General features: G+C 49.4%; 1 protein-coding gene across 1 annotated transcript; it reads left to right on the top strand.

Annotated features, from left to right (window-relative positions):
- Positions 1 to 22,544: 22,544 nt before the first annotated feature.
- UBAC1 (UBA domain containing 1) lies at positions 22,545 to 66,512 on the top strand. The gene is made up of 10 exons (XM_063935858.1): positions 22,545 to 22,802; positions 33,215 to 33,335; positions 33,424 to 33,497; positions 33,660 to 33,767; positions 45,609 to 45,711; positions 53,351 to 53,459; positions 61,906 to 62,125; positions 63,258 to 63,344; positions 63,733 to 63,871; positions 66,299 to 66,512. The coding sequence occupies exons 1-10, from the start codon at positions 22,665 to 22,667 to the stop codon at positions 66,412 to 66,414; spliced, it is 1,215 nt and encodes a 404-aa protein (XP_063791928.1). The 5' UTR covers positions 22,545 to 22,664; the 3' UTR covers positions 66,415 to 66,512.
- The last annotated feature ends 5,577 nt before the right edge of the window (positions 66,513 to 72,089 follow it).

Below are 72,089 nucleotides of genomic sequence, written 5' to 3'. Positions count from 1 at the left end.
GGGGTAGATGTACTAAGCAGTGTGGAGAAGGTGCCCATGGCAACCGATCAGCATTGAAGTAACATTTATAATTTGCATATTATAGAATTATACAGAGCAGATGATTGGTTGCCATAGGCAACTTCTCCACTGGCTCACTTCTCCCCTTTTTCACTGCTTAGTACATCTCCCCCACAGTGCTGCCTCTGTCAGCACTGTATATAGGTGACAGGACAGTGTATGGGGGATATAATGCTGGCTGTGTGAGCACTGTATATAGGTGACAGGACAGAATGTGAGGGATATAATGCTGGCTGTGTGAGCACTGTATATAGGTGACAGGACAGTATATGTGGGATGTAATGCTGGCTGTGAGCACTGTATATAGATGACAGGACAGTATATGGGGATATAATGCTGGCTGTGTGAGCACTGTATAAAGGTGACAGGACAGTATGTGGGGGGTATATTGCTGTCTGTGTGAGCACTGTATATAGGTAACAGGACAGTATGTGGGGATATAATGCTGGCTGTGAGCACTGTATATAGGTAACAGGACAGTATGTGTGGATATAATGCTGGCTGTGTGAGCACTGTATATAGATGACAGGACAGTATATGGGGATATAATGCTGGCTGTGTGAGCACTGTATAAAGGTGACAGGACAGTATGTGGGGGGTATATTGCTGTCTGTGTGAGCACTGTATATAGGTAACAGGACAGTATGTGGGGATATAATGCTGGCTGTGTGAGCACTGTATATAGGTGACAGGTCAGTATGTGGAGATATAATGCTGCCTGTCTGCACAATGTATATAGGTGACAGGACAGTATGTGGGGGATATAAAGCTGCCTCTGTCAGCACTGTATATAGTTGACAGGACAGTATATGGGGGATATAATGCCTCTGTCAGCACTGTATATAGAGGACAGGACAGTATATGGGGGATGTAATGCTGGTTGTGTGAGCACTGTATATAGGTGACAGGACAGTATGTGGGCATATAATGCTGCCTCTCTGAGCGCTGTATATAGGTGATAGGACAGTATGTGGTGATATAATGCTGCCTGTCTGAGCACTGTATATAGGTGACAGAACAGTATGTGGGGATATAATGCTGCCTGTCTGAGCACCGTATATAGGTGACAGGACAGTGTGTGGGGGATATAACGCTGCCTGTGTGAGCACTGTATATAGATGACAGGACAGTATATGGGGGATATAATGCTGCCTTTGTCAGCACTGTATATAGGTGACAGGACAGTATATGGGGGATATAATGTTGCCTGTGATCACTGTATGTAGGTGACAGGACAGTATGTGAGTATATAATGCTGCCTTTGTGAGCACTGTATATAGGTGACAGGAAGGTATATGGGGGATATCATGCTGGCTGTGTGAGCACTGTATATAGATGACAGGACAGTATATGGGGGATATAATTCTGCCTGTGTGAGCACTGTATATGTGACAGGACAGTATGTGGGGATATAATGCTGCCTGTGTAAGCACTGTATATAGGTGACAGGATAGTGTATGGGGATATAATTCTGCCTGTGTGAGCACTGTATATAGGTGACAGGACAGTATGTGGGGTATACAATGCTGCCTGTGTGAGCATTGTATATAGATGACAGGACAGTATGAGGGATGTGATGCTGCCTGTGTGAGCACTCTATATAGGTGACAGGACAGTATGTGGGGAATATAATGCTGGCTGTGTGAGCACTGTATATAGGTGCCAGGACAGTATAAGTGGGAGATATAATGCTGGCTGTGTGAGCACTGTATATAGGTGACAGGACAGTATATGGGGATGTAATGCTGGCTGTGTGCGCACTGTATATAGGTGACAGGACAGTATGTGGAGCTATAATACTGCATGTGTGATCACTGTATATAGGTGACAGGTCAGTATGTGTGGATATAATGCTGGCTGTGTGAGCACTGTATATAGATGACAGGACAGTATGTGGGGCTATAATACTGCATGTGTGATCACTGTTTATAGGTGACAGGTCAGTATGTGTGGATATAATGCTGGCTGTGTGAGCACTGTATATAGATGTCAGGACAGTATATGGGGGATATAATGCTGCCTGTGTGAGCGCTGTATATAGATGACAGGACAGTATATTGGGAATATAATGCTGGCTGTGGGAGCACTGTATTTAGATGTCAAGACAGTATATGGGGATATAATGCTGCCTGTGTGAGCACTGTATATAGATGACAGGACAGTATATTGGGAATATAATGCTGGCTGTGGGAGCACTGTATATAGATGACAGGACAGTATATGGTGATATAATGCTGCCTCTGTCAGCACTGTATATTGATGACAGGACAGTATATGGGGGATATAATGCTGGCAGTGTGAGCACTGTATATAGATGACAGGAGAGTATATGGGGGATATAATGCTGGCTATGTGAGCACTGTATATAGGTGACAGGACAGTATGTGGGGGATATAATGCTGGCTGTGTGAGCACTGTATTTAGATGACAGGAGAGTATATGGGGGATATAATGCTGGCTGTGTGAGCACTGTATATAGGTGACAGGACAGTATATGGGGATATAATTCTGGCTGTGTGAGCACTGTATATAGGTGACAGGACAGTATATGGGGATGTAATGCTGGCTGTGTGAGCACTGTATATAGATGACAGGACAGTATATGGGGGATAAAATGCTGCCTATGTGAGCACTGTATATAGGTGACAGGACAGTATATGGGGATATAATGCTAGCTGTGTGAGCACTGTATATAGATGACAGGACAGTATATGGGGGATATAATGCTGTTTGTGTGAGCACTGTATACAGGTGACAGGACAGTATATGGGGATGCAATGCTGGCTGTGTGAGCACTGTATATAGATGACAGGACAGTATGTGGGGGATATAATGCTGCTTGTGTGAGCACTGTATATCGATGACAGGACAGTATATGGGGATATAATGCTGGCTGTGTGAGCACTGTATATAGGTGACAGGACAGTATATGGTGGAAATAATGCTGGCTGTGTGAGCACTGTATATAGATGACAGGACAGTATGTGGGGGATATAATGCTGGCTGTGTGAGCACTGTATATAGGTGACAGGACAGTATATGGTGGAAATAATGCTGGCTGTGTGAGCACTGTATATAGATGACAGGACAGTATGTGGGGACATAATGCTGCCTGTGTAAGCACTGTATATAGGTGACAGGATAGTGTGTGGGGGATATAATTCTGCCTGTGTGAGCACTGTATATAGGTGACAGGACAGTATGTGGGGTATACAATGCTGCCTGTGTGAGCATTGTATATAGATGACAGGACAGTATGAGGGATGTGATGCTGCCTGTGTGAGCACTCTATATAGGTGACAGGACAGTATGTGGGGAATATAATGCTGGCTGTGTGAGCACTGTATATAGGTGCCAGGACAGTATAAGTGGGAGATATAATGCTGGCTGTGTGAGCACTGTATATAGGTGACAGGACAGTATATGGGGATGTAATGCTGGCTGTGTGAGCACTGTATATAGGTGACAGGACAGTATGTGGAGCTATAATACTGCATGTGTGATCACTGTATATAGGTGACAGGTCAGTATGTGTGGATATAATGCTGGCTGTGTGAGCACTGTATATAGATGACAGGACAGTATGTGGGGCTATAATACTGCATGTGTGATCACTGTTTATAGGTGACAGGTCAGTATGTGTGGATATAATGCTGGCTGTGTGAGCACTGGATATAGATGTCAGGACAGTATATGGGGGATATAATGCTGCCTGTGTGAGCGCTGTATATAGATGACAGGACAGTATATTGGGAATATAATGCTGGCTGTGGGAGCACTGTATATAGATGTCAAGACAGTATATGGGGATATAATGCTGCCTGTGTGAGCACTGTATATAGATGACAGGACAGTATATTGGGAATATAATGCTGGCTGTGGGAGCACTGTATAGAGATGACAGGACAGTATATGGTGATATAATGCTGCCTCTGTCAGCACTGTATATTGATGACAGGACAGTATATGGGGGATATAATGCTGGCAGTGTGAGCACTGTATATAGATGACAGGAGAGTATATGGGGGATATAATGCTGGCTGTGTGAGCACTGTATATAGGTGACAGGACAGTATATGGGGGATATAATGCTGGCTGTGTGAGCACTGTATTTAGATGACAGGAGAGTATATGGGGGATATAATGCTGGCTGTGTGAGCACTGTATATAGGTGACAGGACAGTATATGGGGATATAATTCTGGCTGTGTGAGCACTGTATATAGGTGACAGGACAGTATGTGGGGGATATAATTATGTCTGTGTGAGCACTGTATATAGGTGACAGGGCAGTGTGTGGGGATGTAATGCTGCCTGTGTGAGCACTGTATATAGATGACAGGACAGTATATGGAGGATATAATGCTGCCTATGTGAGCACTGTATATAGGTGACAGGACAGTATATGGGGATGTAATGCTGGCTGTGTGAGCACTGTATATAGATGACAGGACAGTATATGGGGGATATAATGCTGCCTATGTGAGCACTGTATATAGGTGACAGGACAGTCTATGGGGATATAATGCTGGCTGTGTGAGCACTGTATATAGATGACAGGACAGTATATGGGGGATATAATGCTGTTTGTGTGAGCACTGTATACAGGTGACAGGACAGTATATGGGGATGCAATGCTGGCTGTGTGAGCACTGTATATAGATGACAGGACAGTATGTGGGGGATATAATGCTGCCTGTGTGAGCACTGTATATCGATGACAGGACAGTATATGGGGATATAATGCTGGCTGTGTGAGCACTGTATATAGGTGACAGGACAGTATATGGAGGAAATAATGCTGGCTGTGTGAGCACTGTATATAGATGACAGGACAGTATGTGGGGAATATAATGCTGCCTGTGTGAGCACTGTATATAGATGACAGGACAGTATGTGGGGATATAATGCTGGCTGTGTGAGCACTGTATATAGGTGACAGGACAGTATATGAGGATATAATGTTACCTGTGTGAGCACTGTATATAGATGACAGGATAGTGTGTGGGGGATATAATGCTGGCAGTGTGAGCACTGTATATAGGTGATAGGACAGTATATGGGGGATATAATGCTGCCTGTGTGAGTGCTGTATATAGGTGACAGGACAGTATATGGGGGATATAATGCTGTCTGTGTGAGCACTGTATATAGATGACAGGACAGTATGTGGGGGATATAATGCTGGCTGTGTGAGCACTGTATATAGATGACAGGACAGTGTATGGGGGATATAATGCTGCCTATGTGAGCACTGTATATAGGTGACAGGACAGTATGTGGGGATATAATGCTGCCTATGTGAGCACTGTATATAGGTGCCAGGTCAGTATGTGGGGGATATAATGCTGCCTATGTGAGCACTGTATACAGGTGACAGGACAGTATATGTGAGGATATAATGCTGGCTGTGTGAGCACTGTATATAGGTGACAGGACAGTATGTGGGGAATATAATGCTGCCTGTGTGAGCACTGTATATAGGTGACAGGACAGTATGTGGGGATATAATGCTGGCTGTGTGAGCACTGTATATAGGTGACAGGACAGTATATGGGGGATATAATGTTACCTGTGTGAGCACTGTATATAGATGACAGGATAGTGTGTGGGGGATATAATGCTGGCAGTGTGAGCACTGTATATAGGTGACAGGACAGTATATGGGGGATATAATGCTGCCTGTGTGAGTGCTGTATATAGGTGACAGGACAGTATATGGGGGATATAATGCTGTCTGTGTGAGCACTGTATATAGATGACAGGACAGTATGTGGGGGATATAATGCTGGCTGTGTGAGCACTGTATATAGATGACAGGACAGTGTATGGGGGATATATTGCTGCCTATGTGAGCACTGTATATAGGTGACAGGACAGTATGTGGGGATATAATGCTGCCTATGTGAGCACTGTATATAGGTGCCAGGTCAGTATGTGGGGGATATAATGCTGCCTATGTGAGCACTGTATACAGGTGACAGGACAGTATATGTGAGGATATAATGCTGGCTGTGTGAGCACTGTATATAGGTGACAGGACAGTATGTGGGGGATTTAATTATGCCTGTGTGAGCACTGTATATAGGTGACAGGACAGTATATAGGGGATATAATGCTGGCTGTGTGAGCACTGTATATAGATGACAGGACAGAATATGGGGATATAATGCTGCCTGTGTGAGCACTGTATATAGGTGACAGGACAGTATATGGTTGATATAATGCTGGCTGTATGAGCACTGTATATAGGTGACAGGACAGTATATGGGGGATATAATGCTGTCTGTGTGAGCACTGTATGTAGATGACAGGACAGTATATGGGGATATAATGCTGGCAGTGTGAGCACTGTATATAGGTGACAGGACAGTATATGGGGATACAATGCTGGCTGTGTGAGCACTGTATATAGGTGACAGGACAGTATATGGGGGATGTAATGCTGGCTGTGTGAGCACTGTATATAGGTGACAGGACAGTATGTGAGGGATATAATGCTGCCTGTGCGAGCACTGTATATAGGTGACAGGACAGTATATGGGGATATAATGCTGGCTGTGTGAGCACTGTATATAGGTGACAGGACAGTATATGGGGGAATATAATGCTGTCTGTGTGAGCACTGTATGTAGATGACAGGACAGTATATGGGGATATAATGCTGGCTGTGTAAGCACTGTATATAGGTGTCAGGACAGTATGCTGGGGATATAATGCTGGCTGTGTCAGCACTGTATATAGGTGACAGGACAGTATATGGGGATATAATGCTGTCTGTGTTAGCACTGTATATAGGTGACAGTACAGTATATGGGGATGCAATGCTGGCTGTGTGAGCACTGTATATAGATGACAGGACAGTATGTGGGGATATAATGCTGGCTGTGTGAGCACTGTATAAAGATGACAGGACAGTATGTTGGGGATATAATGCTGCCTGTGTGAGCACTGTATATAGATTACAGGACAGTATATGGGGATATAATGCTGGCTGTGTGAGCACTGTATATAGATGACAGGACAGTATATGGGGATATAATGCTGGCTGTGTGAGCACTGTATATAGATGACAGGACAGTATATATGGGGATATAATGCTGGCTGTGTGAGCACTGTATATAGATGACAGGACAGTATATGGGGATATAATGCTGCCTGTGAGCACTGTATATGGGTGACAGGACAGTATATGGGTGATATAATGCTGGCTGTGTGAGCACTGTATATAGGTGACAGGACAGTATGTGGGGATATAATGCTGGCTGTGTGAGCACTGTATATAGGTGACAGGACAGTATATGGGGGATGTAATGCTGGCTGTGTGAGCACTGTATATAGGTGACAGGACAGTATGTGGGGGATATAATGCTGGCTGTGTGAGCACTGTATATAGATGACAGGACAGTGTATGGGGGATATAATGCTGCCTATGTGAGCACTGTATATAGGTGACAGGACAGTATGTGGGGATATAATGCTGCCTATGTGAGCACTGTATATAGGTGCCAGGTCAGTATGTGGGGGATATAATGCTGCCTATGTGAGCACTGTATACAGGTGACAGGACAGTATATGTGAGGATATAATGCTGGCTGTGTGAGCACTGTATATAGGTGACAGGACAGTATGTGGGGAATATAATGCTGCCTGTGTGAGCACTGTATATAGGTGACAGGACAGTATGTGGGGATATAATGCTGGCTGTGTGAGCACTGTATATAGGTGACAGGACAGTATATGGGGGATATAATGTTACCTGTGTGAGCACTGTATATAGATGACAGGATAGTGTGTGGGGGATATAATGCTGGCAGTGTGAGCACTGTATATAGGTGACAGGACAGTATATGGGGGATATAATGCTGCCTGTGTGAGTGCTGTATATAGGTGACAGGACAGTATATGGGGGATATAATGCTGTCTGTGTGAGCACTGTATATAGATGACAGGACAGTATGTGGGGGATATAATGCTGGCTGTGTGAGCACTGTATATAGATGACAGGACAGTGTATGGGGGATATATTGCTGCCTATGTGAGCACTGTATATAGGTGACAGGACAGTATGTGGGGATATAATGCTGCCTATGTGAGCACTGTATATAGGTGCCAGGTCAGTATGTGGGGGATATAATGCTGCCTATGTGAGCACTGTATACAGGTGACAGGACAGTATATGTGAGGATATAATGCTGGCTGTGTGAGCACTGTATATAGGTGACAGGACAGTATGTGGGGGATTTAATTATGCCTGTGTGAGCACTGTATATAGGTGACAGGACAGTATATAGGGGATATAATGCTGGCTGTGTGAGCACTGTATATAGATGACAGGACAGAATATGGGGATATAATGCTGCCTGTGTGAGCACTGTATATAGGTGACAGGACAGTATATGGTTGATATAATGCTGGCTGTATGAGCACTGTATATAGGTGACAGGACAGTATATGGGGGATATAATGCTGTCTGTGTGAGCACTGTATGTAGATGACAGGACAGTATATGGGGATATAATGCTGGCAGTGTGAGCACTGTATATAGGTGACAGGACAGTATATGGGGATACAATGCTGGCTGTGTGAGCACTGTATATAGGTGACAGGACAGTATATGGGGGATGTAATGCTGGCTGTGTGAGCACTGTATATAGGTGACAGGACAGTATGTGAGGGATATAATGCTGCCTGTGCGAGCACTGTATATAGGTGACAGGACAGTATATGGGGATATAATGCTGGCTGTGTGAGCACTGTATATAGGTGACAGGACAGTATATGGGGGAATATAATGCTGTCTGTGTGAGCACTGTATATAGATGACAGGACAGTATATGGGGATATAATGCTGGCTGTGTAAGCACTGTATATAGGTGTCAGGACAGTATGCTGGGGATATAATGCTGGCTGTGTCAGCACTGTATATAGGTGACAGGACAGTATATGGGGATATAATGCTGTCTGTGTTAGCACTGTATATAGGTGACAGTACAGTATATGGGGATGCAATGCTGGCTGTGTGAGCACTGTATATAGATGACAGGACAGTATGTGGGGATATAATGCTGGCTGTGTGAGCACTGTATAAAGATGACAGGACAGTATGTTGGGGATATAATGCTGCCTGTGTGAGCACTGTATATAGATTACAGGACAGTATATGGGGATATAATGCTGGCTGTGTGAGCACTGTATATAGATGACAGGACAGTATATGGGGATATAATGCTGGCTGTGTGAGCACTGTATATAGATGACAGGACAGTATATATGGGGATATAATGCTGGCTGTGTGAGCACTGTATATAGATGACAGGACAGTATATGGGGATATAATGCTGCCTGTGAGCACTGTATATGGGTGACAGGACAGTATATGGGTGATATAATGCTGGCTGTGTGAGCACTGTATATAGGTGACAGGACAGTATGTGGGGATATAATGCTGGCTGTGTGAGCACTGTATATAGGTGACAGGACAGTATATGGGGGATGTAATGCTGGCTGTGTGAGCACTGTATATAGGTGACAGGACAGTATGTGGGGGATATAATGCTGCCTGTGCGAGCACTGTATATAGGTGACAGGACAGTATATGGGGATATAATGCTGGCTGTGTGAGCACTGTATATAGGTGACAGGACAGTATATGGGGGAATATAATGCTGTCTGTGTGAGCACTGTATATAGATGACAGGACAGTATATGGGGATATAATGCTGGCTGTGTAAGCACTGTATATAGGTGTCAGGACAGTATGCTGGGGATATAATGCTGGCTGTGTCAGCACTGTATATAGGTGACAGGACAGTATATGGGGATATAATGCTGTCTGTGTTAGCACTGTATATAGGTGACAGTACAGTATATGGGGATGCAATGCTGGCTGTGTGAGCACTGTATATAGATGACAGGACAGTATGTGGGGATATAATGCTGGCTGTGTGAGCACTGTATAAAGATGACAGGACAGTATGTTGGGGATATAATGCTGCCTGTGTGAGCACTGTATATAGATGACAGGACAGTATATGGGGATATAATGCTGGCTGTGTGAGCACTGTATATAGATGACAGGACAGTATATGGGGATATAATGCTGGCTGTGTGAGCACTGTATATAGATGACAGGACATTATTGTCAAAGTCAGAAAAATGTTTCTATACACATTGCCATATTTGCACCTCACCCTGGTACGCGCTGCGCATGCGTGCGCTTTCCCGTGAAGGCGCATACCCGCTACTGTGTGCACTCGCTCGCACTCGGTATGCGTATTTACGGTAAAGAGTATGTAGTCGTAGCGTGCGACTCATTCGTTACACATTTTTATAAATAATGTATTTTATAGATCATGGTCCCTTTGATAGATTCTGAAAGTTTGGTTAATATAGAATGTCCCTGAACGGAGGGATCCCTCTTTGTATTGTGCGAAGGGTCTAACAGGAGTCATACAGTGGTGTTTGGTACCCATCGGAAGAGTATTTAAATAGCAATATTCCGGTGTTGGTTTGGAGCGGATTAATCGCTCGTGCGAATAGTTATGGACATAAGAAGTTATGTCCATTTATTATTATTTGTTCTTACTTAGTCATGCACCTGAACAGTTGTAGACAGGTATCAGTGGGTCTCAAATGGCTCTTTGACCTCAGAGATCCCCCAAACAATAGTTTGCATGTTGGGAGGGCCTCATATCTTTACATGCATAAGGTAAGCACCGGAATAGTAATTGAAGATCAATTGTACTCCAAATCAGTATCTTTCCCGCAGACGGAGTACAAGTCTTTAATTACACTGAGCTTTGAGACTCAATGAGGAGGGCCAACACCTGTGTTTTCGAATGGATTAGGGTTTGTATCCAGGAGAATGAGGGCTGAGATGTCATTGTCTCAACTGAAAGTGGACATCATGAATATAGAACAAAACCCAGACAGGATTCTGTTTTGTATTCGTCAAACAATAGCTCTCCAGAAGACAGGAATGTGTTGGTCATCACCCATTGTGTTGCATAACCAAGGCCACTGATACAACACAGCCCACCTGTATGAATCAACCTATGACCTTTGTTATAATGCGAAGCCGAATTCCTGCGTCCAATGGACAATGAGATTGTAGGGACCATTGGATTGCATTGTGTGAGTAGCATAAAAGACGGGCCTGTGGCATCCAGCTGGCACTTCTCATCAAACGGTTCTCATTGCTGATAATCGGGAAGCTGGCTGTCCAGAAGCGCTTGCGATCGTTACCCTTGTGCGTAAGTTTCTCTCCGTAATCATTGTCTTTCTGTGAGCCATTTCTCTCATCTCTCTCCCTATCTCTCTCTCTCTCTCTCTCTCCGTCTCTCTCCATCTCTCTCTCTCTCTCTCCGTCTCTCTCTCTCTCTCCCTTCTCTTTTCTCCCATATCTCCCCTTGACTAGTATTGTATTGTATTGTATTAGATTGGTATTGTATTGTATTTCTAGTGTAGCTATTTTGGTTAGGAAGTCTCTGTTATATTGTAGTGTATCATTTGTACTGTGATTCCTTTTTGCAAGTATATTAGTTATAATACATATAATAGGCTTTGGACCCTAAACAAGTATCTGTGTATTTCTTATAGTGTTAAGTGTTCACTTGAGCGTCGGTGACTCTCAAGCAGCTTTGTAGTTAATCAGGTTACACCAGGTTGCACTTACACCCTGTCTCAACACTAAGGTATACTGTGTATTTCATTGTTAAAAAAATATAGATATAAAGGTATAGCGTTGTGAGCGTCTGCGCCGCTGGTGATCTCCTCGTGGTCTCGAGCGTCTGCTACGCCATAGCGAATCATTACGTTAGTCAACAGCCAATAGCGTGCCTGCCTGTGATCTCTGGGCCGTGAGCGAACGTGACGCTTGAGCGTCTCGCCTACGGCTGAGCGATCGTTACGCAACTAGCGTACCCTTACGGTACTTCTTAAGTAAACAGCGTACAGTGTTCTTAGACCTCATAAAGGGTTGTTTATACGACAAAGGAATTTAGCATTGTCAATTGGGGGCCGTCCAGTCCTTCACATATCTGCACTAGGTAGATCAGCAGACATTATCCCTCAGCAAAGGGCGGGAGGTTGTCTCGCAGTGCTGACGGGATAAGCGTCTGCTTTGCTTAGATAAAGAGTGCTGAAGGAATCCGGGAACCAGAGGTAAGAACAAAACGCTTGTGTTTTTAAAAAAAAACTGTTTATTTTTCTTCTGTCTTGCGTATATACGCACGCATACATATATATATCTGCATTTCTTTTCCATCTGTGTATTTCATTTTTCGTATATCACTATCCTGTTTGCCAGTTTTATAGTTGAAAGAAAAGTGCTAAAAGAGACTTGCTGTTATTTCATAGTTTAAGAATAGAGGTAATAGTTAAAAGTGTAGACAAACACACAGGTTTGCCTGGGAGATAAGGCAAAGCCAGTGGGGTACGCGGTAGATGATCAGGGATCATTTACATTGATAAAAGTATATTGTGTTACGGTGGATCTTTGTTTTGCGTACACGTGTCTCTAACAAAGACTAGCGTACGCAATCCAAAGGCCGACGCACGCAGCGTTCATTACGCAACGTAGCGTCCGGTTACGCCCACGTAGCTCAAGTCACGATAAAGCGATAATTAGCGCAAAGCGGTAGATAACGCGACGCGGTAAATAACGCAAGTCTATTTTTGGAAATCTGAAATTTAGTTTAACAGATCCTGCTCCTAATTGGTAACACAGCTGGGCTAAAGAAAATTTCTGCGCAGAAATAGATATAGAAACGAAAGTGTACATGTGTTGAGTGAGTGTGTTTTTATTACATAAGTTTATATAACTTAGAGGTTGAACCAAAAAGAAATCGGGTAGGACATACGTGTAAGTGACATATACGGTGGCTAAGGAGGCATCCTTGGTTAAATAAAATATGAGCATTAGAGTATAGCGGATCACAAGGTAACAAGACCAGGAGGTCACAAGGTAACAAGGCCAGGAGGTCACAAGGTAACAAGACCAGGAGGTCATAAGGTACAAGAAGGTCCGCTATAAAGATACAAGAAGCACAACCCCGGGGGTTGGTGCTAAAACCCATATAGGCCATTGGAAGCTCTGGCTGAAGGAATTCGCAGCCGCAATTTTCGATTCCATTGATCTCTCAGTACATAACAGGTAGTGCTTATGTACTGAACGATTGTACCGCACGTAATTGTGTGCAGTAGTTAGTAATCTGACCTAATACCATTAGAGTAAAGTGGTCACAAACGCTATTTGTACATTCTGACGTGATTTGTGTAATTTTTTATTTTTAAAGGGAAGTTCGCTGGTCACTCAGGAACTATCTAACAACCCCACCTTTACTGGAAAGAGTAAGTGTCCTGCGGGTAACCCTCGTATGTTCCAGTAAACAGAAGGTTTCTGGTAGGGCCCTGTATCGAGTACGCCAGCACCATATCGGTGTGATCAGGTCGTATTGGTCGAGGTGGGCGAGTGAGTGGGGTACTCGGTAAACCGCCACCGCCGGCCTATTTTGAATAATTTGGTTTGCTGTAAGGGTTCGCTGAAGACCGTGATATAAAGATCATAGGAGTAGTAAGCAACACCTGCAGATTATGGGGGCCAGTTGTTCAGGTAGGGGGCGATCAACCTCGGTTCGGGTTGATTCAGAAGACCGTCCAGTAGGATCGGCCAGGTACATAATGTGTGAGAAACATGGAAGTCACACAGAAGTTTTATGTGATGAATGAGAAAGAATGACTGTACATGATGGGGAGAAGTTCCCAAATATAGACAGCTTTAGCCCAAAAGTGTTACAAAATTTAAAGAGGAGGATATGTCTCATTGAACCAACAAAGAGACGAAGCAAGCATTATGATTGTTTACAGATATGGCAACAGGAGGGTGAAATGCAAAGAAATGTAACTTACTTACCTAACTTTCATCTTGAGAGGAGAGAAATGGCAATGGAGGGGATTGTGGTTGCGGAGAAAAGCACAAGGTTGAACAATAAAAACGCTCTTAGCAACTGTAGTATAGATCATAAGAATAAGTGTAATAAATGTAACAATGATTATTGTAATACTGTTGAATGTACAACTATTAACCTATGCAAGTTGCACCCCATGTCAAACTTTCCCCAGGAATACAAACAAGAAAGTGAGCCCAGAACAATGTCGACACCTCTTCCAGAAGCCATCCTACAAGACATCCAGGTGGACGCGACCAAATTGGTAAAGGCAATAATCAAACCCCCTAACGGAGGGTCAGGTGAGGTCGTGTCCACAGGTACGTACAATGTTTTATATCACGCACAAACAAATGTACCCCATATTATAAGACCAAAACAAGGTGATGTAATTGAGTTTAGTCCTGTCAGGGTGATCACAGTCCCCAATGGGAAGACTGGCGATCAGGGAACCATTCCCGTCAAGGACAGTGCAATGCGCCATCCCTGGTCCCGGACAGAATTGAGATCAATCATATCTGATTACCCAGATCCTAGGAAAGATCTAACTGTATGATCAAAGATTCACAGAAGGTATATCAACTCCCTAGACAACGACATAATCATGGTATCCAAGGAATCAGGTAGGTACAGGGAAAGCGGTTGATGGTGATGAGCATCCAAGCGTTTGAGGAGGCATCAAATCAGCCAAGACCCCAGTTCACTGACACTTGGAGAAAGCCAAGGATCTGTTACCACTGTAGAAGAGAAGGGCATTATGCCAACAACTGTAATAACCCACATAAAGTTAGACCCCCTAGACCAAGAAATGAGCAAAATTACAACACACACCATTATAATCAGAGATCAGATAGGAGGAATTTTGAGCCACACCCATGATAGGTAGTCAAGAAAGATGAGCATACGACGGATGGTAAGCCTGAGGTAACGGTTAACAAAGTGGGAGGTCATTCACTGAAGACACAGGAATGACCAGGTGAAAAGTTGTAAATGTATTTGTGAAAAATGTTTTTTCTCTCTCTCTCTATCCCCATCTCTGACGAGTAGTGGTAAGAATTCACACATTGCATATCCACTTGGTCCTTGCAGAAGTCTACCAAACCCCAGCATGACCTCCGCCACAATGTATTTCTGGCCAGATACAGACAGTGGAGTAATGCAGGTGCTGGTGGGAGGGACTGCTCAAGGAGACCATTAGACACGTAGATATGACAGCCTAATAAGTCTGACAATGTTTTTCTAATGCTAACAATGTTTTCTTAAATGTTGACAATGTTTAAAAAAATGTTTTGTTTCTCTTTTCTTATTGATGGTTATTGTCGAGTTATGTAATGTATATATGCACATGAATTGTTCTCTATCTCTTTTGTTTTTTTTGTGTTTTCTCTCTCTTCTCACTCATGTTTCCATGGTTTAAAGATGCTATGTCACCCCTCAGTTGGACCAATGGTAATGCCAGATTTTTGCTCCTTACAGAAAGATCGTCGGTTAGGAAGGGAATATTGCATCACCAGAATGTTCGTTTGGAAGACTGAGAGACAGCACCTTTGAGAGGACAGCAGAACAAGAAGAACAACAAGACGAGAGAACTTATTATCGTAACAAGTTCTCTCCCCCTCAAACTGTTTTCTTATACCCCCTTTACAAATTTCTTCTTTTCTCCTCCTGTAAGATGGACTTGCCCCAAGAGACTGTGATATGGATTTTCCCGTTAACCATGATGTTGACCAGAGCAGTCTGTTTCGGTGAGAGTACCAGTGAGGTCGAGAAAGGATCCAGAAAGGTCCTGATGACTGAGACGGAGGTGTAAATTTCCAATAGCAACCCAATCACCAAGCAAAGGCGAGTACCGGGCACGATCTAACAACCATGTTATCTGTAAACATTTTCTTTGAAGGATTGTTAGTTAAAAAAGAAAACTGTATCTGTAGGCTCTGTAACTATAATGCCAATCCAGTTTTAATATCCATATGGACCGGCATCCATTGAGTGACTATCACTCCTTAGTGGGTAGTGTGTTAAATAAAACAGATTGTTGGGTATGCTCTCAAGTACCTCAGGGTCATAGTAAATCAGGGCTAGTACCATTTCCTTTAACGGTAGGGGAGGTACTTGAGCTAAATGGTGGGAGACCGGTGGACAGGAGGTTTAATATCTCCAGCCCTCCTAGTTTGAAGCTCCACCAATACCATGTGGATAGGTCCCTCTTATGTTTCAACATCTCCAATCCCCGAAAGCCGGGAAATTGGGAAGTGTCATGGAGCAACTTAACCATGACCTTCTCGCATAGAGCAGATAGAATGCCTACAGATACAGAGCTTGTACGCCACATAGCCAGTAGAGGAAAATCTTTCCGGTATAGATACACCCTAGGAAATAGAATTACTAGAGTTGGAGAAGTATCACCAGGATACTGTGCACATATCGTACAGTCTGATACGTGCATTAAGCAGATGGAAGAATTAGGGTCAGGAGATTTCACCTGGAAGGTTTGTAATATGGTCATGTCCTTCTCCGTCCCATATGTTCTCCCCGATGATGCATATTTCATATGCGGGAGAAAGGCGTACAAGTGGCTTGCCCCAAACTCTGAAGGATTGTGTTATATTGGAAAAGTATTGCCTGAAGTGATGACTGTAACACATGACAAAATGAAAGACATACACCGTGGTGCCCAAGCTCCTTATACTCACACTCATTACGAGCACCGAGTTAAAAGACACCTGTCAGAAAGGTTAGAGCATCCGGCCTCTGATCTAATCCATGAATCCACCGGGATTCAGGTTCTGGTGGCGTTAGATTTCACTCGTACCGCTCGAGGAGTGATGAATTATAGATACATCTCTGCGCTTGCAAATTTGTTAGATAATATCACTGAAATGTATGATGACACGTTTAGATACACTGGAAGAGAACTTCAAGCCTACAAAACAGAACTAGTTCAGCATAGGATGGTTCTTAATTATCTTACAGCAGTAACAGGCGGATATTGTGTTACATTGGCAACACAGTACGGTATAAAGTGTTGCACGTATATCACAAATAGCACCGAGGATCCGGTAGAGGTCATAGACCAAAAGATGGACGATATTCTCCAATTAAAGTGGGAATTTCGCCGAAAACACAATCTCACCCTTGCTGCTGTAGGTAATGAGCTGACTAGTTGGGTGTCATGGTTGAACCCGGGAAATTGGTTCTCCGGTTTGGGAGACTGGGCTCAAGGAGTCTCTCTCTCCCTTCTCTTTTCTCTCGTATTTTATGTTGGAAAGTTTCTACTATGTATCTTAGGTGTTGTTATATTTATTGGATTGATATTTAGATGCGGGCAGGCTTTAATGAGGTGCAAACAAAGTACAAGAGTGATGAGCTTGAGGAGTGAGGAAACTGTAATTAACCTGGATTTGATTTATGACCCAATGATAGAAACCATGATGTGATGAAAATGCGATTATAAGGTCCGTTTCTTTCACCTGTTTTTCTGCTTTTTCTCCAAGATACAAAGACCCCCTTGGACGAGGAAGTTGACGAGACGCTATACAGACAACAGACAAGCACCAAAGATGAAGTTTTGACAACCTATGATATGGACACTTGATGAACTTTGCCATGGATCCCCAGTTTCCCTAGTATTTTTAAACTCACGCTAGCCCAACATTTTTTGTAAATCTGATGGCACTGACAAAGCTATTTGCTCATGCCCAAGGAGCAATACAGCGCAAAGAAGACGACTCTCAACAGATACCGAACAAAACTTCAACAACAGATGTACATTTCCCTGACATAGAATACCACCGCATTTACCGTAATTATGTCTTTTCTTCATTTCTACAACCCTCAGGTAATGACACACATAGTCGATAGGGAATACAGGCACAGATATCAGCAACCACATACTTCCCCCATTCATGTATCATCAACTAAAATGTGCATCCCCATTTTGTTACAACTGAAAGCCGAAATGAGCTCGGTAAAGTTTGACAGCCCATCCACAGACCTGTACCACGGGATAAGAAGGAATTCAAATGTATACTTCGCAATACCTCGAAGCTTGATTTACCACACGTACGGCACGATGATACATGACCCTCCAAACATGGACTCATACACACATGCTTCTGCTTTCTCACTAGGTCATACCCTCTTCACACCTGCTCCACTCTTCTTCCTTACCCCACCATGGAAATCAATTAACCCCCGACTTACATTTTTCTCCTTTTGAAATGTTTTAGAAGGTGGCAGTTATTATTGACTGCCAAAGGGTGGACTGTCAAAGTCAGAAAAATGTTTCTATACACATTGCCATATTTGCACCTCACCCTGGTACGCGCTGCGCATGCGTGCGCTTTCCCGTGAAGGCGCATACCCGCTACTGTGTGCACTCGCTCGCACTCGGTATGCGTATTTACGGTAAAGAGTATGTAGTCGTAGCGTGCGACTCATTCGTTACACATTTTTATAAATAATGTATTTTATAGATCATGGTCCCTTTGATAGATTCTGAAAGTTTGGTTAATATAGAATGTCCCTGAACGGAGGGATCCCTCTTTGTATTGTGCGAAGGGTCTAACAGGAGTCATACAGTGGTGTTTGGTACCCATCGGAAGAGTATTTAAATAGCAATATTCCGGTGTTGGTTTGGAGCGGATTAATCGCTCGTGCGAATAGTTATGGACATAAGAAGTTATGTCCATTTATTATTATTTGTTCTTACTTAGTCATGCACCTGAACAGTTGTAGACAGGTATCAGTGGGTCTCAAATGGCTCTTTGACCTCAGAGATCCCCCAAACAATAGTTTGCATGTTGGGAGGGCCTCATATCTTTACATGCATAAGGTAAGCACCGGAATAGTAATTGAAGATCAATTGTACTCCAAATCAGTATCTTTCCCGCAGACGGAGTACAATAGTCTTTAATTACACTGAGCTTTGAGACTCAATGAGGAGGGCCAACACCTGTGTTTTCGAATGGATTAGGGTTTGTATCCAGGAGAATGAGGGCTGAGATGTCATTGTCTCAACTGAAAGTGGACATCATGAATATAGAACAAAACCCAGACAGGATTCTGTTTTGTATTCGTCAAACAATAGCTCTCCAGAAGACAGGAATGTGTTGGTCATCACCCATTGTGTTGCATAACCAAGGCCACTGATACAACACAGCCCACCTGTATGAATCAACCTATGACCTTTGTTATAATGCGAAGCCGAATTCCTGCGTCCAATGGACAATGAGATTGTAGGGACCATTGGATTGCATTGTGTGAGTAGCATAAAAGACGGGCCTGTGGCATCCAGCTGGCACTTCTCATCAAACGGTTCTCATTGCTGATAATCGGGAAGCTGGCTGTCCAGAAGCGCTTGCGATCGTTACCCTTGTGCGTAAGTTTCTCTCCGTAATCATTGTCTTTCTGTGAGCCATTTCTCTCATCTCTCTCCCTATCTCTCTCTCTCTCTCTCTCTCCGTCTCTCTCCATCTCTCTCTCTCTCTCTCTCTCCGTCTCTCTCTCTCTCTCCCTTCTCTTTTCTCCCATATCTCCCCTTGACTAGTATTGTATTGTATTGTATTAGATTGGTATTGTATTGTATTTCTAGTGTAGCTATTTTGGTTAGGAAGTCTCTGTTATATTGTAGTGTATCATTTGTACTGTGATTCCTTTTTGCAAGTATATTAGTTATAATACATATAATAGGCTTTGGACCCTAAACAAGTATCTGTGTATTTCTTATAGTGTTAAGTGTTCACTTGAGCGTCGGTGACTCTCAAGCAGCTTTGTAGTTAATCAGGTTACACCAGGTTGCACTTACACCCTGTCTCAACACTAAGGTATACTGTGTATTTCATTGTTAAAAAAATATAGATATAAAGGTATAGCGTTGTGAGCGTCTGCGCCGTTGGTGATCTCCTCGTGGTCTCGAGCGTCTGCTACGCCATAGCGAATCATTACGTTAGTCAACAGCCAATAGCGTGCCTGCCTGTGATCTCTGGGCCGTGAGCGAACGTGACGCTTGAGCGTCTCGCCTACGGCTGAGCGATCGTTACGCAACTAGCGTACCCTTACGGTACTTCTTAAGTAAACAGCGTACAGTGTTCTTAGACCTCATAAAGGGTTGTTTATACGACAAAGGAATTTAGCATTGTCAGTATATATGGGGATATAATGCTGGCTGTGTGAGCACTGTATATAGATGACAGGACAGTATATGGGTGATATAATGCTGACTGAGCACTGTATATAGATGACAGGACAGTATATGGGGATATAATGCTGCCTGTGTGAGCACTGTATATAGGTGACAGGACAATAAATGGGTGATATACTGCTGGCTGTGTGAGCACTGTATATAGATGACAGGACAGTATATGGGGATATAATGCTGCCTGTGTGAGCACAGTATATAGGTGACAGGACAGTATATGGGGATATAATGCTGGCTGTGTGAGCACTGTATATAGATGACAGGACAGTATATGGGGATATAATGCTGCCTCTGTGAGCACTGTATATAGGTGACAGGACAGTATATATGTGATATAAGGCTGGCTGTGTGAGCACTGTATATAGGTGACAGGACAGTATATGGGGATATAATGCTGCCTGTTTGAGCACTGTATATAGGTGACAGGACAGTATATGGGGATAAAATGCTGGCAGTGTGAGCACTGTATATAGGTGACAGGACAGTATATGGGGATATAATGATGGCAGTGTGAGCACTGTATATAGGTGACAGGACAGTATATGGGGATATAATGCTGCCAGTGTGAGCACTGTATATAGGTGACAGGACAGTATATGGGGGATATAATGCTGCCTCTGTCAGCACTGTATATAGGTGACAGGACAGTATATGCGGATATAATGCTGGCTGTGTGAGCACTGTATATAGATGACAGGACAGTATGTGGGGGATATAATGCTGGCTGTGTGAGCACTGTATATAGATGACAGGACAGTATATATGGGGATATAATGCTGGCTGTGTGAGCACTGTATATAGATGACAGGACAGTATATGGGTGATATAATGCTGCCTCTGTCAGCACTGTATATAGGTGACAGGACAGTATATGGGGATATAATGCTGGCTGTGTGAGCACTGTATATAGGTGACAGGACAGTATATGGGGATATAATGTTGGCTGTGTGAGCACTGTATATAGGTGACAGGACTATATATGGGGGATGTAATGCTGCCTGTGTGAGCACTGTATATAGGTGACAGGACAGTATGTGGGGGATATAATGCTGCCTGTGTGAGCACTGTATATCGATGACAGGACAGTATATGCTGATATAATGCTGCCTGTGTGAGCACTGTATATAGGTGACAGGACAGTATGTGGGGGATATAATGCTGCCTGTGTGAGCACTGTATATAGGTGACAGGACAGTATATGGGGATATAATGCTGGCTGTGTGAGCACTGTATATAGGTGACAGGACAGTATATGTGGATATAATGCTGCCTGTGTGAGCACTGCATATAGATGACAGGACAGTATATGGATATATAATGCTGGCTGTGTGAGCACTGTATATAGGTGACAGGACAGTATATGTGGATATAATGCTGGCTGTGTGAGCACTGTATATAGGTGACAGGACTATGGCCCTCATTCCGAGTTGTTCGCTCGGTATTTTTCATCGCATCGCAGTGAAAATCCGCCTAGTACGCATGCGCAATGTTCGCACTGCGACTGCGCCAAGTAACTTTACTATGAAGAAAGTATTTTTACTCACGGCTTTTTCTTCGCTCCGGCGATCGTAATGTGATTGACAGGAAATGGGTGTTACTGGGCGGAAACACGGCGTTTCAGGGGCGTGTGGCTGAAAACGCTACCGTTTCCGGGAAAAACGCAGGAGTGGCCGGAGAAACGGTGGGAGTGCCTGGGCGAACGCTGGGTGTGTTTGTGACGTCAACCAGGAACGACAAGCACTGAAATGATCGCACAGGCAGAGTAAGTCTGGAGCTACTCTGAAACTGCTAAGTAGTTAGTAATCGCATTATTGCGAATACATCGGTCGCAATTTTAAGAAGCTAAGATTCACTCCCAGTAGGCGGCGGCTTAGCGTGTGTAACTCTGCTAAATTCGCCTTGCGACCGATCAACTCGGAATGAGGGCCTATATATGGGGGATATAATGCTGCCTGTGTGAGCACTGTATATAGATGACAGGACAGTATATGGAGATATAATGCTGGCTGTGTGAGCACTGTATATAGGTGACAGGACAGTATGTGGGGGATATAATGCTGGCTGTGAGAGCACTGTATATAGATGACAGGACAGTATATGGGGATATAATGCTGGCTGTGTGAGCACTGTATATAGGTGACAGGACAGTATATGGGGATATAATGCTGGCTGTGTGAGCACTGTATATAGATGACAGGACAGTGTATAGAAGCTTTGGGCGGGGCCATGTAAATGAGAAGGTACGATACGGGGCGGGGACATGTAAATGACACTGCGCTTCCCGCGCCTGCCCCCTGCCGGTGAGCTGTGTGAGCGCAGCGGATAGGAAACTACAAGTCCCAGCATGCCTCGGCGTCACTTCCGGTGAGTGGGGAGTGCGGGATCGGAATCCTGTCACCGGGCTGCGGGCGAGTTTCCTGCCTGTCTGTGGGCCGCGGCTGCGGGGGGCGATGCTCCATGTTCGTGCAGGAGGAGAAGATCTTCGCGGGGCGGGTGCTCCGGCTCCATGTGTGCACCATGGCCGGCGCCGAGTGGCTGGAGGAGGTGACGGAGGACATGACCCTGGAGAGGCTGAAGGAGAGGTGCCTGAGACATGTAAGACCCTGGGGGGACCCCACCTCAGAGACTGTGCTGTGTCCTATAGGGGAGGGGGTCCCACCTCAGAGGCTGTGCTGTGTCCTATAGGGGAGGGGGACCCACCTCAGAGACTGCTGTGTCCTATAGGGGAGGGGACCTCAGAGGCTGTGCTGTGTCCTATAGGGGAGGGGGACCTCAGAGACTGCTGTGTCCTATAGGGGAGGGGGACCCCACCTCAGAGACTGTGCTGTGTCCTATAGGGGAGGAGACCCCCACCTCAGAGACTGCTGTGTCCTATAGGGGAGGGGACCTCAGAGGCTGTGCTGTGTCCTATAGGGGAGGGGGACCCCACCTTAGAGACTGTGCTGTGTCCTATAGGGGAGGAGACCCCACCTCAGAGACTGCTGTGTCCTATAGGGGAGGGGACCTCAGAGGCTGTGCTGTGTCCTATAGGGGAGGGGGACCTCAGAGACTGCTGTGTCCTATAGGGGAGGGGGACCCCACCTCAGAGGCTGTGTCCTATAGGGGAGTGGACCACAGAGACTGCTGTGTCCTATAGGGGAGGGGGGACCTCAGAGGCTGTGCTGTGTCCTATAGGGGAGGGGGACCTCAGAGACTGCTGTGTCCTATAGGGGAGGGGGACCTCAGAGGCTGTGCTGTGTCCTATAGGGGAGGGGGACCTCAGAGGCTGTGCTGTGTCCTATAGGGGAGGGGGACCTCAGAGGCTGTGCTGTGTCCTATAGGGGAGGGGGACCTCAGAGGCTGTGCTGTGTCCTATAGGGGAGGGGGACCTCAGAGGCTGTGCTGTGTCCTATAGGGGAGGGGGACCTCAGAGACTGTGCTGTGTCCTATAGGGGAGGGGGACCTCAGAGGCTGTGCTGTGTCCTATAGGGGAGGGGGACCTCAGAGACTGGGCTGTGTCCTATAGGGGAGGGGGACCTCAGAGGCTGTGCTGTGTCCAATAGGGGAGGGGGACCTCAGAGACTGTGCTGTGTCCTATAGGGGAGGGGGACCTCAGAGGCTGTGCTGTGTCCTATAGGGGAGGGGGACCTCAGAGGCTGTGCTGTGTCCTATAGGGGAGGGGGACCTCAGAGACTGTGCTGTGTCCTATAGGGGAGGGGGACCTCAGAGGCTGTGCTGTGTCCTATAGGGGAGGGGGACCTCAGAGACTGCTGTGTCCTATAGGGGAGGGGGACCCCACCTCAGAGACTGTGCTGTGTCCTATAGGGGAGGAGACCCCCACCTCAGAGACTGCTGTGTCCTATAGGGGAGGGGACCTCAGAGGCTGTGCTGTGTCCTATAGGGGAGGGGGACCCCACCTTAGAGACTGTGCTGTGTCCTATAGGGGAGGAGACCCCACCTCAGAGACTGCTGTGTCCTATAGGGGAGGGGACCTCAGAGGCTGTGCTGTGTCCTATAGGGGAGGGGGACCTCAGAGACTGCTGTGTCCTATAGGGGAGGGGGACCCCACCTCAGAGGCTGTGTCCTATAGGGGAGTGGACCACAGAGACTGCTGTGTCCTATAGGGGAGGGGGACCTCAGAGGCTGTGCTGTGTCCTATAGGGGAGGGGGACCTCAGAGACTGCTGTGTCCTATAGGGGAGGGGGACCTCAGAGGCTGTGCTGTGTCCTATAGGGGAGGGGGACCTCAGAGGCTGTGCTGTGTCCTATAGGGGAGGGGGACCTCAGAGGCTGTGCTGTGTCCTATAGGGGAGGGGGACCTCAGAGGCTGTGCTGTGTCCTATAGGGGAGGGGGACCTCAGAGACTGTGCTGTGTCCTATAGGGGAGGGGGACCTCAGAGACTGTGCTGTGTCCTATAGGGGAGGGGGACCTCAGGGGCTGTGCTGTGTCCTATAGGGGAGGGGGACCTCAGAGGCTGTGCTGTGTCCTATAGGGGAGGGGGACCTCAGAGGCTGTGCTGTGTCCAATAGGGGAGGGGGACCTCAGAGGCTGTGCTGTGTCCTATAGGGGAGGGGGACCTCAGAGGCTGTGCTGTGTCCTATAGGGGAGGGGGACCTCAGAGGCTGTGCTGTGTCCTATAGGGGAGGGGGACCTCAGAGGCTGTGCTGTGTCCTATAGGGGAGGGGGGCCTCAGAGGCTGTGCTGTGTCCTATAGGGGAGGGGGGCCTCAGAGGCTGTGCTGTGTCCTATAGGGGAGGGGACCTCACCTCAGAGGCTGTGCTGTGTCCTATAAGGGCGGGGGACCTCAGAGGCTGTGCTGTGTCCTATAGGGGAGGGGGGGGGGCTCAGAGGCTGTGCTGTGTCCTATAGGGGAAGGGGACCCCACCTCAGAGGCTGTGCTGTGTCCTATAGGGGAGGGGGGGGGGGCTCAGAGGCTGTGCTGTGTCCTATAGGGGGGGGGGGACCCCGCCTCAGAGGCTGTGCTGTGCCCTATAAGGGGAGGGGGCCTCAGAGGCTGTACTCTGTCCTATAGGGGAGGGGGACCTCAGAGGCTTGTACTGTGTCCTATTGGGGAGGGGGACCCCCACCTCAGAGGCTGTGCTGTGTCCTATAGGGGAGGGGGACCTCAGAGGCTGTGCTGTGTCCTATAGGGGAGGGGGACCCCCACCTCAGAGGCTGTACTGTGTCCTATAGGGGAGGGGGGGCGCCTCAGGGGCTGTGCTGTGTCCTATAGGGGAAGGGGACCCCACCTCAGAGGCTGTGCTGTGTCCTACAGGGGAGGGGGGCCTCAGAGGCTGTGCTGTGTCTTATAAGGGGAGGGGGACCTCAGAGGCTGTGCTGTGTCCTATAAGGGGAGGGGGACCTCAAAGGCTGTGCTGTGTCCTATAAGGGGAGGGGGACCTCACAGGCTGTGGCTGTGTCCTATAAGGGGAGGGGGACCTCAGAGGCTGTGCTGTGTCCTATAAGGGGAGGGGGACCTCAGAGGCTGTGCTGTGTCCTATAAGGGGAGGGGGACCTCAGAGGCTGTGCTGTGTCCTATAAGGGGAGGGGGACCTCAGAGGCTGTGCTGTGTCCTATAAGGGGAGGGGGACCTCAGAGGCTGTGCTGTGTCCTATAAGGGGAGGGGGGCCTCAGAGGCTGTGCTGTGTCCTATAGGGGAGGGGGCCTCAGAGGCTGTGCTGTGTCCTATAGGGGAGGGGACCTCACCTCAGAGGCTGTGCTGTGTCCTATAAGGGGCGGGGGACCTCAGAGGCTGTGCTGTGTCCTATAAGGGGAGGGGGACCTCAGAGGCTGTGCTGTGTCCTATAGGGGAGGGGGACCTCAGAGGCTGTGCTGTGTCCTATAAGGGGAGGGGGGACCTCAGAGGCTGTGCTGTGTCCTATAAGGGGAGGGGGACCTCAGAGGCTGTGCTGTGTCCTATAGGGGAGGGGGACCTCAGAGGCTGTGCTCTATAGGGGAGGGGGACCCCAGAGGCTGTGCTGTGTCCTATAGGGGAGGGGGGCCTCAGAGGCTGTGCTGTGTCATATAGGGGAGGGGACCTCACCTCAGAGGCTGTGCTGTGTCATATAGGGGAGGGGACCTCACCTCAGAGGCTGTGCTGTGTCCTATAAGGGGAGGGGGACCTCAGAGGCTGTGCTGTGTCCTATAGGGGAGGGGGACCTCAGAGGCTGTGCTGTGTCCTATAAAGGGAGGGGGACCTCAGAGGCTGTGCTGTGTCCTATAGGGGAGGGGGGCCTCAGAGGCTGTGCTGTGTCCTATAGGGGAGGGGGGCCTCAGAGACTGTGCTGTGTCATATAGGGGAGGGGGGGCCTCAGAGGCTGTGCTGTGTCTTATAAGGGGAGGGGGACCTCAGAGGCTGTGCTGTGTCCTATAAGGGGAGGGGGACCTCAGAGGCTGTGCTGTGTCCTATAAGGGGAGGGGGACCTCAGAGGCTGTGCTGTGTCCTATAAGGGGAGGGGGACCTCAGAGGCTGTGCTGTGTCCTATAGGGGAGGGGGACCTCAGAGGCTGTGCTGTGTCCTATAGGGGAGGGGGGCCTCAGAGACTGTGATGTGTCATATAGGGGAGGGGGGGCCTCAGAGGCTGTGCTGTGTCCTATAAGGGGAGGGGGACCTCAGAGGCTGTGCTGTGTCCTATAAGGGGAGGGAACCTCAGAGGCTGTGCTGTGTCCTATAAGGGGAGGGGGACCTCAGAGGCTGTGCTGTGTCCTATAGGGGAGGGGGACCTCAGAGGCTGTGCTGTGTCCTATAAGGGGAGGGGGACCTCAGAGGCTGTGCTGTGTCCTATAGGGGAGGGGGACCTCAGAGGCTGTGCTGTGTCCTATAGGGGAGGGGGACCCCAGAGGCTGTGCTGTGTCCTATAAGGGGAGGGGGACCTCAGAGGCTGTGCTGTGTCCTATAGGGGAGGGGGGCCTCAGAGGCTGTGCTGTGTCCTATAGGGGAGGGGGGCCTCGGAGACTGTGCTGTGTCATATAGGGGAGGGGGGGGCCTCGGAGGCTGTGCTGTGTCCTATAAGGGGAGGGGGACCTCAGAGGCTGTGCTGTGTCCTATAAGGGGAGGGGGACCTCAGAGGCTGTGCTGTGTCCTATAGGGGAGGGGGACCTCAGAGGCTGTGCTGTGTCCTATAAGGGGAGGGGGACCTCAGAGGCTGTGCTGTGTCCTATAGGGGAGGGGGACCTCAGAGGCTGTGCTGTGTCCTATAGGGGAGGGGGACCTCAGAGGCTGTGCTGTGTCCTATAGGGGAGGGGGACCCCAGAGGCTGTGCTGTGTCCTATAGGGGAGGGGGGCCTCAGAGGCTGTGCTGTGTCATATAGGGGAGGGGACCTCACCTCAGAGGCTGTGCTGTGTCATATAGGGGAGGGGACCTCACCTCAGAGGCTGTGCTGTGTCCTATAAGGGGAGGGGGACCTCAGAGGCTGTGCTGTGTCCTATAAGGGGAGGGGGACCTCAGAGGCTGTGCTGTGTCCTATAGGGGAGGGGGGCCTCAGAGACTGTGATGTGTCATATAGGGGAGGGGGGGCCTCAGAGGCTGTGCTGTGTCCTATAAGGGGAGGGGGACCTCAGAGGCTGTGCTGTGTCCTATAAGGGGAGGGGGACCTCAGAGGCTGTGCTGTGTCCTATAAGAAGAGGGGGACCTCAGAGGCTGTGCTGTGTCCTATAGGGGCGGGGGACCTCAGAGGCTGTGCTGTGTCCTATAGGGGAGGGGGACCTCAGAGGCTGTGCTGTGTCCTATAGGGGAGGGGGGCCTCAGAGACTGTGATGTGTCATATAGGGGAGGGGGGGCCTCAGAGGCTGTGCTGTGTCCTATAAGGGGAGGGGGACCTCAGAGACTGTGCTGTGTCCTATATCCTATACAGACAATGAGTGACTTTTCCTCTGCCAGTCGCTGTGGGGGGTGTCTCTGTCGCCTGCTGGCTGTGGGGGGTGTCTCTGTCGCCTGCTGACTGTGGGGGGGTGTCTCTGTCGCCTGCTGGCTGTGGGGGGTGTCTCTGTCGCCTGCTGACTGTGGGGGGTGTCTCTGTCGCCTGCTGGCTGTGGGGGGGTGTCTCTGTCGCCTGCTGGCTGTGGGGGGGTGTCTCTGTCGCCTGCTGGCTGTGGGGGGGTGTCTCTGTCGCCTGCTGGCTGTGGGGGGGGTGTCTCTGTCGCCTGCTGGCTGTGGGGGGGTGTCTCTGTCGCCTGCTGGCTGTGGGGGGGTGTCTCTGTCGCCTGCTGGCTGTGGGGGGGGGTGTCTGTCGCCTGCTGGCTATGAGGGGGGGGGGGGGTCTGTCGCCTGCTGGCTGTGGGGGGTGTCTCTGTCGCCTGCTGGCTGTGGGGGGGGGTCTCTGTCGCCTGCTGGCTGTGGGGGGGGGTCTCTGTCGCCTGCTGGCTGTGGGGGGTGTCTGTCGCCTGCTGGCTGTGGGGGGTGTCTCTGTCGGCTGCTGGCTGTGGGGGGTGTCTCTGTCGCCTGCTGGCTGTGGGGGGTGTCTCTGTCGCCTGCTGGCTGTGGGGGGTGTCTCTGTCGCCTGCTGGCTGTGGGGGGTGTCTCTGTCGCCTGCTGGCTGTGGGGGGTGTCTCTGTCGCCTGCTGGCTGTGGGGGGGGGGTCTCTGTCGCCTGCTGGCTGTGGGGGGTGTCTCTGTCGCCTGCTGGCTGTGGGGGGTGTCTCTGTCGCCTGCTGGCTGTGGGGGGGGGGGGGGGGGGGGTCTCTGTCGCCTGCTGGCTGGGGGGGGGGGGGGGTCTCTGTCGCCTGCTGGCTGTGGGGGGGGGGGGGGTCTCTGTCGCCTGCTGGCTGTGGGGGGGGGGGGGTCTCTGTCGCCTGCTGGCTGTGGGGGGTGTCTCTGTCGCCTGCTGGCTGTGGGGGGGGGGGTCTCTGTCGCCTGCTGGCTGTGGGGGGTGTGTCTGTCGCCTGCTGGCTGTGGGGGGTGTCTCTGTCGCCTGCTGACTGTGGGGGGTGTCTCTGTCGCCTGCTGACTGTGGGGGGTGTCTCTGTCGCCTGCTGGCTGTGGGGGGTGTCTCTGTCGCCTGCTGGCTGTGGGGGGTGTCTCTGTCGCCTGCTGGCTGTGGGGGGTGTCTGTCGCCTGCTGGCTGTGGGGGGGTGTCTCTGTCGCCTGCTGGCTGTGGGGGGGGGTCTCTGTCGCCTGCTGGCTGTGGGGGGTGTCTCTGTCGCCTGCTGGCTGTGGGGGGGTGTCTCTGTCGCCTGCTGGCTGTGGGGGGGTGTCTCTGTCGCCTGCTGGCTGTGGGGGGGGGTCTCTGTCGCCTGCTGGCTGTGGGGGGGTGTGTCTGTCGCCTGCTGGCTGTGGGGGGTGTGTCTGTCGCCTGCTGGCTGTGGGGGGTGTGTCTGTCGCCTGCTGGCTGTGGGGGGTGTCTGTCGCCTGCTGGCTGTGGGGGGTGTCTCTGTCGCCTGCTGACTGTGGGGGGTGTCTCTGTCGCCTGCTGACTGTGGGGGGTGTCTCTGTCGCCTGCTGGCTGTGGGGGGGTGTCTGTCGCCTGCTGGCTGTGGGGGGTGTCTCTGTCGCCTGCTGGCTGTGGGGGGTGTCTGTCGCCTGCTGGCTGTGGGGGGTGTCTCTGTCGCCTGCTGGCTGTGGGGGGTGTCTCTGTCGCCTGCTGGCTGTGGGGGGTGTCTGTCGCCTGCTGGCTGTGGGGGGTGTCTCTGTCGCCTGCTGGCTGTGGGGGGTGTCTCTGTCGCCTGCTGGCTGTGGGGGGTGTCTCTGTCGCCTGCTGGCTGTGGGGGGTGTCTCTGTCGCCTGCTGGCTGTGGGGGGTGTCTCTGTCGCCTGCTGGCTGTGGGGGGTGTCTCTGTCGCCTGCTGGCTGTGGGGGGTGTCTCTGTCGCCTGCTGGCTGTGGGGGGTGTCTCTGTCGCCTGCTGGCTGTGGGGGGTGTCTCTGTCGCCTGCTGGCTGTGGGGGGTGTCTCTGTCGCCTGCTGGCTGTGGGGGGTGTCTCTGTCGCCTGCTGGCTGTGGGGGGTGTCTCTGTCGCCTGCTGGCTGTGGGGGGTGTCTCTGTCGCCTGCTGGCTGTGGGGGGTGTCTCTGTCGCCTGCTGGCTGTGGGGGGTGTCTCTGTCGCCTGCTGGCTGTGGGGTGTGTCTGTCGCCTGCTGGCTGTGGGGGGGGGTGTCTGTCGCCTGCTGGCTGTGGGGGGTGTCTCTGTCGCCTGCTGGCTGTGGTTGCCACAGATGGGGGGGGGGGGGGGGGGAGGTGTAGATGTAGTGCTAAATTGGGGATCATTTGGAAAGTTCTTTATTACACACAGTCGCTTCCAGAAATTCTTGTTCCCATCCCTTTTTAAATGAGCAGAGAGTGATAGCTATGAGCTACTACTATAGTGCCGACATAAGATCGGAGGAGAGTCCGTCGTGTGGGGCGGTGGCTGAGTGTTTCCTGTGCGCCCCAGATCTCAATTCTTCCAGGTCATTGAGATCCAATAGCACACGAGGTGTGCTATTGGAACGCCGGGCCCAGTGCCCTAAATCAGTGTCCGGACGACAGGTTCAAATGGTCGACAGGACAGTGGCTGACACACTTATTGTCTTTTTGCATTTCCCCCCCCCAAATTTTTTCATACTTTACCATTCACGCGGTCTGTGAGCCATGCAAGGGAACACTACTTGGAGGTTGAAATCGACACCCCCAAAAAATGTCAACCATTTTCCGTGTCAACCATTTCATGTGTCGATCTTTTGTGCCTGTCGACCTCTTCCATCGTCTACCTTTTACCTGTTAACATAATGACCCTAACTATTTTTTTCCATGTCGACCGTATGGGATCGACCTATTGACTGTTGACTTAGGGTCACCCTAATCATCCATACCTCCCTAATTCGTCCCTAACCTCCTGGGTTGTGTATTAAAATCCGCAGTTCAGGGAAGGACGGCTGATGTCCGCACTACAATGCCGCTGTTGTGGCTTACTGTATCGCCCACTTTTAAGTCCATTGGAGGATGTCGGGGGGGGTCTCTGTCGCGAGTGGCTGATAACAGAGAGCAGTTGCTTGCACGCAGCAGAACACACTAAATGTCTGAGGTTCTGGCAAGGTATGGAAACGTTTACCTGTCGGTGTGGCAGTGCCACTTTCATCCGGTGCAAGCTATGTTGTTGGTTTATTGCCCCTGAGAATGAGGCGGGCCGTTCATCTGTCGCATTGTGCCCATACCGTGCTGCTTCTGTTGTAGCCGGAACCACTGTTGGCGCTCCCAGATCTGATCATACGGTGCTGCCTCTATACTGTATATACAGCCGGCCCTGTTAGAGGGACAGTCCGTCTCCAGAGAGAGAGTAGATCGATGTGAACCTGCGCTCTAATTACCCAGTACCCAGGAAAGAGACCTCTATTAACACCTGCCAGCTCGTTACCCCCGTCCTGTTGGCATTGATGTATTGTTACAATGATGCTCATTAAATATTAACTCATCTATAGAGCTGCCGGAATTCTCCAACTGAGCCTTATTGTGCTGCTCTGTTTTGAATGCAGGCGTGTGTTTGTGTGTATATGTAAATGTGAATATAGATATATATGTATATGACATTACGTTATAGGTGTATAACTATATATAATATTTTTACATTGACTTACATGCAGCAGTGTAATTAAGTTGCACGCAGAATACTGCAGCGCACAATCTCTCACACTGTCCGTGCGCTGCAGTATATACTCTGCATTGACTGTCATATCCCTGTACTTTCTTTTCTGCACCTCTAAATTAGCGATGACTCTTTCCCTCCTTTGTTTAAATTAAAATTCAGAAATACCCGAATATTGTCGAGCCATCCTTCGTTCTGTGTGTACTAATACTACGGTGTCCCTGTCCAGTAACCATGGGCTGCGTGACAACACTGCATTGCTTGCAAATTCTATACCAGCATTACCTGCCTCTAAGCCACACCCACCTGTGTCTTGGTCACACCCACTGTGTTTCTTTGGATTACGCCGGTGTATTAGACTGGGTGTGCTGAATAATCTGCTCTCCCCACCACTACCACTGGGGCTCATTCCTCTACCCTAAGTACAGGCTGCAAGCTGCTTATTCATCGTGCTGCCTGTATAACAGTGGGGGTAATTCAGACCTGAGCGCACACTAGCGTTTTTTGCAGCGCTGCGATCGGGTCAGAACTGCGTATGCACCGCAATGCGCAGGCGCGTCACACAGGTACAAAGCGTATCGTTGCTGTGCGATGGGTTTTACAAAGAATCCATTCGCACAGCTGATCGCAAGGAGGTTGACAGGAAGAAGGCGTTTGTGGGTGGCAACTGACTGTTTTCTGGGAGTGGTTGGGAAAACGCAGGCGTGTCCAAGCGTTTGCAGGGTGGGTGTCTGACGTCAATTCCGGCCCCGAACAGTCTGAAGTGATCGCAGCGGCTGAGTAAGTCCAGAGCTACTGAGAAACTGCACAAAGTTTTTTTTTTTGTACCGCTCTGCTGCACAAGCAAAGCGAAAATACACTCCCCTATAGGCGTCAACTATCTGCTCGTAGCAGTGCAAGAAAAACCCAGCGAGCGATCAGTTCTGAATTAGGCCCAGTGTCAGGGAAGCATGGAACCGTCTGCTCTGCACTGCAGGACTACGTCTCCAGCAGTTTCTCCACCAACAACGCAGCAGAGACTTGTCTCCTTTCTCCGCAAATGTAACCTTAGTGCCCGAGATTCCTCATTATTCCTGTCTGCGGGGCTCGGGTGTAACAGGCGGTGTAGTGTTACAGTAACTCGCTGCTGTAGGAATATTTATATCTGACATTCACTGTAGTCGTGGGCTCGGCAGAGAGCATTCTGGGAGCGGGGCTTGCGGCTGACGTAATGCTTGGCACACACAGCAGCTATGTGAGCGGCAGGGAATGCTACTGTACTGTAATGTATGAAGACCCGGGGGGATTATAGAGGGAGAGTGCAGTGATGTAACCACTCAACGCTCTGGCAGAGGACAGTAGTGTTCCCCCGTTCTTTATCTGATACTTGCCAGGTACTTCAATAAAATGTCAGCAAATCCGTTCTCTTTTCTGTAAGTCGTCTTCACCCATAAACTCAGCTGAGGCTGAGCTATTTCTCTTGTTTTCCCACCTGCAGTGTGCCCACGGGAGCCTGGAAGACCCCAAGACCCTCACCCATCACAAGCTGGTCCACGCTTCCTCTGAACGGGTTCTGTCAGACACCAAGACGGTCGCGGAAGAGAATATTCAGGACAGAGGTGTCCCAGGGCAGGGAGATTATTCTGATATCTGTAGTCCAGCTGGTGAGGTCAGTAGCAGACTTACCTCTCTGTCCTCTCTCCACAGATGTCTTGCTGTTAATTAAAAAGAGGGCTCCGCCCCCACCGCCAAAGATGGCCGAAGTGTCTTCTGAGGAGAAGGTGGGTTGACGCATGATGTTTGGAGTCTGTGAATGTGTTCTCTCCTATAACCATTCCTTCTATAAAAACCATTATCTGCCCATTTGCATTGAGAGCTGCCATGTGACTGGCTTGGTCCGGTTAGGATGAAAGATCAGACATAGATTGATTTGTATTTCACAGAGGAAGCAGGAGGCCAAGGCCCCAGACAAGGAAGCTATACTCAAGGCTACCGCAGGTCTACCCGCTCGCAACGCAGATCGAACCATCGCCCATCACAATACACGAGACGTAAGTCTTGTCCAACCCCATTGTCTCTGTCATGCCGTGCGGATTTGAGAATCGGCTTCTGGGTGTCGCTGTGTGTACGCGATGTCTGGGACGCACTGTCTCATTAAGTTTCTCTAACGTCCTAGTGGATGCTGGGGACTCCGTCAGGACCATGGGGAATAGCGGGCTCCGCAGGAGACAGGGCACATCTAAAAAGCTTTTTAGGTCACATGGTGTGTACTGGCTCCTCCCCCTATGACCCTCCTCCAAGCCTCAGTTAGGTTTTTGTGCCCGTCCGAGAAGGGTGCAAACTGGATGGCTCTCTTAAGGAGCTATTTAGTAAAGTTTTTTTTTTAGGTTTCTAATCAGTGATTCCTGCTGGCGACAGGATCACTGCAACGAGGGACTTAGGGGAGAGACTGGCAACTCACCTGCGTGCAGGAGGATTGAAGTCTTAGGCTACTGGACACTGAGCTCCAGAGGGAGTCGGAACACAGGTCAGCCTGGGGTTCGTCCCGGAGCCGCGCCGCCGATCCCCCTTACAGACGCTGAAGAAAGACGGCGGAACGGAGGTCCGGAAACAGGCGGCAGAAGACTTCACAGTCTTCAGAGAGGTAGCGCACAGCACTGCAGCTGTGCGCCATTGTTGTCACACGGCTCACTGACACGGTCACGGAGGGTGCAGGGCGCTGCTGGGGGCGCCCTGGGCAGCAATATAAATACCTATTTGGCAAATAAATACATCACATATAGCCATTAAGGCTATATGTATGTATTTTAACCCAGGCCAGTTATTAAAAAACCGGGAGGAAAAGCCCGCCGAAAAGGGGGCGGAGCTTATTCTCCTCAGCACTCAGCGCCATTTTCCTGATCAGCTCCGCTGGTGAGGAAGGCTCCCACTCTCCCCTGCACTGCACTACAGAAACAGGGTTAAAAGAGAAGGGGGGCATAAATTGGCGATATAATGATATATTAAGAGCGCATATATAGAAACAACACCTTCTAGGATTGTTATATACATTATAGCGCTTTTGGTGTGTGCTGGCAAACTCTCCCTCTGTCTCCCCAAAGGGCTAGTGGGTCCTGTCCTCTATCAGAGCATTCCCTGTGTGTGTGCTGTATGTCGGTACGTGTGTGTCGACATGTATGAGGAAAATGTTGGTGAGGAGGCGGAGCAAATTGCCTGTAATGTTGATGTCACTCTCTAGGGAGTCGACACCGGAATGGATGGTCTACTTATGGAATTACGTGATAATGTCAACACGCTGCAAGACGGTTGACGACATGAGATGGCCGGCGGACAAATTAGTACCGGTCCAGGCGTCTCAGACACCGTCAGGGGCTTGTAAAAACGCCCATTTACCTCAGTCGGTCGACAGACACAGACATGGACACTGACCCCAGTGTCGACGGTGAAGAAACATACGTAATTTTCCTTTAGGGCCACGAGTTACATGTTAAGGGCAATGAAGGAGCTGTTACATATTTCTGATACTACAAGTACCACAAATAAGGGTATTTTGTAGGGTGTGAATAAACTACTTGTAGTTTTGCCTGAATCAGAAAAATTAAATGAAGTGTGTGATGATACGTGGGGTTCCTCCGATAGAAAGTTATGGGCGGTATACCCTTTCCCGCCAGAAGTAAGGGCGAGTTGGGAAACACACCTTAGGGTGGATAAGGCGCTCACACGCTTATAAAAACATGGCGTTACTGTCTCTAGATACGGCCGCCCTCAAGAAGCCAGCTGATAGGAAGCTGAAAAATATCATGACAGTATATACACACATACTGGTGTTATACTACGACCAGCAATCGCCTCAGCCTGGATGTGCAGCGCTGAGGGGGCTTGGTCGGATTTCCTGACTGAAAATTTTGATACCCTTGACAGGGACAAGATTTTATTGACTATAGAGCATTTTAAGGATGCATTTCTATATATGCGTGATGCGCAGAGGGATATTTGCATTCTGGCATCAAGAGTAAATGTGATTTACATATCTGCCAGACGAAGACACGACAGTGGTCAGGTGAGGCAGATTCCAGACGGCATGTGGAAGTATTGCCGTATAAAGGGGCGGTCCATCGGACCTGGTGGCCATGGCAACAGCTGAAAAATCCACTTTTTGTTACCCCGAATCACATATCGGCAAAAAAGGACACAGTTTTTTCAGTCTCAGTCCTTTCGTCCCCATAGGGGCAGGCGGGCAAAGGCCAGTCATATCTGCCCAGGGGTAGAGGAAAGGGAAGAAGACTGCAGCAAGCAGCCCATTCCCAGGAACAGAAGCCCCTCACAGCTTCTGCCAAGTCCGCAGCATAACGCTGGGGCCGTACAAGCGGACTCAGGTGCGGTAGGGGGTCATCTCAAGAGTTTCAGTACGCAGGGGGCTCACTCGCAAGGGAACTCCGGGATCCTACATGTAGTATCCCAGGTGTACATTGGAAATTCGAGACATCTCCCCCTCACACAATTCACAGGCTGTATTCCCAGCAGGTGATAATCAAAGTACCCCTCTTACAACATGGAAGGGGGTAGTATCCCACACTATATTGTGGTACTGAAGCCAACCGGCTCGGTGAGATCTGAAATATTTGAACACTTACATACAAGCGTTCAAATCAAGATGGAGTCACTCAGAGCAGTGATAGCGAACCAGGAAGAAGGGGACGATATGGTGTCACTGGATATCAGGGACGCTTACCTACAGGTCCAAATTTGCCCTTCTCACCAAGGGTACTTCAGGTTCCTGGTACAGAACTGTCACTATCAGTTCAGACGCTGCCGTTTGGGTTGTCCACGGCGCCCCGGGTCTTTACCAAGGTAATGGCCGGAATGATGATTTTTCTTAAAAGGAAACATGGACGCTTTCCTGATAAGGGCAAGGTCCAGAGAACAGTTGGAGGTCGGAGTAGCACTATCTTAAGTAGTTCTACGTCAGCACGAGTGGATTCTAAATATTCCAAAATCGCAGCTTTTTCCGATGACACGTCTACTGTTCATAGGGATGATTCTGGACACAGTCCAGAAAAACGTGTTTCTCCCAGTGGAGAAAGCCAGGGAGTTCTCCGAGCTAATCGGGATCCTCCTAAAACCAGGAAAAGTGTCAGTGCATCATTGCACAAGAGTCCTGGTAAAAATGGTGGCTTATTACGAAGCAATTCCATTCGGCAGATTTCCCGCAAGAACTCTTCGGTGGGATCTGCTGGACAAATGGTCCGGATCGCATCCTCAGATGCATCAGCGGATAACCCTATATCCAAGGACAAGGGTGTCTCTCCTGTGGTGATTACAGAGTGCTCATCTTCTAGAGGGCCGCAGATTTGGCATTCAGGATTGGATGCCGGTGACCACGGAGGCCAGCCTGAGAGGCTGGAGAACAGTCACACAGGGAAAAAAAAAAAAAAAATTTCCAGGGAAGTGTGATTAAGTCTGGAGAATTCTCTCTGCATAAATAAGCTTAGAGCAAATTTATAAGGCTCTAAACTTAGCAAGACCTCTGCTTCAAGGTCAGCCGGTATTGATCCAGTGGGATAACATCACGGCAGTCGCCCACGTAAACAGAAAGGGCGGCACAAGAAGCAGGAGGGCAGTGACAAAACTGCAAGGATTTTTCGCTAGGCGGAAAATCATGTGATAGCACTGTCAGCAGTGTTCTTTCCGGGAGTGGACGACTGGGAAGCAGACTTCCTCAGCAGGCATGACCTCCACCCGGGAGAGTGGAAACTTCATAGGGAAGTTTTTCAGCATGATTGTGGACCGTTGGCAAAGACCAAAGGTGGACATGATAGCGTCCCGCCCGAAAAACGGGACAGGTATTCCGCCAGGTCATGAGACCTTCAGACGATAGCTGTGGATGTTCTGGTAACACCGTGGGTGTACCAGTCAGTGTATGGGTTCCCTCCTCTGTTTCTCATAACCAAGGTATTGAGAATTATAAGACATAGAGGAGTATGAACTATACTAGTGGCTCCGGATGGGCCAAGAGGGACTTGGTACCCGGAGCTTCAAGAGATGCTCACAGAGGACTAAGGGCCTGGGGAGCTAAGAAGGGACTTGCTTCAGCAAGTACCATGTCTTTTCCAAGAATTACCGCGGCTGCGTTTGACGGCATGGCGGTTGAATACCGGATTCTGAAGGGAAAAAGGCATTCCATAAGAGGTCATACCTACCTTGGTCAAAGCCAGGAAGGAGGTGACCGCACAACGTCATCACCACATGTGGTGAAAATATGTTGCGTGGGTAAGGCCAGGAAGGCTCCACGAAGGAAATTCAACTAGGTCGATTCTGCACTTCCTGAAAACAGGAGTGTTTTGAGTCTCAAATTGGGGTTCATTAAGATTTAAATTTCGGCCCTGTAGATTTTCTTCCAGAAAAAATTGACTTCAGTTCCTGAAGTCCAGATTGTAAAGGGTGTATTCCATATACAGTTCTTTTGTGCCTCTAGGGGCACCGTGAGATCTCAACATAGTGTTGGGATTCCTTAAAATCATATTGGTTTGAACCGCTCAAATCTGTGGATTTGAAATATCTCACATGGAAAGTGACCATGCTGTTGACCAATATCTCACATGGAAAGTGACCATGTTGTTAGTCCTGGCCTCGGCCAGGCGATTGTCAAAAAGAATGGGCGGTTTTGTTTTACAAAAGCCCATATTAGAATTTTCCATTTGAACAGGGCAGAACTGGGACTCGTCTCCAGTTTCTTCCTAAAGGGGTGTCAGCGTTGTCACCTGAAACAACCTATTGTGGTGCCTGCGGCTACTGGGGACTTGGAGGACTCCAAGTTACTAGACGTTGTCAGGGCCCTAAAAATATATATATATATATATATATATATATATAGTTAGGACGGCTGGAGTCAGAAAGTCTGACTTGCTGTTTATATTGTATGCACCCAACAAGCTGGGTGCTCCTGCTTCTAAGCAGTCTATTGCACGCTAGATTTGTAGTACAATTCAGCTTGCACATTCTGTGGCAGGCCTGCCACAGCCGAAATATGTAGATGCCCATTCCACAAGGAAGGTGGCCTCATCCTGGGCGGCTGCCCGAGGAGTCTCGGCATTATAACTTTGCCGAGCAGCTACGTGGTCAGGGGAGAACACGTTTGTAAAATTTTACAAATTTGATACTCTGGCTAAAGAGGACCTGGAGTTCTCTCATTCGGTGCTGCAGAGTCATCCGCACTCTCCCGCCCGTTTGGGAGCTTTGGTATAATCCCCATGGTCCTGACGGAGTCCCCAGCATCCACTAGGACGTTAGAGAAAATAAGAATTTACTTACCGATAATTCTATTTCTCGTAGTCCGTAGTGGATGCTGGGCGCCCATCCCAAGTGCGGATTGTCTGCAATGCTTGTACATAGTTATTGTTACAAAAATCGGGTTATTACTATTGTTGTGAGCCATTTTTTCAGAGGCTACTTCGTTTTGTTATCATACTGTTAACTGGGTTCAGATCACAAGTTGTACGGTGTGATTGGTGTGGCTGGTATGAGTCTTACCCGGGATTCAAGATCCTTCCTTATTGTGTACGCTCGTCCGGGCACAGTACCTAACTGAGGCTTGGAGGAGGGTCATAGGGGGAGGAGCCAGTACACACCATGTGACCTAAAAAGCTTTTTAGATGTGCCCTGTCTCCTGCGGAGCCCGCTATTCCCCATGGTCCTGACGGAGTCCCCAGCATCCACTACGGACTACGAGAAATAGAATTATCGGTAAGTAAATTCTTATTTTCCCACCATCTATTCCTCAGACATCCCTACTTCTGATTCTGCGCAGGACGCTGTTTACCGTCCTTGCATATAAAGCAACTTGTTAGGCATAATTTATCCTATTTCCTGGCCCAGTGTTGGTGTCATTTCCCTCTAGTGCTTGGTTTAATATACAAGATGCTAATCCGATGTTTCCCAAGGGCGGGTCAGGTCTGTAGTGAGGATCCCAACACCCCAAAATTTTAATTTTCCGTTAAGGTAAATATGCTGTGTGGGGTCACCCTGATGTTCCACGACAGCAGAATAGTGTAAAGCGGTGCTTGCTGTTGTCCGCTGTAATCCTTTATTTCTCTAACGTCCTAGTGGATGCTGGGAACTCCGTAAGGACCATGGGGAATAGCGGGCTCCGAAGGAGGCTGGGCACTCTAGAAAGATCTTAGACTACCTGGTGTGCACTGGCTCCTCCCACTATGACCCTCCTCCAAGCCTCAGTTAGATTTCGTGCCCGGCCGAGGTTGGATGCACACTAGGGGCTCTCCTGAGCTCTTAGAAAGTTATAGTCTTAGAATTTTTTTTTTTTCAGTGAGACCTGCTGGCAACAGGCTCACTGCAGCGAGGGACTAAGGGGAGAAGAAGCGAACTCGCCTGCTTGCAGCCGGATTGGGCTTCTTAGGCTACTGGACACCATTAGCTCCAGAGGGATCGACCGCAGGCCCAGCCTTGATGTTCGGTCCCGGAGCCGCGCCGCCGTCCCCCTTACAGAGCCAGAAGCAGGAAGATGGTCCGGAAAATCGGCGGCATGAAGACATCCTGTCTTCACCAAGGTAGCGCACAGCACTGCAGCTGTGCGCCATTGCTCCTCATACACACTTCACACTCCGGTCACTGAGGGTGCAGAGCGCTGGGGGGGGGCGCTCTGAGGCAGCAATAAAAACACCTTGGCTGGCTAAAATACCTCAATATATAGCCCCTGGGGCTATATATGAGGTAAATACCCCTGCCAGAATCCCAAAATAAGCGGGAGAATAGGCCGCGAAAAAGGGGCGGAGCCTATCTCCTCAGCACACTGGCGCCATTTTTCCCTCACAGCTCGGCTGGAAGGAAGCTCCCTGGCTCTTCCCTGCATTTCTACAATACAGTAAGAGGGAAAAAGAGAGGGGGGGCACTAAATTGGCACTGTATACAGTGTAAGCAGCTATTAGGGACATAACTCAGTTAGTCCCTGTATATATATATAGCGCTCTGGTGTGTGCTGGCATACTCTTACTCTGTCCCCCCAAAGGGCTTTTGTGGGTCCTGTCCTCTATTTGAGCATTCCCTGTGTGTGTGGAGTGTGTCGGTACGGCTGTGTCGACATGTTTGAGGAGGATAATGATGTGGAGGGGGAGCAGATGCCTTTAGCAGAGATGTCACCCCCTGCGGGGCAGACACCGGAGTGGATGGTATTATGGCAAGAAATGAGTGCACGTATAGACTCCTTACATAAAAAATTTGACGACATGCCGACTGTGGGACAGCCGAGTCTTCAGCTCGTGCCGGTCCAAGGGTCTCAAAAGTCATCAGGGGCTCTAAAACGCCCGTTATCTCAGGTGGAACAAGTAGATGTCGACACGGATACTGACGCCAGTGTCGACGACGATGAGTCAAATTTAATGCCCGTTAAGGCCATTCGCTGCATGATTGAGGCAATGAAAGAGGTGTTAAATATTTCTGATTTACATCCAGGTACCACAAAAAAGGGTATTATGTTTGGGGAGAAAAAACTACCTGTAGTTTTTCCCCCGTCAGATGAATTAAATGAAGTGTGTGAAGAAGCGTGGGCTTCCCCTGATAAGAAATTGGTGATTCCTAAGAAATTACTAATGGCGTTCCCTTTCCCGCCAGAGGATAGGTTACGTTGGGAAACACCCCCGAGGGTGGATAAAGCGCTCACACGTTTGTCAAAAAAGGTGGCACTACCGTCCCAGGATACGGCCGCCCTTAAGGAACCTGCTGATAGAAGGCAGGAGGCGATCCTGAAGTCTGTATATACACACTCAGGCATTATACTCAGACCAGCAATTGCGTCAGCTTGGATGTGCAGTGCTGCCGCTGCATGGTCAGATAACCTGTCAGAAAATATTGACACACTAGACAGAGACACGATCCTGTTAACAATTGACCATATCAAAGACTCAGTCTTATACATGAGAGATGCACAGAGGGAAATCTGCCGGCTGGCATCTAAAGTAAGTGCACTATCTATCTCTGCTAGGAGATGCTTATGGACTCGCCAGTGGACTGGAGATGCAGATTCCAAAAGGCACATGGAAGTTTTGCCTTATAAAGGGGAGGAATTATTTGGGGATGGTCTCTCCGACCTAGTTTCCACAGCAACGTCTGGGAAGTCAGCATTTTTACCCCATGTCCCCTCACAGCCTAAGAAGGCGCCATTTTATCAGGTTCAGTCCTTTCGATCCCAGAAAAATAAGCGGGGAAAAGGAGGGTCTTTTCTGTCTAGAGGCAGAGGCAGGGGAAAAAGGCTGCAGCAAACAGCAGGTTCCCAGGAACAAAAGTCCTCCCCCGCTTCCTCTTCCAAGTCCGCCGCATGACGGTGGGGCTTCACAAGCGGAGCCAGGTACGGTGGGGGCCCGCCTCAGGAATTTCAGCGATCAGTGGGTTCGCTCACAGGTAGATCCCTGGATCCTTCAAATAGTATCTCAGGGATACAGGCTGGAATTCGAGGCGATTCCACCCCGCCGTTTCCTAAAATCCGCCTTGCCGATTGCTCCCTCAGACAGGGAGGCAGTGCTAGCGGCAATTCACAAGCTGTATTCCCAGCAGGTGATAATCAAGGTACCCCTACTTCAACAAGGCCGGGGTTACTATTCCACACTATTTGTGGTACCGAAACCGGACGGTTCGGTGAGACCCATTCTAAATTTGAAGTCCTTGAACACATACATAAAAAAATTCAAGTTCAAGATGGAATCGCTCAGGGCGGTTATTGCAAGCCTGGACGAGGGGGATTACATGGTATCCCTGGACATCAAGGATGCTTACCTGCATGTCCCCATTTACAATTCTCACCAGGAGTACCTCAGATTTGTGGTACAGGATTGCCATTACCAATTCCAGACGCTGCCGTTTGGACTCTCCACGGCACCGAGGGTATTTACCAAGGTTATGGCGGAAATGATGATACTCCTTCGAAAAAAGGGAGTTTTAATTATCCCATACTTGGACGATCTCCTAATAAAGGCACGATCCAAGGAACAGTTGTTAGTGGGAGTAGCACTATCTCAGGAAGTGCTGAGCCAGCACGGTTGGATTCTGAATATCCCAAAGTCACAGCTGGTCCCCACGACACGTCTAATGTTCCTGGGAATGATTCTGGACACGGCCCAGAAAAAAGTGTTTCTCCCGGAGGAGAAAGCCAGGGAGTTGTCTTCTCTAGTCAGAGACCTCCTAAAACCAAAACAGGTATCGGTGCATCACTGCACGCGGGTCCTGGGAAAGATGGTAGCTTCTTACGAAGCAATTCCATTCGGCAGGTTCCAGGCCAGAATCTTTCAGTGGAACCTGTTGGACAAGTGGTCCGGATCGCATCTTCAGATGCATCGTTTAATAACCCTGTCTCCACGAACCAGGGTGTCTCTTCTGTGGTGGCTGAACAGTGCTCATCTTCTGGAGGGCCGCAGATTCGGCATACAGGACTGGGTCCTGGTGACCACGGATGCCAGCCTACGGGGCTGGGGGGCAGTCACAAAGGGAAGAAATTTCCAGGGACTATGGTCAAGTCAGGAGACTGCCCTTCACATAAATATTCTGGAACTAAGGGCCATTTACAATGCCCTAAGTCAAGCAAAATCCCTGCTTCTACACCAGCCGGTGCTGATCCAGTCAGACAACATCACGGCAGTCGCCCATGTGAATCGACAAGGCGGCACAAGAAGCAGGACAGCGATGGCAGAAGCCACAAAAATTCTCCGATGGGCGGAGAATCATGTACTAGCACTGTCAGCAGTGTTCATCCCGGGAGTGGACAACTGGGAAGCAGACTTTCTCAGCAGGCACGACCTCCACCCGGGAGAGTGGGGACTTCATCCAGAAGTCTTCAAAATGATTGTAAATCAATGGGGTCGTCCACAGGTGGACATGATGGCGTCCCGCATAAACAAAAAACTAGAGAAGTATTGCGCCAGGTCAAGAGACCCTCAGGCGATAGCGGTGGACGCCCTAGTGACACCGTGGGTGTACCGGTCAGTATATGTGTTCCCTCCTCTACCTCTCATACCAAAGGTACTGAGAATAATAAGAAAGCGAGGAGTAAACACAATTCTCGTGGTTCCGGATTGGCCAAGAAGAGCGTGGTACCCGGAACTTCAAGAGATGATCTCAGAGGACCCTTGGTCCCTGCCGCTCAGACAGGACCTGCTACAGCAGGGCCCCTGCCTGTTCCAAGACTTACCGCGGCTGCGTTTGACGGCATGGCGGTTGAACGCCGGATCCTGAAGGAAAAGGGCATTCCGGAGGAAGTCATTCCTACGCTTATTAAAGCCAGGAAAGATGTTACGGCAAAACATTATCACCGCATATGGCGGAAATATGTTGCATGGTGCGAGGCCAAAAAGGCCCCAACAGAGGAATTTCAACTGGGTCGATTTCTACATTTCCTGCAAGCAGGAGTGAATATGGGCCTAAAACTAGGCTCCATTAAAGTACAGATCTCGGCTCTGTCGATTTTCTTTCAAAAGGAACTAGCTTCAGTACCTGAAGTTCAGACATTTGTGAAAGGAGTGCTGCATATTCAGCCCCCATTTGTGCCTCCTGTGGCACCGTGGGATCTCAACGTGATGTTGAATTTCTTGAAATCACATTGGTTTGAGCCACTAAAAACCGTGGATCTGAAATATCTCACGTGGAAAGTGGTCATGTTATTGGCCTTGGCATCAGCCAGGCGAGTGTCAGAATTGGCGGCTTTATCATGTAAAAGCCCTTATCTGATTTTTCATATGGATAGGGCAGAATTGAGGACTCGTCCCCAGTTTCTCCCTAAGGTGGTGTCAGCGTTTCACCTGAACCAGCCTATTGTGGTGCCTGCGGCTACTAAGGATTTGGAGGACTCCAAGTTGCTAGACGTTGTCAGGGCCCTGCAAATATATGTTTCCAGGACGGCTGGAGTCAGAAAATCTGACTCGCTGTTTATCCTATATGCACCCAACAAGCTGGGTGCTCCTGCTTCTAAGCAGACTATTGCTCGTTGGATTTGTAGTACAATTCAGCTTGCACATACTGTGGCAGGCCTGCCACAGCCTAAATCTGTCAATGCCCATTCCACAAGGAAGGTGGGCTCATCTTGGGCGGCTGCCCGAGGGGTCTCGGCTTTACAACTTTGCCGAGCAGCTACTTGGTCAGGGGCAAACACGTTTGCAAAATTCTATAAATTTGATACCCTGGCTGAGGAGGACCTGGAGTTCTCTCATTCGGTGCTGCAGAGTCATCCGCACTCTCCCGCCCGTTTGGGAGCTTTGGTATAATCCCCATGGTCCTTACGGAGTTCCCAGCATCCACTAGGACGTTAGAGAAAATAAGAATTTACTCACCGGTAATTCTGTTTCTCGTAGTCCGTAGTGGATGCTGGGCGCCCATCCCAAGTGCGGTCTATCTGCAATACTTGTACATAGTTATTGTTAACTAAATCGGGTTATTGTTGAGCCGTCTGTTGAGAGGCTCTATCGTTTCATACTGTTAACTGGGTTTCATATCACGAGTTGTTCGGTGTGATTGGTGTGGCTGGTATGAGTCTTACCCGGGATTCAAAATCCTTCCTTATTGTGTACGCTCGTCCGGGCACAGTACCTAACTGAGGCTTGGAGGAGGGTCATAGTGGGAGGAGCCAGTGCACACCAGGTAGTCTAAGATCTTTCTAGAGTGCCCAGCCTCCTTCGGAGCCCGCTATTCCCCATGGTCCTTACGGAGTTCCCAGCATCCACTACGGACTACGAGAAACAGAATTACCGGTGAGTAAATTCTTATTATCAGTGACCGCCTGGTTGGATGTCTGTGAATAGAGGATCAGTAAGAGTAACTTATTCTCCTTGACCAATGCAGAAAGTAAATGACACGGGGGCAGATAGCCCCAGGGTAACACCGCTGCTGTTCTCGTCCAGTTTCAGACTGAGCTGCGGAAGATTTTGGTGTCTCTGATCGAAGTTGCGCAGAAGTTGCTGGCCCTGAACCCGGACGCTGTCGAACTCTTTAAGAAGGCAAATGGTGAGTGTGCGTTGTATTGCCGGCACGCGCTTTATCTCTGACAGTGGAGAATAACTCCAGGTTTTGGTGGCAGGGTAGAGGGTCAGATCTTTGTTTGCCGTCATATTGCTGCAGCAGATGTCTCAGGAGTCTTGTGTCTCTGTGTCACACTTGTTGCTATTTGTGACTGCAGATGAATGTATAGGGATAGTTATGTCCTGAGATTGTGTCTTGTTACAGAGGGTCCTCACTAGCCCCACAGTCACTGAGCGTACATCCTCTGGACACTGAGTGTAGTCTCACCACAGGGGAGAGAGAAATGTGTATTCAGTGACTCTTACATCCAATCCGGGGGAACACACTGGGTTAGAGGGCTGGCACAGGAGTATAGGCTCTTCTACCCCCCTCTAGCCTATGTAACACCTCCTACCTCCCCCTAACCTCAGGGTATTCAGCGCACATTTCTAGTTATCTACAGGTATTCGTTTTCTCATTTATCTGCCCTTCAGTCCGTTTCCAGGTCTCCGTTCCCCAGCAGAGCAGGGCTTAGCTAGTCCGAGGCCTTTTCATTCTCACAGGGTGGCTTGTTGGACTTTTTACTGAAGGTAGTCTCAGAATGTAATTTGGATCCAGATAATGTTCTCCCGGCCTTTCCAGCGCAAGCCGTGTCCTCTTTGCGTCTTTCGGATGTTGTCTGCTTTCTGGCTTTATATTGATCGTACTGCTTCAGTTCAACATACCAATTCTGTCTGTTGTTTGATGCCTCAAAGAGAGGTCCACTGGCGGCATCAGAGAGGTACTACATCTGCTATACACCAGGCTCTGCTATCATCAGATAAGCCTGTCCCATCTTCCACCAGGCCCATTCTACTTGTGCAGTCAAGGCTTCTCGAGAAGCATCTTGGTCCTCTGTACATACCTTTACCATATTTTACTGGTTCCATACTGTTGGTTCTGGTGACGCTAGATTTGTGCGTAAAGCTGTACATGCTGCTTTGCCCCCCTCTTGCTTTGTCAAGTCCTATAGTCAAGACTAAAGTGTCCCCCAGATTTTTGTAAAATCTCTTTCCCTCCTTTTTGTTTGGTTACATAGTTCTGATTATCTTTCTCTGACGTCCTAGTGGATGCTGGGAACTCCGTAAGGACCATGGGGAATAGCGGGCTCCGAAGGAGGCTGGGCACTCTAGAAAGATCTTAGACTACCTGGTGTGCACTGGCTCCTCCCACTATGACCCTCCTCCAAGCCTCAGTTAGATTTCGTGCCCGGCCGAGGTTGGATGCACACTAGGGGCTCTCCTGAGCTCTTAGAAAGTTATAGTCTTAGAATTTGTTTTTTTTCAGTGAGACCTGCTGGCAACAGGCTCACTGCAGCGAGGGACTAAGGGGAGAAGAAGCGAACTCGCCTGCTTGCAGCCGGATTGGGCTTCTTAGGCTACTGGACACCATTAGCTCCAGAGGGATCGACCGCAGGCCCAGCCTTGATGTTCGGTCCCGGAGCCGCGCCGCCGTCCCCCTTACAGAGCCAGAAGCAAGAAGATGGTCCGGAAAATCGGCGGAGCCTATCTCCTCAGCACACTGGCGCCATTTTTCCCTCACAGCTCGGCTGGAAGGAAGCTCCCTGGCTCTTCACTGCAATTCTACAGTACAGTAAGAGGGAAAAGAGAGGGGGAGCATTAAAATTGGCACTGTATACAGTATATTATATTGAAAAGCAGCTATTAGGGACATAACTCAGTTAGTCCCTGTGTATGTGTGTGTGTGTGTATATATATATATATATATATATATATATATATATATATAGCGCTCTGGTGTGTGCTGGCATACTCTTACTCTGTCCCCCCAAAGGGCTTTTGTGGGTCCTGTCCTCTGTTTGAGCATTCCCTGTGTGTGTGGAGTGTGTCGGTACGGCTGTGTCGACATGTTTGAGGAGGATAATGATGTGGAGGAGGAGCAGATGCCTTTAGCAGGGATGTCACCCCCTGGGGGTCAGACACCTGAGTGGATGGTATTATGGCAGGAAATGAGTGCACGTATAGACTCCTTACATAAAAAATTTGACGACATGCCGACTGTGGGACAGCCGAGTCTTCAGCTCGTGCCTGTCCAGGTGTCTCAAAAGTCATCAGGGGCTCTGAAACGCCCGCTATCTCAGGTGGCACAAGTAGATGTCGACACGGATACTGACACCAGTGTCGACGACGAGTCAAATTTAATGCCCGTTAAGGCCATTCACTGCATGATTGAGGCAATGAAAGAGGTGTTAAATATTTCTGATTTACATCCAGGTACCACAAAAAAGGGTATTATGTTTGGGGAGAAAAAACTACCTGTAGTTTTTCCCCCGTCAGATGAATTAAATGAAGTGTGTGAAGAAGCGTGGGCTTCCCCTGATAAGAAATTGGTAATTCCTAAGAAGCTACTAATGGCGTTCCCTTTCCCGCCAGAGGATAGGTTACGTTGGGAAACACCCCCGAGGGTGGATAAAGTGCTCACACGTTTGTCTAAAAAGGTGGCACTACCGTCCCAGGATACGGCCGCCCTTAAGGAACCTGCTGATAGAAAGCAGGAGGCGATCCTGAAGTCTGTATATACACACTCAGGCATTATACTCAGACCAGCTATTGCGTCAGCATGGATGTGCAGTGCTGCCGCTGCGTGGTCAGATAAACTGTCAGAAAATATTGACACGTTAGACAGAGACACGATCCTGCTAACAATTGACCATATCAAAGACTCAGTCTTATACATGAGAGATGCACAGAGGGAAATCTGCCGGCTGGCATCTAAAGTAAGTGCATTATCCATCTCTGCTAGGAGATGCTTATGGACTCGGCAGTGGACAGGAGATGCAGATTCAAAAGGCACATGGAAGTTTTGCCTTATAAGGGGGAGGAATTATTTGGGGATGGTCTCTCCGACCTAGTTTCCACAGCAACGTCTGGGAAGTCAGCATTTTTACCCCATGTCCCCTCACAGCCTAAGAAGGCGCCATTTTATCAGGTTCAGTCCTTTCGGTCCCAGAAAAACAAGCGGGGAAAAGGAGGGTCTTTTCTGTCAAGAGGCAGGGGAAAAAGGCTGCAGCAAACAGCAGGTTCCCAGGAACAAAAGTCCTCCCCCGCTTCCTCTTCCAAGTCCGCCGCATGACGGTGGGGCTTCACAGGCGGAGCCAGGTACGGTGGGGGCCCGCCTCAGGAATTTCAGCAATCAGTGGGCACGCTCACAGGTGGATTCCTGGATCCTTCAAATAGTATCTCAGGGATACAGGCTGGAATTCGAGGCGACTCCACCCCGCCGTTTCCTAAAATCCGCCTTGCCGATTGCTCCCTCAGACAGGGAGGCAGTGCTAGCGGCAATTCACAAGCTGTATTCCCAGCAGGTGATAATCAAGGTACCCCTACTTCAACAAGGCCGGGGTTACTATTCCACACTTTTTGTAATGCCGAAACCGGACGGTTCGGTGAGACCCATTTTAAATTTGAAATCCTTGAACACATACATAAAAAAATTCAAGTTCAAGATGGAATCGCTCAGGGCGGTTATTGCAAGCCTGGACGAGGGGGATTACATGGTATCCCTGGACATCAAGGATGCTTACCTGCATGTCCCCATTTACAATTCTCACCAGGAGTACCTCAGATTTGTGGTACAGGATTGCCATTACCAATTCCAGACGCTGCCGTTTGGACTCTCCACGGCACCGAGGGTATTTACCAAGGTTATGGCGGAAATGATGATACTCCTTCGAAAAAAGGGCGTTTTAATTATCCCATACTTGGACGATCTCCTAATAAAGGCACGATCCAAGGAACAGTTGTTAGTGGGAGTAGCACTATCTCAGGAAGTGCTGAGCCAGCACGGTTGGATTCTGAATATCCCAAAGTCACAGCTGGTCCCCACGACACGTCTAATGTTCCTGGGAATGATTCTGGACACGGCCCAGAAAAAAGTGTTTCTCCCGGAGGAGAAAGCCAGGGAGTTGTCTTCTCTAGTCAGAGACCTCCTAAAACCAAAACAGGTATCGGTGCATCACTGCACGCGGGTCCTGGGAAAGATGGTAGCTTCTTACGAAGCAATTCCATTCGGCAGGTTCCATGCCAGAATTTTTCAGTGGGACCTGTTGGACAAGTGGTCCGGATCGCATCTTCAGATGCATCGTTTAATAACCCTGTCTCCACGAACCAGGGTGTCTCTTCTGTGGTGGCTGCACAGTGCTCATCTTCTGGAGGGCCGCAGATTCGGCATACAGGACTGGGTCCTGGTGACCACGGATGCCAGCCTACGAGGCTGGGGGGCAGTCACAAAGGGAAGAAATTTCCAAGGACTATGGTCAAGTCAGGAGACTGCCCTTCACATAAATATTCTGGAACTAAGGGCCATTTACAATGCCCTAAGTCAAGCAAAATCCCTGCTCCTACACCAGCCGGTGCTGATCCAGTCAGACAACATCACGGCAGTCGCCCATGTGAATCGACAGGGCGGCACAAGAAGCAGGACGGCGATGGCAGAAGCCACAAAAATTCTCCGATGGGCGGAGAATCATGTACTAGCACTGTCAGCAGTGTTCATCCCGGGAGTGGACAACTGGGAAGCAGACTTTCTCAGCAGGCACGACCTCCACCCGGGAGAGTGGGGACTTAATCCAGAAGTCTTCCAAATGATTGTAAATCAATGGGGTCGTCCACAGGTGGACATGATGGCGTCCCGCCTAAACAAGCGAGGAGTAAGCACAATTCTCGTGGTTCCGGATTGGCCGAGAAGAGCGTGGTACCCGGAACTTCAAGAGATGATCTCAGAGGACCCGTGGTCTCTGCCGCTCAGACAAGACCTGCTGCAGCAGGGCCCCTGTCTGTTCCAAGACTTACCGCGGCTGCGTTTGACGGCATGGCAGTTGAACGCCGGATCCTGAGGGAAAAGGGCATTCCGGAGGAAGTCATTCCTACGCTTATTAAAGCCAGGAAAGATGTTACGGCAAAGCATTATCACCGCATATGGCGGAAATATGTTGCATGGTGCGAGGCCAAAAAGGCCCCAACAGAGGAATTTCAACTAGGTCGATTTCTGCATTTCCTGCAAGCAGGAGTGAATATGGGCCTAAAACTGGGCTCCATTAAGGTACAGATCTCGGCTCTGTCAATTTTCTTTCAAAAAGAACTAGCTTCAGTACCTGAAGTTCAGACATTTGTGAAAGGAGTGCTGCATATTCAGCCCCCATTTGTGCCTCCTGTGGCACCTTGGGATCTCAACGTGATGTTGAGTTTCTTAAAATCACATTGGTTTGAGCCACTAAAAACCGTGGATCTGAAATATCTCACGTGGAAAGTGGTCATGTTATTGGCTTTGGCTTCAGCCAGGCGAGTGTCAGAGTTGGCGGCTTTATCATGTAAAAGCCCTTATCTGATTTTCCATATGGATAGGGCAGAATTGAGGACTCGTCCCCAGTTTCTCCCTAAGGTGGTGTCAGCGTTTCACCTGAACCAGCCTATTGTGGTGCCTGCGGCTACTAAGGATTTGGAGGACTCCAAGTTGCTAGACGTTGTCAGGGCCCTGAAAATATATGTTTCCAGGACGGCTAGAGTCAGAAAATCTGACTCGCTGTTTATCCTGTATGCACCCAACAAGCTGGGTGCTCCTGCTTCTAAGCAGACTATTGCTCGTTGGATTTGTAGTACAATTCAGCTTGCACATACTGTGGCAGGCCTGCCACAGCCAAAATCTGTCAATGCCCATTCCACAAGGAAGGTGGGCTCATCTTGGGCGGCTGCCCGAGGGGTCTCGGCTTTACAACTTTGCCGAGCTGCTACTTGGTCAGGGGCAAACACCTTTGCAAAATTCTATAAATTTGAAACCCTGGCTGAGGAGGACCTGGAGTTCTCTCATTCGGTGCTGCAGAGTCATCCGCACTCTCCCGCCCGTTTGGGAGCTTTGGTATAATCCCCATGGTCCTTACGGAGTTCCCAGCATCCACTAGGACGTCAGAGAAAATAAGAATTTACTCACCGGTAATTCTATTTCTCGTAGTCCGTAGTGGATGCTGGGCGCCCATCCCAAGTGCGGTTTATCTGCAATACTTGTACATAGTTATTGTTAACTAAATCGGGTTATTGTTGAGCCATCTGTTGAGAGGCTCTATTGTTTCATACTGTTAACTGTGTTTCATATCACGAGTTGTACGGTGTGATTGGTGTGGCTGGTATGAGTCTTACCCGGGATTCAAAATCCTTCCTTATTGTGTACGCTCGTCCGGGCACAGTACGTAACTGAGGCTTGGAGGAGGGTCATAGTGGGAGGAGCCAGTGCACACCAGGTAGTCTAAGATCTTTCTAGAGTGCCCAGCCTCCTTCGGAGCCCGCTATTCCCCATGGTCCTTACGGAGTTCCCAGCATCCACTACGGACTACGAGAAATAGAATTACCGGTGAGTAAATTCTTATTTTCCTCTATATCTGAGATTAGATGGAGGTAAGAGGGGTAATATGGGCTGGGATGTAGGGAAGGGGGGGTTCTCTTTTAACTTGTTAGTGCCTATTCTCCTGTGCCAGCCCTCTAACCCATAGCCAAGACTACAGTGTCCCCAGATGGATTGAGGAAGGGGATTTTTGTGTCCCTGGCTTTACTTAGAGCATATTTTTGTCCTTTTCTTGTGGTTTTGTTATTTATGAAGCTGCGTTACCACCAGGGACACCTAATCCCTGAAGTGGTCCGTGCAGCCTCTCTTCCCAGACTCCTCCGTGTGTCTCTCAGACCCGGTTGGCGAGGGCCATTATGAAGAATTGCAGCTGGTTAATGGTCCCTCACACTTCCTCTCCACAGTCTCCTAAAGATGGTTATTACTATACACAATTGCAGATTCTATATTATGGAGTTGGGGAAAACACGAGCAACCATAGGTGTCTGGCTAGTGGGGTGACCCAGGTAGAAATTCAGCTTTATATGACACAGACGTCTGTCCGAGTGGGAGCTGTAAGCTCATCGTGCCAAATGGAAGAGTTCTGCGGGAACCTGTGAGATTGGGCTCCTGTAAATTGCGCAATATTACGTTTTTGCCCGTTGTTTGGATGCCTTAATGGTGGATGCACCTGTACTGCCGTCCAGACAGTCCCACAGCTGCCAAACTAGCTGAGCCATAAGCGGTGCCGCATGGTGCATTGGAGGGCTCATTACACCGATCCGAGGCAGCAGCTCCGTCATTGCTTTTATGGTAGCACATTGACCCCAGATGAAGAAGTGGGTTCACTGCTGTTCCTGACTTGTCATTTTGTATTGGAGAATTGTTCTAGATCCCCCTCCCCTTTTCTCCCAACGTTGTATCATGCTCACTGGTAGGTGGAGGGAGGATCGTGAGCTCTCCTAAGGGAAGCTCCGGCACAAAAGACTTGAACTGAAAAGGTTTCATTTAGCGGGCTTATGTAAATGAGCCGGCGTGGGTAGAGAAGGCGTGAGCGGGCGGACCTTGCGGTACAGTATGTAAATGAGCCGGCGTGGGTAGAGAAGGCGTGAGCGGGCGGACCTTGCGGTACAGGTGCATGCACAGGCTTCCTCTCCCAGTCTAGTAATATGCTATAAACACACGTACCACAGAGAGCTGGGATATCCCCCCACTCTGATTCCTGTACCATATAGACCAGCGGAATGTAACCCTTTCACTACTTTCATTCCAGCAATGTTAGATGAGGATGAGGAGGATCGCGTGGATGAAATTGCATTGCGGCAGCTCACAGAGATGGGTTTCCCTGAGACCCGAGCAGTGAAGGCCCTCCGGTTAAATCAGTAGGTACACCCCAGTACACAGGTACTACTGCACCCTGTACACCCCAGTACACAGGTACTACTGCACCCTGTACACCCCAGTACACAGGTACCACTGCACCCTGTACACCCCAGTACACAGGTACTACTGCACCATGTACACCCCAGTACACGGGTACTACTGCACCCTGTACACCCCAGTACACAGGTATCACTGCACCCTGTACACCCCAGTACGCAGGTACCACTGCACCCTGTACACCCCAGTACGCAGGTACCACTGCACCCTGTACACCCCAGTACGCAGGTACCACTGCACCCTGTACACCCCAGTACGCAGGTACCACTGCACCCTGTACACCCCAGTACGCAGGTACCACTGCACCCTGTACACCCCAGTACGCAGGTACCACTGCACCCTGTACACCCCAGTACGCAGGTACCACTGCACCCTGTACACCCCAGTACGCAGGTACCACTGCACCCTGTACACCCCAGTACGCAGGTACCACTGCACCCTGTACACCCCAGTACACAGGTACCACTGCACCCTGTACACCCCAGTACACAGGTACCACTGCACCCTGTACACCCCAGTACACAGGTACCACTGCACCCTGTACACCCCAGTACACAGGTACCACTGCACCCTGTACACCCCAGTACACAGGTACCACTGCACCCTGTACACCCCAGTACACAGGTACCACTGCACCCTGTACACCCCAGTACACAGGTACCACTGCACCCTGTACACCCCAGTACACAGGTACCACTGCACCCTGTACACCCCAGTACACAGGTACCACTGCACCCTGTACACCCCAGTACACAGGTACCACTGCACCCTGTACACCCCAGTACACAGGTACCACTGCACCCTGTACACCCCAGTACACAGGTACCCCTGCACACCCCAGTACACAGGTACCCCTGCACACCCCAGTACACAGGTACCACTGCACCCTGTACACCCCAGTACACAGGTACCACTGCACCCTGTACACCCCAGTACACAGGTACCACTGCACCCTGTACACCCCAGTACACAGGTACCACTGCACCCTGTACACCCCAGTACACAGGTACCACTGCACCCTGTACACCCCAGTACACAGGTACCACTGCACCCTGTACACCCCAGTACACAGGTACCACTGCACCCTGTACACCCCAGTACACAGGTACCACTGCACCCTGTACACCCCAGTACACAGGTACCACTGCACCCTGTACACCCCAGTACACAGGTACCACTGCACCCTGTACACCCCAGTACACAGGTACCACTGCACCCTGTACACCCCAGTACACAGGTACCACTGCACCCTGTACACCCCAGTACACAGGTACCACTGCACCCTGTACACCCCAGTACACAGGTACCACTGCACCCTGTACACCCCAGTACACAGGTACCCCTGCACACCCCAGTACACAGGTACCCCTGCACACCCCAGTACACAGGTACCACTGCACCCTGTACACCCCAGTACACAGGTACCACTGCACCCTGTACACCCCAGTACACAGGTACCACTGCACCCTGTACACCCCAGTACACAGGTACCACTGCACCCTGTACACCCCAGTACACAGGTACCACTGCACCCTGTACACCCCAGTACACAGGTACCACTGCACCCCGTACACCCCAGTACACAGGTACCACTGCACCCCGTACACCCCAGTACACAGGTACCACTGCACCCCGTACACCCCAGTACACAGGTACCACTGCACCCCGTACACCCCAGTACACAGGTACCACTGCACCCCGTACACCCCAGTACACTGGTACTACTGCACCCCGTACACCCCAGTACACTGGTACCACTGCACCCCTGTACACCCCAGTACACAGGTACCACTGCACCCCGTACACCCCAGTACACAGGTACCACTGCACCCCGTACACCCCAGTACACTGGTACTACTGCACCCCGTACACCCCAGTACACTGGTACTACTGCACCCCGTACACCCCAGTACACTGGTACTACTGCACCCTGTACACCCCAGTACACTGGTACTACTGCACCCCCCAGTACACTGGTACCACTGCACCCTGTACACCCCAGTACACTGGTACCACTGCACCCTGTACACCCCAGTACACTGGTACCACTGCACCCTGTACACCCCAGTACACAGGTACCACTGCACCCTGTACACCCCAGTACACAGCCGGATCTGGATCCACCTCTAGACTACACGTAATGACCACCCTGCACACCCCAGTACACAGCCGGATCAATCCACCTCTAGACTACACATAATGATCACCCTGCACACCCCAGTACACAGCCGTCTCTGGATCCACCTCTAGACTACACGTAATGATCACCCTGCACACCCCAGTACACAGCCGGATCAATCCACCTCTAGACTATACATAATGATCACCCTGCACACCCCAGTACACAGGTACCACTGCACCATGTACACCCCAGTACACAGGTACTACTGCACCCTGTACACCCCAGTACACAGGTACCACTGCACCCTGTACACCCCAGTACACAGGTACTACTGCACCCTGTACACCCCAGTACACAGCCGGATCTGGATCCACCTCTAGACTACACGTAATGACCACCCTGCACACCCCAGTACACAGCCGGATCAATCCACCTCTAGACTACACATAATGATCACCCTGCACACCCCAGTACACAGCCGTCTCTGGATCCACCTCTAGACTACACGTAATGATCACCCTGCACACCCCAGTACACAGCCGGATCAATCCACCTCTAGACTATACATAATGATCACCCTGCACACCCCAGTACACAGGTACCACTGCACCATGTACACCCCAGTACACAGGTACTACTGCACCCTGTACACCCCAGTACACAGGTACCACTGCACCCTGTACACCCCAGTACACAGGTACCACTGCACCCTGTACACCCCAGTACACAGGTACCACTGCACCCTGTACACCCCAGTACACAGGTACCACTGCACCCTGTACACCCCAGTACACAGGTACCACTGCACCCTGTACACCCCAGTACACAGGTACCACTGCACCCTGTACACCCCAGTACACAGGTACCACTGCACCCTGTACACCCCAGTACACAGGTACCACTGCACCCTGTACACGCCAGTACACAGGTACCACTGCACCCTGTACACCCCAGTACACAGGTACCACTGCACCCTGTACACCCCAGTACACCGGTACCACTGCACCCTGTACACCCCAGTACACAGGTACCACTGCACCCTGTACACCCCAGTACACAGGTACCACTGCACCCTGTACACCCCAGTACACAGGTACCACTGCACCCTGTACACCCCAGTACACAGGTACCACTGCACCCTGTACACCCCAGTACACAGGTACCACTGCACCCCGTACACCCCAGTACACAGGTACCACTGCACCTCGTACACCCCAGTACACTGGTACTACTGCACCCCGTACACCCCAGTACACTGGTACTACTGCACCCTGTACACCCCAGTACACTGGTACTACTGCACCCTGTACACCCCAGTACACTGGTACCACTGCACCCTGTACACCCCAGTACGCAGGTACCACTGCACCCCGTACACCCCAGTACGCAGGTACCACTGCACCCCGTACACCCCAGTACGCAGGTACCACTGCACCCCGTACACCCCAGTACGCAGGTACCACTGCACCCCGTACACCCCAGTACTCAGGTACTACTGCACCCCGTACACCCCAGTACACTGGTACTACTGCACCCTGTACACCCCAGTACACTGGTACCACTGCACCCTGTACACCCCAGTACACTGGTACCACTGCACCCCGTACACCCCAGTACACTGGTACCACTGCACCTTGTACACCCCAGTACACAGGTACTACTGCACCCTGTACACCCCAGTACACAGCCGGATCTGGATCCACCTCTAGACTACACGTAATGACCACCCTGCACACCCCAGTACACAGCCGGATCAATCCACCTCTAGACTACACATAATGATCACCCTGCACACCCCAGTACACAGCCGTCTCTGGATCCACCTCTAGACTACACGTAATGATCACCCTGCACACCCCAGTACACAGCCGGATCAATCCACCTCTAGACTATACATAATGATCACCCTGCACACCCCAGTACACAGGTACCACTGCACCATGTACACCCCAGTACGCAGGTACTACTGCACCCTGTACACCCCAGTACACAGGTACCACTGCACCCCGTACACCCCAGTACACAGGTACCACTGCACCCCGTACACCCCAGTACACAGGTACCACTGCACCCCGTACACCCCAGTACACAGGTACCACTGCACCCCGTACACCCCAGTACGCAGGTACCACTGCACCCCGTACACCCCAGGACGCAGGTACTACTGCACCCCGTTCACCCCAGGACGCAGGTACTACTGCACCCCGTACTCCCCAGGACGCAGGTACTACTGCACCCTGTACACCCCAGGACGCAGGTACTACTGCACCCTGTACACCCCAGTACACAGCCGGATCTGAAATCCACCTCTAGACTATACATAATGATCACCCTGCACACCCCAGTACACAGGTACTACTGCACCCTGTACACCCCAGTTCACAGGTACTACTGCACCCTGTACACCCCAGTACACAGGTACTACTGCACCCTGTACACCCCAGTACACAGGTACCACTGCACCATGTACACCCCAGTACACAGGTACCACTGCACCATGTACACCCCAGTACACAGGTACCACTGCACCATGTACACCCCAGTACACAGGTACCACTGCACCCTGTACACCCCAGTACACAGGTATCACTGCACCCTGTACACCCCAGTACACAGATACCACTGCACCCTGTACACCCCAGGACGCAGGTACTACTGCACCCTGTACACCCCAGGACGCAGGTACTACTGCACCCTGTACACCCCAGGACGCAGGTACTACTGCACCCTGTACACCCCAGGACGCAGGTACTACTGCACCCTGTACACCCCAGGACGCAGGTACCACTGCACCCCGTACACCCCAGTACGCAGGTACCACTGCACCCCGTACACCCCAGTACGCAGGTACCACTGCACCCCGTACACCCCAGTACGCAGGTACCACTGCACCCCGTACACCCCAGTACTCAGGTACTACTGCACCCCGTACACCCCAGTACACTGGTACCACTGCACCCTGTACACCCCAGTACACTGGTACCACTGCACCCTGTACACCCCAGTACACTGGTACCACTGCACCCTGTACACCCCAGTACACAGGTACTACTGCACCCTGTACACCCCAGTACACAGCCGGATCTGGATCCACCTCTAGACTACACGTAATGACCACCCTGCACACCCCAGTACACAGCCGGATCAATCCACCTCTAGACTACACATAATGATCACCCTGCACACCCCAGTACACAGCCGTCTCTGGATCCACCTCTAGACTACACGTAATGATCACCCTGCACACCCCAGTACACAGCCGGATCAATCCACCTCTAGACTATACATAATGATCACCCTGCACACCCCAGTACACAGGTACCACTGCACCATGTACACCCCAGTACGCAGGTACTACTGCACCCTGTACACCCCAGTACACAGGTACCACTGCACCCCGTACACCCCAGTACACAGGTACCACTGCACCCCGTACACCCCAGTACACAGGTACCACTGCACCCCGTACACCCCAGTACACAGGTACCACTGCACCCCGTACACCCCAGTACGCAGGTACCACTGCACCCCGTACACCCCAGGACGCAGGTACTACTGCACCCCGTACTCCCCAGGACGCAGGTACTACTGCACCCTGTACACCCCAGGACGCAGGTACTACTGCACCCTGTACACCCCAGTACACAGCCGGATCTGAAATCCACCTCTAGACTATACATAATGATCACCCTGCACACCCCACTACACAGGTACTACTGCACCCTGTACACCCCAGTTCACAGGTACTACTGCACCCTGCACACCCCAGTACACAGGTACTACTGCACCCTGTACACCCCAGTACACAGGTACCACTGCACCATGTACACCCCAGTACACAGGTACCACTGCACCATGTACACCCCAGTACACAGGTACCACTGCACCCTGTACACCCCAGTACACAGGTATCACTGCACCCTGTACACCCCAGTACACAGGTATCACTGCACCCTGTACACCCCAGTACACAGATACCACTGCACCCTGTACACCCCAGGACGCAGGTACCACTGCACCCTGTACACCCCAGGACGCAGGTACTACTGCACCCTGTACACCCCAGGACGCAGGTACTACTGCACCCTGTACACCCCAGTACACAGCCGGATCTGAAATCCACCTCTAGACTATACATAATGATATAATGACCACCCTGCACACCCCAGTACACAGCCGGATCTGGATCCACCTCTAGACTACACGTAATGGCCACCCTGCGCACCCCAGTACACAGCCCGGATCTGGATCCACCTCTAGACTACACGTAATGACCACCCTGCACACCCCAGTACACAGCCGGATCTGGATCCACCTCTAGACTACACGTAATGACCACCCTGCGCACCCCATTACACAGCCGGCTCTGGAATCCACCTCTAGACTACACTTAATGACCACCCTGCACACCCCAGTACACAGCCGGATCATCAATCCACCTCTAGACTACACTTAATGACCACCCTGCACACCCCAGTACACAGCCGGATCAATCCACCTCTAGACTATACGTAATGATCACCCTGCACACCCCAGTACACAGCCGGATCTGGAATCCACCTCTAGACTACACATAATGATCACCCTGCACACCCCAGTACACAGCCGGATCATCAATCCACCTCTAGACTACACTTAATGACCACCCTGCACACCCCAGTACACAGCCGGATCAATCCACCTCTAGACTATACATAATGACCACCCTGCACACCCCAGTACACAGCCGGAACATCAATCCACCTCTAGACTACACGTAATGACCACCCTGCGCACCCCCAGTACACAGCCGGCTCTGGAATCCACCTCTAGACTACACTTAATGATCACCCTGCACACCCCAGTACACAGCCGGATCTGGATCCACCTCTAGACTACACATAATGATCACCCTGCACACCCCAGTACACAGCCGGATCTGGATCCACCTCTAGACTACACATAATGACCACCCTGCACACCCCAGTACACAGCCGGATCTGGATCCACCTCTAGACTACACATAATGACCACCCTGCACACCCCAGTACACAGCCGGATCTGGAATCCACCTCTAGACTACACTTAATGACCACCCTGCACACCCCAGTACACAGCCGGATCAATCCACCTCTAGACTATACATAATGACCACCCTGCACACCCCAGTACACAGCCGGAACATCAATCCACCTCTAGACTACACGTAATGATCACCCTGCACACCCCAGTACACAGCCGGATCTGGAATCCACCTCTAGACTACACATAATGATCACCCTGCACACCCCAGTACACAGCCGGATCATCAATCCACCTCTAGACTACACTTAATGACCACCCTGCACACCCCAGTACACAGCCGGATCAATCCACCTCTAGACTATACATAATGACCACCCTGCACACCCCAGTACACAGCCGGATCTGGATCCACCTCTAGACTACACATAATGACCACCCTGCACACCCCAGTACACAGCCGGATCTGGATCCACCTCTAGACTACACATAATGACCACCCTGCACACCCCAGTACACAGCCGGCTCTCGAAGGTTAGGTCTGCTGTCTGTGCCAAACAAATTCCATAGGGGTCCATCTGGAAACCTGCACGGCTCCACAGTCCCACATCATACTCCGAAAGACTGAAACCTGCAGGAAATGTCTGAACCAGAGTGAGCCCAGACCCTGACGCGTTTCCACCTACATACAGTACCGTAGTGTGGGACACTAGAGTGGTCCTAAATGCTCTCCGCATCTCTACCGCAACCTCCCTGGGCTTGGTCTCTAACCTCTCCCATAGGCTCCTGAAGCGTAGATATCATTCTTCCCCTGACCATTCGGTTCCTAGAGGATACCTTGGATGGGTGTGGTATGCAAGGTCGACCACACTTAGGTCTACAGTGTGTAGGTCGACCACTAGTGGTCGACAATAAGTAGGCAGACATGTACTAGGTCGACATGTACTAGGTTGCACTTTTTTTTATGTCGTTTTCTCTGTACAGTGACCGGGAACCCCAGTTAGTGCACTGTGTCCCCTCGCATGGTTCGCTTCACTCGGGCAAAGTTACCGTTCCCAATCGTCCACGTGGATTGTAAAGTATGAAAAAGTTTACAAAAATGTGAAAAACGCATGTCGACCTAGAAACCCTGTCAACCTACTTACTGTCGACCAATAGTGGTCGACCTAGACAGTGCCGACCTAAGTGTGGTCAGTCTATTGATATAGTTACAATAGGAAGCCTCTCCTCATTCGCACCTTCTGATATCCTGTTCCGTTCCCCAGCATGTCGGTGACGCAGGCTATGGAGTGGCTGATCGAGCATTCTGATGACCCAGGGGCAGACGCGCCTCTTCCCAGTGAGAACGCATCAGATGCTGCAAGTGCTTCGACCCAGACAGACTCCAGAGCCAGCCTAGGAGCCAGCGCGGAGGACCCGAAAGACGAGCTCACTGAAATCTTTAAGAAGATCCGGAGGAAAAGAGAATTCCGACCTGACCCCCGAGTAAGTCACCTGTTCTGTGTACACTGTGACGCACGTGTCCGGATGGAGCCACGCTGATCGTGGCTCCTTCTGCGACTGAGTGCGCCTGGCAAGGCGGATTCCCGGGCACAAAGTGAATGGGAGCGTCTGTGTGCTCGGCGGTGCGCCCAGGCACACCGTGCGCCCCCGTCTGCCCGTGGCTCCATCTTTACTCACACCTGCCCGTGGTCCTGGATGGTTCTGCCAGCTGGGGAGGTGTTATTTTCCTGTAGCTACTACTTTGCTTTAGGGACTTTGCTTTGGAATGATGACTATGGGGGATATTCAATTAGTGCGCCCAATTGCCACGCCGGAGCCATCCAATTAGCTGGTTTTACCCTGCACATGAATGCCCGATGTTGAACGTTGTAAGGTAAAGTCCACAAGAAAATGGCAAATTCGAGAGTGCGCGCGCTGGGAAAATCTATAGATTCCGCAGTTTATGGGTTTCCTCACCTGGATCCTTGAATTTAGGTGTGGGAAAAAAGATATTTTATTGAATAGCCTTTCCCCGGAATTTAGCCCGCAGTTAGCTGCGGCTAATTGAATACCCCCCATATGTGCATTTGGTACCCAATGCAACTATTTACCCAGTCCCCTAATGTTGCGCCTGTTTTTTGGGAGAGCGCATACGTTTGCAGAATAAGATGGCGGGGTCTTCTGTGGCTGTAAAGTCTGCATCATCTGTTGTGAGGTTCTTGAGATGTTATTTTGTAGTGTGGCATTATGTAATAAACTGGCTGGGGGTGCACAAATCACATTTAAGGAAGGCATTTCCCAGGTTGGCCACGTCAACTTTTTCTTACTTTACAGTAATTAGTCCACGTATCGTTGCACCAGGATATTCCAAAAACCAGACCTGTGGGTGTACTGGGAGGTGGTGATAGAAGCCAGTAGGGGGTGAGGGGGGTATCGAGCAGCTATTCTAATTCTGGTGATTCTGTGAGGAATGAGTGTGAGCGGTCTCCCGGCTGTGGGAGATGTTCCATGCTGCTGCAGCAGGAGACTAGTGACGTATACAGACCACTTCTACAGTGTATATTCCCTGTCCGCTCTCCTGACCTAGCTGTAATATGTACAGTATATATGACATTGTGGTCCTTTTGTGTCCTAGGCTGTCATTGCTTTGATGGAGATGGGCTTTGATGAAAAAGAAGTGGTTGATGCTCTCCGTGTTAACAACAACCAGCAAGATGCAGCTGTGAGTACTGATTGCAAGCTCCGCGCACAACGCATCTGACCAATCGCAGAGTTCTGCGCAGTTACCAACAAGCATAAAAGATGTAACACTGCATGACCTATAATGGCGTCTAGTTCTATTGTGGTGGTGGGGGGGGGGGGGGGGGGGGTTCTACTGCGTGAATTACAAACAATCCTTAGGTAATGAATTTTATTTATTTATTTTTTTCTCTATAAAGTTTATTAAGTCACAATTTATGTCTGATATAACTAAATTGAAAATATAATTTATTGTAAATAAGAGAAGATATCAGTGCTTCGGCGTGGCGCGCGAGCGTCCGCCTCCCTGCTCCTGCATGTGACCCTTGAACCGTGAGTTGATACGATAACCACCTCTCATATCTTTACAGTGCGAGTGGCTGTTGGGAGACCGGAAACCCTCCCCGGAGGATCTGGATAAGGGAATTGACACCTCTAGTCCTCTATTCCAAGCCATCCTTGACAACCCAGTTGTACAGCTAGGCCTAACCAACCCTAAAACACTGCTAGGTAAGTGTGTCCTGTGACACCACCTGTAAACGCCTAGTTCCTGATTGTCTGATCTTTTCTTTCCTAAGCTGAAGATCAGACATCCTTGTAAGGCAGCCATGATCGTTACCCCCTTACATCAGAGCTGGGCAACACCGTGGTCTGTAAGTGGTCAGAAATGCAGGTCATACTATGGGGAGCCACCTTTATTGGGGTCTCAGAGTGCAGGAACGTAGATATTTGGGTTCCCAGCTAAGACCAGATGGAATATTTTGCCCTATAGGACTGTGCCCGTATCTGTAGGTTACATCTCTCGCCCCGATCTATGAGCCTCTTCGGGTTTCCCATGTGAGCGAAGCTATAAAGTATTCATGATGTAGCGTCCGTGACCTCTTCATCCTCCTTCTGGGAGGGGGGCCTGGAACTGCGTTCTAATACACGCCCTGCTCTTACATGGACATTTACAGCCACTGAGGAACCCTGAGACCATCCAGGTGGCATGTCTCGGCCTCTGTTCTGTGTCTTTCATCGCACTGGACCTATCCGGTGTCACTTGCTATCCCAGAGCGTAGGTAGAGTTGCAGGGGATCTCGTAGCTGTCCTGATCTCGTGCCTGGCTGCCAGATCTGTTACCAGCCTGGGCCAAAGCTGAAATAGTAACACCGCAAATATTTTGCCCTTCTGTGAGTTCACAGTCTTGTCCCCTGGTCAGGTTTCACACGGCCTGCCATGACCTTCCGAACGCACAGGAAGAACTTATTGTCTTATAGTCTATGTGTATATACAGCTGTGTCCTTGTACACACTTGCTCAAATAACCCCTCTTGGCGCGCCACGTTCCCGAGCGACTCGGGCACTGAGCGTCTTTCTCTCTCAAAATTTCATCTTATTCATATAAATAAAATTGGTTGCAACCAAACTACTCTCCTAGAAAGCCTTTATCCAGTGTCTGTCCCAATATGGACTCCTCATACACTGATGCAAGTCACCAAACAGTGTATAGTCACTACGATCCCTATTACACAGATGGAAGCACACACTATAGCCTTGATGGCTAACCTTGACACTCCAGTTGTTGTTGAACTACACATCCCAGCATGCCCTGCATCAGTTTTGCTATTTGGCCATGCTAAAACTGATGCAGGGCATGCTGGGATGTGTAGTTCAACAATAGCTGGAGTGTCAAGGTTAGCCATCACTGTACTATAGAGTGGCAACATTTGTAATCGTCCATCTGATACAAGTAACATTTCTGCAAACAGCAACATTTGCTAAAATGTATCCGAATGAAAGAATTCCTAATAGACCTATAAGTAGTGAAGTTTTAATTTCCAGTGTCTGTTTAGAGATCAAAAGGAAAACGAGAATTTCCCTAATTACTTTTAGAAACAACAATAAAATGAATTATAAGCTGTGCAAATTCTTTATTGGGAAGTGATAAAAAGGCCACAAGATAGAGAACCTGCTTTTGGTATATGCTGCAATTGTATGATCATTATAATGTCACCACATATGTAGGGAAATATAACACACACCACTTCTAGTCCCTGATTGGAGTAAGAGGTGATTTCACATCCCGTTGATATGCAATTTAATATACCCCTACTATGTATTTAAGAAACACAATTGATAATATTTACTATATTCCGAAGATCTTATTGGGAATTAAATTCTTAGAAATAATTATTAACTTACACTAATATGCCACTTAATTTTCCTCAAGAATACTAATCTAGCCAGAGGATGGTAGGATAAATAATAAGAAAGACACACTAGAAGGTACACAGCAGAGTTTTTTTTTTTAAATTCACATTGGGGGTCATCCCGACTCGTACGCACGCAGCGGCCCTTAGCTGCGGTGCGGACGGGTCGGTACTGCAGTCGCCAGGCAAAGACGCCAGGACCGAAGAAAGCGATCGCAGGCCCGATCGCAAGAAGAATGACAGCGGGAAGGAGGATCGGGGCATGGTAAGGTGAACGCAGGCGTTTGGAGGGCGGATGTCTAACGTCACAGCTGGGACCGTCATCGCTGGATCCGTTGCACTAGGTAAGTTGGTTCAGGGCTGGTCTTGTTTTGCATGAAACTTTTTTAGCATAGCAGGGGTGCACAAGCGATCGCAGCCCTGCTATGCTAATATACACTCCCTTATAGACTGCGTCAGGTTGATCGCACGAGCAGCAAAAAGTTGGTGTGTACGATCAACTCGGAATGACCCCCATTGTTTCTAATCTTTCACACAGTTCTCATATTTTAACCAATATTTTGCTGTTGGTCTTTTTCTTAAAACATTTTAATTTGAATTAAGAAAAGGTAAATTTGATAGAATTCTTCTTGTGCGCCAGATTGAGTCACTTTTCTTTCCCTACCATCCACTAGCCACCTGTAACCGCCCCAGATGTCTCCTCCCTTTTTAACCCATTTACAGCACCCTTTCTCCTTTGTTTCCAGCGTTTGAGGATATGCTTGAAAACCCATTGAACAGCACCCAGTGGATGAACGATCCAGAAACCGGTCCTGTAATGCTTCAGATATCTAGGATTTTCCAAACTTTAAACCGCACGTAGGAGGCGCCGGCCCCCCCCCCCCCCCCGGGAGACTCTCCATGCTGTATTGTGTCCTCGGACTTTGGGAAGTGCAAATACCAAAACCTTAATGATTATTACTACTTTGTTCGTGTTCCTTTTATTTTGAGCTATTCTGGGCCCCGTTTTATTCTGCTGAAGAGCGTTGTGAGTGTGTTTGTCATGAATCATGGACTCTGCTTAGACTTGTGATGTTATTGGAGCTGTTTTGTGGTTAGCGCGGGCGCCGGTGAGGTGCCGCCTGATGACGGAGATCTTGGCGCTGCGGGCTGCTGTCGTGAGATTATTCTGGTTGATGGAAGGTGTAATAGGGGATGTAGTTTCTTCTGCCACGTGGCACGGCCTATCAGGTGCTACAACTTGCCCAAGTACATCCAAGAAAAGGGTCCGACAAAGGGACTTGGGGTTTTTCTTGTAGTTTCGCTGGGTTTCATCAGCCTCCATCCGGGTGGAGTTCCCCTTTATGGAATCCATTATGCTGGTTGAGAGTGAATTGTTCAAAGATAATTAAAATGTCAATAAATTGGGATTACTGCTTCTCCAGGTTATGGCATAATAGGTCGACACCAAGTGGTCAACACGGAAATGGTCGTCACATGAAAAGGTCAACATGAGCGTCCCGTCACCGAATCGATGCACTCGGCACAGGTTACTGTTCCCAATTGTAGTCCATGTGGTTGGTAAAGTATTAAAAAAAAAAAAAAAACTCGCGTTGACCATGTGCTGCGTCGACCATTTGATGTTGACCGATTGCCTGCCGACCTTTTTAATTGTCGACCTATCATCCGGATACCGCTTCTCCAGGGGATTAAGAATCCACAGATAAGATTTTTAGTAATTATAATAGTCTAGCTGTAGCACAATAACTTCTCTTACATCACAAGTCACCGGAAGCGGATTATAACGTATGCGTAAAGAGATCGCTGTGTTTAGGAACGTGGTGTGAATGTTGCCTGATGCCCTGCAGTGTGTACACACAGCGCGGAATTAGACTGACGTATTATTTCACCAGGTCCCCTTGCTCTGATCTGTGCTATGGAGAAAGTGGAACGCTCATGTTACTCACCGCAAACACGTTCTTAATTTATTTTTAATTTTTATTTTTTTGTGTTCTTAAATGCAATCAGTTGTGTTTTATCTGTGAGTTAGCAGCGGATCATGAACTTTCTGGCGTTATTTTGTATTAATATTTGAAAATATATTTAATTGAAATGTGCAAATCATTAATTTTATTAAAGTAAAATGACGTTACCAGAATTAACACTTGAGCGGTAGGAGACTTTGACACTACAGGCGGAAGGGGGCGCTGGACCTCGTGTGTTGTGCCCTTTGCCGTGTGGAGGTGGATATTATTATTTTTTTTTATTTTTTTTAAGCTGAACCTGTACGCCAATGCAGTGTGTCAATCAATTTATTGGGAACAAGTGACATAGCTGAGGCACTGTGTGCCTCATGTCTCCATTACGTCATGGACTCCTTGTGAAATGGTAGTCTGTGTTCTGCTCAGTCCTTGCAATGGCTGCGTCCGCTGTAGGCACACTTTATAATACAAGTTAACACAATCGGGGAGAACCTCTCTCATCCTTTGACATGACAAAAAAATTTTTTTTTAATGGTAGCGGATGAATGTCAGTCTTTGATGCTGGGTGGAGGAGGAGCTGGAAACATCATGTCAGAATTGGATGTGAATGTCACGTGATCTCCTTCTGCGGACCGTAGCTACCATTGCTCTCCCGGCCAATGGGATTAAATGATTGAATCGGCTTTGGCTGCTCCTCTGATTTTCTGTTAAAGGTTGGATAGCCCTTATTAAAGCTCTGTCAGCTACTCGGTTAGAGCTCAGGCTGGCGGCTGTATTACCGAGAAATCCTGCTCCCTGGATAAACCCATATTGGTAAGAAGGTTTCACTGGTTAAGACAAGAAAAAAAAACCTCCTGTCCATTTGTGTGTTTCTTTCTCAGGTCCTGGCTGTGGTGGCCTAGGCTCAGAACATGCTTTTGTAAACCAAACCTTGATCATCCATAGGGCACACGGGATGACATTGTGTTTATAGGTGGCTGAGCTGGAGTCTGGGTACCGAGCGGTTTTGTCTTCTCCCTGCAGCCCGGCTCCCTCTCCCCTATACCCCCGTCTCTAGGTCCAGTTTTCGGTTGGTGCCTCAGGGCATGGTTTACTGGAGGCTGTTGGTAGTTTCTTTTCTTTTTATTTGGCTTAAACCGTAGGGGAGCCGCAGCTGGACGCGCCGGGTACAGGGCACTGCACACATCGCAGCTGTCAACGCAGGTGAGGGAGACCACTGGCGCTGCTTGCAGTGGGGGGGCCAGGTTGTCTCCACACCCCACTAGACCACCAGGGTGATATATATGGTAACAGGGCACTATACATTGTAGCGGCCTTTGCCCCGGGTTCCATGCCAGATAGAGGTAGGTGGGCTTTCCCTGTTGGCCCCACCCCCTTGGTGCATTCACTCTCGCAGGAATCCCACCACTAGATATGTTTCTCCCCTCCCTTCATGAGACGCTGGGTGTCCATTGTAGCGCCTTACCTGCCTCAGTACCTCACCATCATCAGGCTCCGTCTCCCTGTATGCCTCTCTCTCTAGTCGGCTTATACGTTCAGCTCCTTCCTCATCTGTTCAGGTTGGATTGGTGAATATTTGCCCATTTCTCTTCTGCACTGCATGTTCTGTGTGTATGTAAGTGTATAGGAGTACTTCCTTTGTGTTTATGTCTAAGTAGTACTGTGTTTAGCCTGTATACTGTCTCTTTGGTTATTGTGTTCTTCACTTTCTGTATAGGGATTACTGTTCACTTTTTGCATTCAGTGGTGAACACCAGGTGTTTATTGGCATTCACACTGACATCGGTGGTCTCCATAGCTCCCACTTATTTATGTATTTGTGGCACATTCTCATTCCGTACATTACCCCTTAATTGCACAGTGCACACCACTGTGTGCAGGGGCATCCTGAGAATTACATTAGCACGTCTTCCAAGGCACCCAGGGACGGTGGTGCTCCTGTGTTGTTTACCTGTAAGTACTGCACTGAAGTGCTGTCTCCTCAGGCTTCGGCCTAAGGTGGATGCTGCTTTTCACACCTGCCACAGTTTTGCTACTAAGGCATGCTAAAACGGAGGCAGGGCATGCTGGGATGTGTAGTTCCACACCAACTGGAGGCCCGCAGGTTGAAGACCCCATGATCTAGTGCACGGATGGGGAATCTTTGGCACTCCAGCTGTTGTTGAACTATACATCCCAGCATGCACTGCTACAGTCTTGCTGTTTGGCCATGCTAAAACTGTAGCAGAGCATGCTGGGATGTGTAGTTCAACAACATCTGGAGTGCCAAAGATTCCCCATCATTGCTGTAGATCAGAGGTTCTCAAACTCTGTCCTCAGGACCCCACACAGTGCATGTTTTGCAGGTAACCCAGCAGGTGCACAGGTGTATTAATTACTCACAGACACATTTTAAAAGGCCCAGAGGTGCAGCTAATTATTTCACTTGTGGTTCTGTGAGGAGACCTGCAAAACATGCACTGTGTGGGGTCCTGAGGACCGAGTTTGAGAACCTATGCTCTAGATCAGGGCTGGCTAAGCCAGTCCTCGAGATCTACCAACAGTTCATGTTTTCCAGGCCTCCTGGAGATCTGTAGAATTGTCAGTTAGGAATGAATGCAGCACATCTTAATTAGTAATGACTACACCTGTGCACCAGCTAGGTGGTCTGGAAAATGTGAACTGTTGGTAGATCTCGAGGACCGGTTTGGCCAGCCCTGCTCTAGATCATAGGTCTGCAAACTCGGTCCTCATTACCCCACACAGTGCATGTTTTGCAGGTAACCCAGCAGTTGCACAAGTGTATTAATTACTCAAAGAAACATTTTAAAAGTTTGAGAACCTGTGCTCTAGATCATGGGCCTTCAACCTGCGGCCCTCCAGTTGCTGTGTAACAACACATCCCATCATGCCGTACCTCAGTTTTAGCATGCCTTAATAGCAAAACTGTGGCTGGGCATGCTGGGATGTGTAGCTCCACAGCAGCTGCAGGTTGGAGACCCATGCTCTAGATTCAGGAAAAGCAGGGGCGCTGGCGTCCAAGGTCATCAACTTCGTACCCCTGTCTCACTCTGACTTTCCATTGCTCAGGTTTTCACAAAGTCATGGCAGCACATCCTCGACGTGGAGGAAGGTGGGGGGGGTGTCTGCATACTGTCTTATGAGTGACCTACTTCTCCTGGCCTAATCTCCGAAGGTACACAGACACAGTTATTGGGTGGCGCTGCATACATCAGCCAAAATACCGATAGACGATCAAAATAATACTACATTTATTTAAAAAAGCACATAAATGTGTGTTCGACAACACAATGCCGTCATAAAATATCAATTCCTGGACATGTGTTAAAATAAACAAAATAATTATCACCAAAATCTCAAGATAACTATTAATCTACAATAAACATAGCTTGTGACATATACTGGATAATAGCCTTATCATAGCCAATAAATTAATTGCTAATAAAACAAAACCATAACACCTTACTTTCCCAAGTGCTCTCCCATTCAAAACCAACACGGCTTAGCTTCCAACACTAGATATATTCATTGCAGTTGTAGTTTGTAGCTGAATTTTCTCCATTCTCTTAGATGCTTCTGCTTCTCGCAAACAATAAACTGTTTAAAATATACTGTGGTTATAGTATAACAATACTATAGCTCTGCAAAATCCCATGTGGTCTCCCATCCAAGAACTAACCAGGTCCTACACTGCTTAGTTTCCAAGTACATACATGTTCAATATGGCTATGGTTGTAGGCAAGCACTGTGTAGTCTGTTTGAACTTTTCTACTTGTCATAGCCAGTAAATTAATTGGTAGGAATAGACTGTGGCTGACAAAACTAAACTGTTGCACCTGATTTTCCAAAGTGGTCTTCCATCCAAGAACTATCCAGGATCCACACTGTATAGCGTTCAAGACCAAACTTGGTCAATGTGGTCGTTGTTAGAGGGGAACTCTGTCTTATTACTTAGAACTCTTCTACTTCTCACACCCAATAAATTAATTGCTAAGAATAGACTGTGGTATCCGTATTTTAAAAAAAAGTACCTGACAATCGCAGGTGGTCTCTCATGTAAGTACTAACTAGGCAACACACTGCTTAGCTACAAAGACCATACATGTTCAATGTGATTGTAGGTAAACAAAGTTCATTTTCCTAAACTATTTTACTTATCATAGCCGGTAAGAGAATTGCTAAGAGCAGATTGTGGTTGTAGTATAAAAATATTACAGCTTCTGACCATTCTAGATGATCTCACATCCAGGTACTAACCATGCCCAACACTGCTTAGCTTCCAATACCAGACCTGTTCATTGTGGTAGCAGTTGTAGTTAAACTCTTTCCATTCTTTTAGAATGCTTCTTCTCCCAACCAGTAAATGAATAGCTTAGAACTGACTGTGGTCTCAGTAGAAAACAAATGACAGAACCAGCCCATCAAAGCTGGTCTCCCATCCAAGTACGAACCAGGCCCAATACTTTGTTATTTATTTATAGCTATTCAGAACCATACATATTCAATGAGGTAGCGGCTATAGAGGAACACTCCACTTAAGAAAAAAAAAAAAACAAGTGTCTACTTCTCATAACCA

Source organism: Pseudophryne corroboree, chromosome 8 (assembly GCF_028390025.1).
Source record: "Pseudophryne corroboree isolate aPseCor3 chromosome 8, aPseCor3.hap2, whole genome shotgun sequence".
Taxonomy (NCBI): Eukaryota; Metazoa; Chordata; class Amphibia; order Anura; family Myobatrachidae; genus Pseudophryne; species Pseudophryne corroboree.
This window is presented reverse-complemented; position numbering and strand designations above follow the sequence as displayed.

Coding starts and splice junctions, on each gene's coding strand:
- UBAC1 (XM_063935858.1), top strand. CDS start 22,665: ATGTTCGTGCAGGAGGAGAAGATCTTCGCGGGGCGGGTGCTCCGGCTC. Junction 62,126..63,257: donor AATTCCGACCTGACCCCCGA/GTAAGTCACCTG, acceptor TTTGTGTCCTAG/GCTGTCATTGCTTTGATGGA. Junction 63,872..66,298: donor CAACCCTAAAACACTGCTAG/GTAAGTGTGTCC, acceptor CTTTGTTTCCAG/CGTTTGAGGATATGCTTGAA.